Source organism: Sarcophilus harrisii, chromosome 3 (assembly GCF_902635505.1).
Source record: "Sarcophilus harrisii chromosome 3, mSarHar1.11, whole genome shotgun sequence".
NCBI lineage: Eukaryota > Metazoa > Chordata > Mammalia > Dasyuromorphia > Dasyuridae > Sarcophilus > Sarcophilus harrisii.
The window spans coordinates 533281828-533333676 of NC_045428.1; the positions used below are offsets into that span (position 1 = coordinate 533281828).

At 33.7% G+C, this 51849-nt stretch overlaps 3 protein-coding genes across 3 annotated transcripts; all 3 read right to left on the bottom strand.

The window, feature by feature from the left end:
* Positions 1-2131: 2131 nt before the first annotated feature.
* On the bottom strand, positions 2132-3073 carry LOC100926216 (olfactory receptor 51A4-like). The gene has a single exon (XM_003764767.1). The coding sequence runs from the start codon at positions 3071-3073 to the stop codon at positions 2132-2134; it is 942 nt and encodes a 313-aa protein (XP_003764815.1).
* A 21351-nt stretch (positions 3074-24424) lies between these two features.
* LOC100927254 (olfactory receptor 51A7-like) lies at positions 24425-25366 on the bottom strand. The gene has a single exon (XM_003764771.1). The coding sequence runs from the start codon at positions 25364-25366 to the stop codon at positions 24425-24427; it is 942 nt and encodes a 313-aa protein (XP_003764819.1).
* Positions 25367-36518: 11152 nt separating this feature from the next.
* Positions 36519-37507, bottom strand: LOC100926998 (olfactory receptor 51A7-like). The gene has a single exon (XM_012545411.3). The coding sequence runs from the start codon at positions 37499-37501 to the stop codon at positions 36560-36562; it is 942 nt and encodes a 313-aa protein (XP_012400865.1). The 5' UTR covers positions 37502-37507; the 3' UTR covers positions 36519-36559.
* Between the last annotated feature and the right edge of the window lie 14342 nt (positions 37508-51849).

Here is a 51849-nt window from a genome sequence, read left to right on the forward strand (position 1 = left end):
CTCATGACCCTGACCTTTCTTCTTAAAAAAGAATAATTACTTGGGTTAATATAAGGAAAACTTTGAGTAATTCACTGGTAAAAGTATTTCAATAAGTTCAAAAAATGTCATTTATTTCTAGTCAATTAGACATCACTTAATCTTTCTAATTTTCTTTTTTTTTCCTTTTGATACCTCTCTATTTACATACATAGTCAAAGTTCTCCCTATCCTCAGAAAATGCCTCACTATGTCCTACAGAACCCTTAATTATCATCCTATATCAATACATAGGTGTGATGGCGCCTTCTCTAACCAGTTTGTATGAAATGTTAAATTTTTAGTTGTGAGTATTTACTTCTCAGGAATTGTAAGTTGCTATAAATCAGAGCTTGATTTATTATTTTTTCTTTTGTTTGTCTAAGAAAATGTTAATGCAGATTAGCTTTTAAAGTATATGAACATATGTTTCTACCTAGAAAGCAGTTATTAAATATTTCTAATGCACATCTATGTTGTTCTAGTAAATGTTGTTTAAACTCAGAAGGACATGCAAGCATTTAGGTACATACCATGTGCCAGACACTGTGCTAAGCACTTTACAGATATCATCTCATTTGATCTTCACAACAATCCCAAGAGGTAGGTGATATTATCTTCATTTTAAAATTAATAAATCTGAGACAAATAGAATCACAAAACTGTATGATTTTCCAGAATTGTTCAGGATCACTAGCTAATAAATATCTGCTGCCAAGTTAATATTCAAGTTTTCCTTACTTCAGACCTAGTACTGTATTGATCACGCCATCTAGCTACTTATCAAGAAGATAGTAAAAGTTTTAGGAATGAAGTCTTCATTGGACTAGAATTTTTGTGACTGTGGTCTAAAAATAATCAATAATAACTGGCATTTACATAATGCTTTAAGTTTCCAAAGGCATCTTGATGTCACATGCATAGAGTGCTAGACCTGGAGTCAACAAGATTTGAATTCAAATCTGGTTTCTGACACTTACTAGCTGCGTGACCCTGGGCAAGACACTTAACCCAATTGCCTCAATTTCTCTGTATAAAATGAGCTGGTGAAGAAAAAGGCAAACCATTTTTAACATCTTTGCAAAGAAAACCCCAAATAGGGTCACAAGGAATTGCTATGACTGAATAACCAAACAACAAACAAAAATAATGAAGATTTATTTCCAAAGTGTTTTACATCCATTATCTCATTTGAACCTCACAATACCTTTGTCTATATTTCTTTTCTCTTTCTTGGCCAAATTCCTTGGAAATCTACAGTCAGTGTAATCTTTTCTCATTCTCTTTAACTTCCTCAAATTTGATTTCACACTTTATCTTATAACTGAAACAATTCTTTCCAAAGTTAGCAACAATCTATCAACCTAATGACATTGCATTTTCTTAATCCCTAATCTCATTGATCACTGCTATTTTTGAAATTTTAAACCATTTTTTCTTTCTTTGTGCCCTCTCCTCTCAGTTTTCAAGACACTTTTCTCACATAGTGACTCTCCTAAATGTCTGACCACTCCTCCAAGACTGTCTTCTGAGTCTTTTTTCTTTAATTTTTATAACTTTCCTGGTATTAACTTTGTTATTAAGTTTAATTATTATCTCTAAATAGGCTTTTCTTAGATATACAAAACACTAGTTTCTCTCAAGAACCTTTTTTTATGATTAAAAACAACATATTAAACATTTCAAACTGAATATTCCAGAGATTTAGCAAACTCAACATATTTACAATAGACCTCATTTTCTTCCCAATACTATTCTTCCAAATTTTCCTAATTGCGCTTGAGAGAATTACCATCTTTCCACTCAAATTCACAATCCTTGTGAGGAGTTGAAGATGACGCAAAGAGAAAAAACATACACACACATATCCCAACACCACCACTACTGAAATTTTATACAAAACAAAAGAGGTTAGGGAGAAGAATTCAAAGTTTTAGAAATATATGTTTTGAGGAAATCATTGCTTCATTATTAATTTTTACCAGTTTGCTGCTTGCTAGGTAAGAGATCAGTTCCAGGGTTTGGCCCCAATATCCCTTTATTGGAAAGCACTTAAATACTTTGTGAGTAGAATATGAGAAGAAATTCTAATAGGAATGCATGGCATTTTCCATTAGGTCTTCTTTAACCTTAACTTGCCTAGTACCTTCTCCCGGATCTGCCTGGTCTTCACACAGTATACAATAGGGTTCATCAGTGGAGGAACTAGCAAAAAGATATTAGCAATGAGAATCCTAATGAGTGGGGAGCCATGTTTGGCAAAGCGATGGACAATGGACAAACTTATAATTGGCATGTAGAAGATCAGGACAGCACAAATATGGGACACACAGGTGTTGAGAGCCTTGAGACGCTCTTGATGGGAGGCAATGCCCAAAACTGTCTTCAAGATCAGTACATAAGACATAGCAATGACTGAAAAGTCCAGCATACTTAGTATAGCAATAAAGAAACCATAGATGATATTTACCCTGTTATCAGAGCAGGCCAATTTCATTATGTCTTGGTGGAGACAGTAGGAATAGGAGAGGAGGTTCTTCTTGCAATATCTCAGTCTCTTTAAAGTGATAGGAAATGGGAGTATGAATATAAAACATCGAATGGCAAAGCCCATGCCAATTTGCATGACTCTGACATTGGTGAGAATGGAGCTATATCTCAAGGGATTGCGGATGGCTATGAAACGATCAAAAGACATGATGACAAGCACAGAGGATTCCATGGCAGTGAAAGTATGGATGAAGAATTCCTGGGCAATGCAAGCATCAACAGAAATTCCTGGAGCATTGAACAAGAAGATTCTCAGCATGGTTGGTAAGGAGGAGAAAGACAGGCAAAGATCAGAAAAAGCCAACATGGAGAGAAAATAGTACATGGGCTCATGGAGAGAAGGTTCTGTCTTGATGATGAGAAGAATGGTAGAGTTGCCCAAAGCAGCAATAATATATATGAAACAGATAGGAATAGCTATCCAGATGTGCACATGCTCCATTCCTGGGATCCCAATGAGGAAAAAGGTGGAAATCTTATCCTCTGTGATATTAAGAGGGGACATCTATAACTGAGGCAAGAACTACAATTACAATTACAGATAACATTTCCTGAAACAAAATAAAGAAACAATAAGAAAGATATGTATACTCATATTTTCTCATCCTTAATAGATAAAGTTGGAGCAAAGAGTTTGGATTTTTTGGAGAAAGTCTATTGTTTAACTTTGCCCCCCTCCCAAATTGTTCTAGTGCTTAGACAATAGAATAGTTTGGCTTCACTTATACTATGTGAGTCAAGGATGGATGATCCTATGTCAAGAATTATGAAACAAGAATTCATACATGTAATGGTCAGATAAATGAAATAGTCTCTGAAATTCCTTCTATGTTTATTGTTTTATTTTTCCAAATTTTCTCTCTGTTGTTTAATAGGAACAATAGACAAAACTTGGACCATCACAATATTGCATAAATGCTGAAGCAAGATAATGGTATTTATAAATTCCTTTAACAAAGGAATTTATAGACTTATATAGGTGTAATATACCTTAGAAATAAAAAACCACATATGTATTTAAGCTAAACTATTTTAAATTCATTTTCTTCTAAGCCACAGACTTTTGGAAATGAAAAAAATCTCAAGAGTTCTAATTAAATCCCTTTAATATATGTATGAGTAAATTGAAAGGAAGAAAGATAAAAGAACTTGCCAAACTTACTGGTCTAGACTATAATGTGTGTGTGTGTATGTGTGTGTGTGTGTGTGTGTATGTACATGCGCACACAGAGACACACTTGCACTATATGTATAACTATAAACTTATATGTACACACTGTGTACGTGTATACATATGTGTGTGCACACATACATGTATGGCATTATATGTTTGTATACATAGAATTAGAACTAGAAGCCAGATCTTTCTTTAAAGTCATTTCCTTTCTGCTCTATTTCTACCCTATTTTGAATCCATTTAAAAATGTTTTTTTAAGACAAAATTAATTTATATTAAAGTATAGTGCTAGTTAAAAAACAATAAATAACTGTGATATTTGTGAGATGACTTTGTTGGCATTTTTTTCCTTTGCATTTTCAACAGTATACAGAAATAACATTGCCACTCATAAATAGTGGTAGATATAGTTTGACATCTATTTGACATAGAATTACTTACCCAGAAATCAACTGATAATCATTACATCTATAAATACTGATATTTACATATACAAAAATCCATTAGAAATTTATAATATTTTCTTCTTCATATTCATTCCAAATTGTGGACTTTATTCCCAAAGTAACACTAAAGGACAAACATAGGATCTATTTGAGTTACTTCATATTTATATGAAGCATAACTTATCTCTTGCAATGTTTAATATGAAAGATCACAAACAACTTTCTATAACGCCCAGGTCAAGGAGAAGCTCAAAGCTAGATTGGCTTCTATGGATAAGATTTCTCTGTAGTCTCCTCAGTTTTTCTTTGTTTGCATTGTTTTTCTCTTCCTCCCTTCCTTTCAACCATTAGTAGATTTATTAATACTGGGCCGTATTTCTATTGTCCTATATAAAATGATGAGATAATTTTTAAAAACCCAATGTATAAAAATGGTTAATTCGTTATAAAGAAGAGTAATAAGTTGAAGAGCTGGTGAATAGATATAAAATAATGTGGTTAAAACCTAAGTGACCATGTTGTAGAGGCATTCAGATTTTAAGGGTGAAATTGAAATGAAAATTCTTTGACAATAGAGCCTTTTATTCATGTCTATCTTTTTATGTTCAACTCTTACCACAATCCCTTGCATATAATAATAAAACTAAAATGTATATAGTGGTTACAATATGCCAAGTACTGTGCTAAGCACTATGTGATTGTTGTTTCATTTGATCTTCACAAAGTAGGTGCTATTATTGTCCTCATTTTTATAGATGAGGAAATTGAGGCAAAGAGAGATTAAGTGCCCATGATCAGACAGCTATTAAGTGGCTAATTTGAATTTAGGTTTTCTTGATCCAGGTCTAGTATTCTATTCATTTTTGGGCTATCTTATTTCCATTGTATATAGCAACAAACTGAAAGATATTTTTCATTTTGCTTAATCTCTTGTCTCTTAATCCTGTAACTAATGTTGTCCTTTTTTTTTTTATTATTCTTGCTACTTCAATATTCATCAACATTAAATCAGAAGTCATATCCACCAAGTGTCTCAGATCCTAGGATTTATCATGTTATGGCAACATGATTTCAACCCATCAAATGCTGTCAAGTGATCTCTCACTATTTTTGTAATCTACCTTATATTTTAAGTCCCTATTATGCATTCTTTTCCTGTCTTTTATATTATAAAGACTTTTTCTTGGGAAAGGGAAAAAAGAAAAAAGAAAAGAACTCAATATTCTTGTGTCTCACTGTGTAATATAAAAGTTTCAGTCATCTTGACTAATAAACTTTGTCCTTCCTTATTTTTTCCTTCTCTTTTAATATACTATGCTATAGATCTAACAGAGCTCCTTTCTCTCAGCCCTTAATGATCTCATGAATTTCTCTTGAATCATACTTCAAATATGTCTACCTATCACTACTCAGAGACTTCTTTTGGTAACATTCCAACTACCCTACTCATCCTCCTTTGAACTTCTCCCCAGTCTATTCTGTCCAAAATTGTCAGTTACCTCTGTAGCTCTGCATTGACTACATGGCCTTAAGCAATGATCAAAATTGGCATAAGACAAGATCTGGAGAATGGAATATTTTAGTGGGAAAGTCTGAGAAACGAGAACAAGGTAAATAAGGAAAGGGAAAACAAGAAAGCAACAACACAAAAATATTCTGTTCCTAAAAGGTCTTTGAGAGATGACCTGAGAGGAACCTATAGTTCCTCTGTACCATAGGTCATACAGATACCTTGGTAATTTTATTGGTGGAGAAAGGGATATAGTGGCTGTTAAGCAGCTAAAAATAATCGTCACATCTGTAATTACTTTATCCAATTGAATTCAACAGATATAACGTCTATTATGTGCAAGTCACTGTGCTACATGACAGAAAACCAGGGGTGAAAATGAAAGTCATAGTGAAATACAGATTAAAAAATTACCTGATTCTTGTAGTGAGAAAGCTGACACTTCAACAAGGTGGATAAAGCTTATATTCTAATAACTAGGATACCAAGTAACATATAATAGGAAAAAGGAGAGAATCAAAGTATCCAGAAAAATTTGGAGGAGTGAGGGATATTCAGATGCTGGTGTTAGGAAAGGTTTCATGAAGGAAATGGGAGCTAAAGTGAATGCTAAAATGAAAAGATTAATTTAAATGACTAAGATGTGGGCAGAGACTTTTCCAAGAATGGAAGATGATTTGTATCAATGGACAGGGACAAAACAGAATAACACCTAAAATAAGTAATAGACAAACATATATATATCTTACTTTAATGTTTATAAATTTAGACATATACATACAAACATAAATATGTATATATAAATACACACATATATGCATTATGTTTGTATAATATATAATTATTAACATTTTTACTGATAAGGAAATGGTTGTTGACAGAATTTAGATGATTTTTTCAGGGTAACAAGTAGTATATCTACTACCTAAGTCTTTCTGGCTCTAAGTATATAACTTTATCCCTTATGGAAAATTGCCTCCTCTAACAATTTGTCTGCTTTGGAAGAAAGGAGCATGGGTAGAAGGAAATAATGCAGGGGGAAAAAAAACCTTTTACTGGTACTTACATTGAATTTATTCCTACAGACAATGAAAAACCAATGAAAGTCATTAAGCAATGGAATAGCAAAATTAGACAAATCCATTAACAGCATTTTAGAACTGAGTATTATCTGATAGTTTTTTGGTAGATAATGAATACTGAACTTGTCAACACATAATCTCCATGCTTTTGACTTTAGTTGTCACTAAAAAACCACTTGCCTTTTTGAAGTTGATGTTAGTGGTTGCCAGTGAAGTTTGGAGTCGACCTGTCCTCCATTTTCTTCCAACATAGAGAAAAGTATCTCCTTTGCCAGAGTTGGGGCAAGGAAGGTGAGAGAAACTTCTAGTATATTTGACATTTTGGTCTTGGGAATGTGGTCAGGAAGAAACTTAAGAACTACCACAAATTGTTGGGGATACAAGCCATTTTAGACAATCTTAAGAGAGTGAGTGACTGCTTATAAAGAGGGTCAGTTCCCCAAATGTCTGAACTATGTAAAAAGACTAATTTTCAGAGAGTAGAAAACTGGATCTTTATGATTTCTGGAGATCTTTAGGATCAGGAATTCTTATTCTCTGTTCATTTAAGCAAGGATATGAGTACTGAATATGGGAAAGCTCTTTGCTATATTGTTGCCTGACAAAATTTAGAAATGAATGAACCAAAAACAATCTTGAAAATTAGATCACTAACCTGGGTGGGAGACCCTGGATGGTCCCATTAAACTGAAAAAGGACAGGGCTCAAGGTGACAGCCCCAGAGCATTCTTCTCTCTATCCTAATATACAACATTTTTTATAGTATTCACTGCTCTATGACTTGCCCCTTTCCTTTCCTTCTACTTTCTTCTCCAATATATTGTCATCCCCCCAGGTCCAAGGGTTCACAGCTCTCTAGGGAGGAAGACTGAGAAGGATCAGCTCTGAGAGTAAACAAAATATGCTATCCAATAGAAGCTTGAATCCTAGGAGAAGGAAGTAGACAAGAGAGAGGAACTCTTTAAAATTCTTAGAGAATTGGATTTTCTACCATTATAATCATTTTTTGCTTATGTAAATTTAGGGTTATGTTGTTAATCAAAAAGTTACAGAGTAAAAGTGATGAAGGAAGATGATCAGTCTAAAACGTCAGGAAGGGAATTAAGTAGAAGAATTGAATTCATTAAATTAAGACTAATATTTGAAAGCTTCAAGGAGACAAATTGCTGTTGTTTGCTAATTTCAGTCATGTCTGACTTTTTGTGCCCCCTTTTGGGGTTTTCTTGGCAAAGATATTGTAGTAGTTTGTCATTTTCTTCTCTAGCTCATTTTACAGATGAGGAAACCCAATAGCATATCTGAATCAGAATGAGAAAGCCTACACTAGGATAGTACAATTAAAAGACTAATCAAATCAATTTATATATATATATATATGTATACATATATATATATATGTATACATATATATATATATATATATCTTTCCAAACTTCCACTCATGGAGGAAGGGGGTAAAGAAAAAAACAAAGTCTTTGTAATAAATCACACACACACACACACACACACACACACACATATACACACACACACACATCCAAGTTCCCATATTGGTCAGTTCCCAAATGTTGTCTTATTCTGTATATTTAATCAGTCAATTACCTATGTGTAGGCAGTGAGTACCATTCTCCATCTTAGATTTTTTTTGAAATGTTGATTGGCCTTTGAAGTGCATTGGAATTCTTAAATATTCTACACTTTCTATTTCTTTTAAAAGAAGTCTTAATTTATATTGAGTCTAATTTTGCTTTCCTATGACTTTTGCCCATTGTTTCTAGTTCTGTTCTCTGTGGTAGCATAAATCAGCAATTATTCAAATGTGAGTTCTTCAAATATTTGAAGAAGAATATAATCTTTTCTTACCCTTCAAAAAGTAAATTTCTTGATAAATGGTCAACGGATATGAACAGATAATTTTCAGATGAAGAAATTGAAACTATTTGTAGCCACATGAAAAGGCATTCCAAATCACTATTGATCAGAGAAATGTAAATTAACACAACTCTGAGATATCGCTTCACATCTGTCAGATTGGCTAAGATGACAAGAAAAGAAAATGATGAATGATGGAGGGGATGTGGGAAAACTAGGACACCGATACATTGTTGGTGGAACAGTGAATAGATCCAACAATTCTGGAGAACAGTTTGGAACCATGCTCAAAAAGTTATCAAACTGTGCATAATTTTTGATCCAGCAGTGTTTCTACTGGGATTATGTCCCAAAGAGATATTAAAGAAGGGAAAGGGACCCACATGTGCAAAAATGTTTGTGGCAGCCATCTTTGTAGTAGCAAGAAACTGGAAACTAAGTGGATGCCCATCAATTGGAGAATGGCTGAAAAATTATAGTATATGAATGTTATGGAATAATATTGCTCTAAGAAATGACCAGAAAGATGATTTCAAAGAGGTTTGGAGAGACTTACATGAACTGATGCTAAATGAAATGAGCAGAGCCAGGAGATCATTATACATGGCAACAACAAGACTATACGATGATCAATTCTGATAGACATGACTCTCTTCAACATTGAGATGATCCAAACCCGTTCCACTTGTGCAGTGATGAAAAGAGCCATCTATACCCAGAGAGAGAACCATAGGGATAAAGGGTCGAACACAACACAGCATTCTCACTCTCTCTGTTGTTATTTGCTTGCATTTAGCATTTTTTTCCCCTCAGTTTTTCTTTTTATCCCCTTCTTGATCTGATTTTTCTTGTACAATCAGATAACTGTATAAATATATATACACACATATGTTTACACATAACTATAAATATGTATTGGCTAAAACATGTATTTCTACATATTTAACATGTATTGGACTACCTGCCAGATAGGGGAAGGGATGGGGAGAAGAAGGAGAAAATTTGCAACAAAAGGTTATGCAATGGTTAATGTTGGAAAAATTACCCATGCATATGCCTTGTAAATAAAAAAATTTAATTAAAAAAAAGTAAATTTCTTCTCTAGAATAATCAACAATGACTCTCTTAGTTGATTCTTGTATGTCCTAATTCCTTCATCATCTTGATCATTTTTTTCTGGCAACCTTGTTTGTTCTTCCTAAAACTAACAGCCAAAGATGAAGGCCATCTTTTAGTTTATCAGATTATAGCAGCAACAATCTATCAAAGAAATCAATGTGAATTTAAAAAAGGTTTGTAATGAGTTGGGACAAACACATATACCAGAAAACTTACACCTCTGTCCAAAAAGTGGAGATATGAACTCTGAGTCATTTATAATACGGATGGGAGGAATAGAAAAGGAAGGGAAAGAATAAGCAAATGTACTAAATACCCGGCACTGTGCTCTGATATATATATATATATATATATATATATATATATATATGTATTCTTTTATTTGATCACAAAGAATCACAAAAATCCTGTTATTAGGACTATAGAGGACTACATATTCTACCTATATAATTTCAAATTACATGTTATTTGCCAAAAATGAGTGGGAGCATTACAAACTCAGCATGCATTACTGGCTAGGGATTAATAACATAGACATAAATGACCTAACTTGAAGATCATGTGCCATTAAAACTCTCATTACATCTAAAAAAAAAGAGGGAAAGCTTTCTTCAACACAAAAGGAACTGGGCTAAAAACAGATGGTGCATGTCTGGAACTTCCATTAGACACCATGCCGTCAAAATGTACATTCTCTACTTTAATTGAAGTGGGGGAACACAGCATAAATCTTATAATTTCCCACCTATATGCTTATCTATACTTACATCTCCAGAAAATCAAATTCTGGTAAGATTATATCAGCTTTGAAATTTATGCCTTCTAAGTAACATTCTTTGGCTCCCTCTTTTTGATAGGAGAGGGTAGAGAGTGGACATTGCAGATGGCTGCCTAGATAAGTTGGGAGCCCAGGGAAGGTACCTCAAAAATTCCTATATGGATACAGGATTTCATCATTTTGTCACACCAAGTATACTAATTTTTAGTTTCTTTTAATGTGTTGTTTTCTCCTTTTTAATTGTAAGCTTCTTGGGGCCAGGAGCTGCCTTCTGCTTTGTTTGTAGTTCCAGTAGTTATCACAGTGTCTATCTGACACATAGTAGATATTTAATAAGAGTATATTGACTGAGTTCACTTCAGTTCTATGTGAATTGATTCAGTTGTATGTGAATAACTGATGAAAAAAGCAGATAGCTGATGAAAATTTGTGTGCATTAAATTAAAACAATTCTAAGGTAACACTTTATGGTACCTGAGAGAGAAAACTATGGAAATTGAATGTAAATCAGCAATTACTGTACTCACTTTTTTCTGATTTTTTTCTCTCATGGTTTTTCTCTTTTGTTCTGATTTTTCTCTCCCAACATGATTTAAAGAAATGTGTATTTTAAAAAGTTAATATACATGTATAACCACAAAAAATAAAACAAACAAAAAACAAAAAGAAAAGTTTGTGTGCATTGATACAGAGCAAGAAGCAAAATGATGAACACAAAGGATTCAAATGCTAGTGTTTTAAAATCATTATACTATTGAAATAATGACAGAAGTTGGAGTCATACAGTGGAATATTGTATCAGATTATATATCACTGATCACTATATGGCACCAAGAAGAAGCTAGTGCTGCACAGTTTCACTGTTGGAAAAGCTATATATCATGATTTTCTGTATTGAGGTAAAAAATAAACAATGAAACCAATAATAAACAGATTCTATTAGCTTAAAATGGATGTGTCACCAAGAAGTGTGAGATGAGCTTACCATGCAAAGAAAACCATTAGTATTACTAAAATAAAAAACAATAATAGCTACCATTTATGTAGTATTTTATTATTTATAAAATACTTTATAGATGTTAATATGGAATTATTCTGTACACTTGGGGAACAAAAACAATAGTAAACCTTTAGAATTTATCTCCACTCATCTCCTATTTCTAGAAAAAGACTAAGATTATATCATGAATTGGAAGTGTTTAACAAATATCTAAGCAGGAATATCTAAGCAGGACTCAGGAAGCTTCTAAGATTGCTAAAGTTTTACAGAAGAAATATTCCTTGATGCATGGATATCCTGCTAGGATCCATTTGATGCACTGGTCAAAATATAGTGACTTTATTTGGCAACAAGGAGTTGAGAATATCTCTTGATATCCTCAAATTTTTTCCCATACCTGTTTTTCCCTGAATTTATTTTATTTGAAGAAACATAATAAGCAAAAAGAAAAACAGAAAAGCAATACAAAACAAAAGAGAATATTATCATATGCCCAGCAGAATATTAGGAAGGATTCTAAATATATAACAACAAATACTAATTTAAGAATGTATGTATATATATATGTGTGTGTGTGTGTGTGTGTGTGTGTGTATGTAGAAGAAATAATATTCATGAGTATTCATCTTTACTTCCTCATAAATTGTTCTTTTTTTCTCTGCTGTCTGTGCACCTTATTTACTTTATTCTTTTTCTGCCCTTTCATTCCCCCCACTACTCTCAAGCACACTATAGTTAAGATAGGATATATTTATATGTACATAAGTAGATATATACATATACACATACACACATTCATACACACACATACCCCACATACACATCTTTCCTATCCCTGCTTCCTCTTTAATAAAGTTCTACTCTATAACTTGCCTTACTATTACTTAACCTTCCTCCACCCAGGAATCTTTCCCTTGCCTTTTTCCCTGACCCTTTGCTTTCTCCTATCACTCCTCCCTTATTTCTCTATAGATTTTGGAAGGTGCTACACCCTTCATGGTATATATATATATATATATATATAGTGTTGCCTATTGAATGCATTCCAAATGTAAGTAGATTTTCAGAACTACCAGCTGTCCTCCTCTTCTAATGCCTTTATGTCTATTCTTCCTCTGCACCTCATTTGTATAACATGATTACTATTTTACCTTTATTCTGCCAGACTTTCTTTTGAGCTTACTCTATTGCAGATATAAATATTAAACATAAAGTATACATTTCCCATGTACAAAAAACATAAACAATTTGTACACATTTTAAACAGTTTGTCCTTAAAATTGATTTTTTATATTGGTTCTTATATGTTAAATTTTCTGTTAAGTTTGGGTTTGGTTAATAGAAAGTTCTGAAATCTGCAAGTTCGTTGAATGTCCATTTTTTCATTGAAAATTATAGATAACTTTACTGGATATAATATTTTTGGCCACATGCTTAGTTCTTTTGCTTGTCCGTACATAGGATTCCAAGACCTTCAGTCTTGTACAATTTTAATTATAGATCCAGCATATTTGCATTGTTTTTTTTTTCTTGTTTGTTGCAAAATTTTCTCTTTGATCTGGGGGTTTCAAAATTTGGCAATAATATTCCTATGTGTTTTCCACAAAGGATCTTTTTGAAATTGTGATCCATGGATTTTTTCTATTTCTACTTTCCCCTCATGCTCTATCACTCCAGGACAATTTTCTAGAATTCTTTCCTGCACTATTGTATCAAGGTTCTCTTTGGCCACAACTTTCTGGCAGTCCGATTATTCTTATATTTCCTCTTCTTGATCTATTCTAAAGATCTGTTATTTTTTCTTATGAGTTGTTTTACATCCTGTTCTATTTTCTCATTCTTTATGATCTGTTTTGTTGTTTCTTGATCTCTCATAGCTTCACTGGCTTCCCCTTGCTTGATCCTAATTTTCACAGAATTATTTTCATCTGTTCTAATTGTTAACATTTCCCCCCTTAATTTTCTTTTTTTCTTGAATGGTTTTAATTCTTTATTTACTTTTTTCAATTTTTTTTCAGTACTTTTTTGAATTCTTCTATAGATTCTCTCTAGGCAGAGAGTCATTTCATATTACTCTTTGGAGTAGAAGCATTTTTATTAGTGTCCTCCTATGAAGGAAGATCAGGATCTTCCTAATCTTCCTTATTCCTATAATATATTTCAAGGGTGAGATTCTTTCTTCTTTGTCAATTCATTTTTTAAAAATAATAGGTATTAGTATAAGCATCTCTAATCATAGGGGTGGTGGAATGGTGCTTCAAGCTTTCCTTCAGCTCTCCCCTCTGATCAGGAACCCCAAACCAAAAGCTCCACCCTCCTCTAAGTGTCTACAGCCAGCAGTGCCCCTATCCTGCTGCTTCTGCACTCATCTGGTGCTTTCTCACTCAAGACCCCATCTCAGCAGTATAGCTGGGCCTGGTGTTCCCAATCAGCCAAGGTTCCTTCTCTTTTCCCAGATTCCCACTCTACAACCAGTCCAGGAGGTGAAAATCGCTGTGGTTTCTACTGAGGCTCCAGTCAGACCTAAGTAGCCTGAGGGTTCCCTACTTGATATTTCTGCAGAGGTAGCCCAAAGTTGTTTTCACTTCAGACAAGTTGATCCTGGCCTGGGTCTTTCTTCAGATCTTGTCAGAAGGACCCTTGTTCTGCCTGTCTTCTTAGTTTTGCTTGGTAGGTGATCCTTGGTTACAGTCCTAGCTCCATTGTTCTCTGGAATATCATATTCCAAGTCCTATGATCTTTTAATGTATACTGCTAAATCTTGTCTTATCCTGACTGTGGCTCCACCATATTTGAATTATTTATTTCTATATGATTGCAATATTTTTTCTTTGATCTGGGAGTTCTGGAATTTGGCTATAATATTCCTGGAAGTTTTTATTTTGGGACCTTTTCTTCAGGAGGTGATCAGTGGATTCTTTTAATTTCTATTTTACCCTCTGATTCTAGAATATCAGAATAGTTTTCCTTGATAATTTCTTGAAAGATGATGTTTAGGATTTTTTTTTTTTTGATTATGACTTTCAGGTAAAGCAATAAGTTTTTTTTTTTTTTTTTTTTTTATTTAATAGCCTTTTATTTACAGGTTATATGCATGGGTAACTTTACAGCATTAACAATTGCCAAACCTCTTGTTCCAATTTTTCACCTCTTACCCCCCACCTGCTCCCCCAGATGGCAGGATGACCAGTAGATGTTAAATATATCAAAATATAAATTAGATACACAATAAGTATACATGACCAAACCGTTATTTTGCTGTACAAAAAGAATCAAACTCTGAAATATTGTACAATTAGCTTGTGAAGGAAATAAAAAATGCAGGTGGGCATAAATATAGGGATTGGGAATTCAATGTAATGGTTTTTAGTCATCACCCAGAGTTCTTTCTCTGGGCGTAGCTGGTTCAGTTCATTACTGCTCCATTGGAAATGATTTGGTTGATCTCATTGCTGAAGATGGCCAGGTCCATCAGAACAACATAGTATTGTTGTTGAAGTATATAATGATCTCCTGGTCCTGCTCATTTCACTCAGCATCAGTTCGTGTAAATCTCTCCAGGCTAAAGCAATAATTTTAAAATTATCTCTCCTGGATCTGTTTTCCAGGTCAGTTGTTTTTCCAATGAGATATTTCACATTTTTTCTATTTTTTTTATTTTTTTTTTTGTTTTGCTTTATTGTATCTTGATTTCTCATAAAGTCATTAGCTTCCATTTGCTCAATTTTATTTTTTTATTAAAGCTTTTTATTTTCAAAACATATATATGGATAATTATTCAACATTGACCCTTGCAAAACCTTGTGTTCTGAATTTTCTCCCCTTCCCCACTCCTTCCCCTAGATGGCAAGTAATCCAATATATATTAAACATGTTAAAAATATATGTTAAATTCAATATATGTATACATATTTATACAATTATATTGCATGAGAAAAATCAGATCAAAAAGGAAAAAATGAGAAAGAAAACAAAATGCAAGCAAACAAGAAGAAAGAATGAAAATGCTATGTTGTGATCCAGTTCCCACAGTCCTCTCTCTGGGTGTAGATGGCTATCTTCATCCCAAGATCATTGGAACAGGCTTCAACCATTTCATTGGTGAAAAGAACCATGTCCATCAGATCAATTCTATTTTTTAAGGAATTATTTTCCTCAGTGAGCTTTTGTAACTCCTTTTCCAACAGACCAGTTTTGCTTTGTAAGGCATTCTCCTCATTAGCTTTTTGAATTTCCATTTGTACCTCTCTCAATTCTTTCGCTAATATTCCTCTATCTCTCTTACTTGATTTTCAAATTCCCTTTTGAACTCTTCCATGGCCTTAGCACAATTCTTATTTTTCTTGGAAGCTATGGATGTAGGAGCTTTGACTTTGTTATCATCTTCTGAGTATGTGTTTTGATCTTCATTGTCATCATAATAACTTTTAATGGTCAGAAATTTCTTTTTGTTTTCTGCTCATTTTCCTAGTCTATTATTTGGCTTAAAATACCTTGTTAAAGTAGGACTCTGTTTCTGGTTTGAAGGGTGCACTGTCCCAAGCTTCAGGGCTTTTGTGCAGCTGTTTTCAGAAATCCTTCTAGTAATCTGAACACAAGCCCTGTTTTCTGCCCTGGAGCTGTTATGTGAGTCTCCTACCCCACTGTAACTGTAAGATCTAATGTGTTGGCTGGGCTGGGGCTGGAGCTCCACTGACCAAGGTTGCACTGGGACTGCATACTAGATCCCCCAGCCATTGCCACAGACCCTCACCACTGACTTTCCAAATCTTCCCTGGCATCTCCAGGCTGAGGAGTTCAGAAGCCTCCAGGACTGCTGCTGATTCAGAGATCCTGTCTCACTGATATTGGGGTCTAGGTCAGAGCTAGGGCTGGGCCTGCCTTTTGTACACTAGGTTCCCACTCAGGTTCCACAGACCTTTTCTGCTGACCTTCCAGGTCCTTTTTGGTGTCTCTAGACTGAGAGATCTGGAAGCCACCAGTAGTGTTGGCTGATTCAGAGGTCCGGCCATTCTGGGGCTGGGGCTGGGGTTGGGGCTGGGTTTGTGGGGGCACTACCACCCTGGTGTCAGGACCTTTTCTACTGAACTTCTAAGTTGTCTTCAGTTAGAAAATGTTTTACTCCATTTTTGGGAGGTGTTCTGATTCTCTAAAGTTTGTTTAGAGTAATTATTTAAGGGAATTGGAGCAGTTTGGGAAAGAGGTTAAGTAAGTTCCTGCTTTTACTCTGCCATTTTGACTCTGCCTGACACTGTTAATTTTTATCAAACAAATGTTAACAATTTCTCAGATTTATATAGCACTTTACAATTTGCAAGGTGCTTAAAAATATTATCTATTTGATATTCAAAATATATTTAACATGTTAGGGACCAACAGTAGACTAAATGTGTGACTCTCCTAGAAAAGACATACATTTCCAGCAAGAATAATGAATCTCTTAATTTTCAACTAGCTGGTGTGTGGGAATCCATAATTTGGTATTTCTGTGACTCTGAAGATGGACAGACTGAAAACATTTACAGTTAGTATGTCTCTTGATGCAGAGATAAAGAAAGATTATCAACTAACTATAGCTTCAGCTCAGAAAGTGCTAAAAGCAAATTGTATGACACCTGAATTTGTTTCCATTTTATTTTATTTTCAACATTTATTTCATTTTCAACAGAGTCAAAATTATGCTGAAAAAAATTGGGTATATATGGAACACACAAATTAACATAATGATGCAAATTACTCTATACTTAGTTGTGAAAGGAACAGGAAACTTTTCTCTTTATAAAAGAGACCTAAAAGCTAGTACAGGGGTCCTCAAACTACGGCCCATGGGCCAGATGCAGCAGCTGAGGACATTTATCCCCCTCACCCAGGGCTATGAAGTTTCTTTATTTAAAGGCCCACAAAACAAAGTTTTTGTTTTTACTATAGTCTGGCCCTCCAACAATCTGAGGGAACAGTGAACTGGCCCCCTATTTTAAAAGTTTGAGGACCCCTGCTAGGAGATCAATAGTGATTTAGTTGGACTCTGAATGGTGAAGTTTATACTGATGTACATAGACTTCATAAAATAATCTGCTAATTATAGAAAGATTACCTGATTCAAACAACAGCTCAAAATTAGTCTCTCTAAGGGAAGATTGTGCTCTGTATTCTAGCTACAAGTTCAAATGCTGGGAAACACTGCATCCAAAAGCAATATCTTTTCTTATTACTTTAGAAAATCCTGTGGTAGGCACAATTTTAGAATGGTGTCCCCATGCTGCCTAACCTAGATATTCTATAGTATTAGGCTTAAGAAAGCAAAAATCTAATTCTTTTATGGATTATAATCAACCATATCAAGATTTGAAATTGATAGAACAAAATTATTAATAGGTTACTGGAGAGCTAATGATTTCCAGCAAGAGAGACTATTTTACAAAGTACCATGTGACACCCAGTGAAAATTTTATGAACCCAGATAGACCTATGTCACATGAGCCTTGCATGTAAATACATATGTTCGCTAATGTATAATGTTAATCATTGTATGATTAAATATTTTTCTGTTTTATTTATTTTTGACTAACCATACCTATATTTTTTGCCCCATTAAACTAGGAAATATGTTGAGTTTGGTTGTCAGTTATGTGGGCCAAATTTTCTATTTTTGTGCTTTAATATTTCATAGACTTCTGTTTGATATTATTGTTTTGATTTTTATTGCTGTTGTTCATATTTCCTTATCCTGTTAGGGATTTGAATATGCAGCATTAGAAAATATATGTTTAGCCGATGAATATAACTTAGGCCTATGATACCTTAAGCTGCTATGATGCTGTGCTTGTATAGATGATATATATTTGTTATAAATGGCACAGTAGAATGATTATTTGAAATGGTAAATCCATTAGTTTGTCCTCCTCATTCACCCTTATTTGTGAAGTACTGATGTAGTTGGTGAGTGTACCAAAATTGATTTTTAGGTTTTTTTTTTTTTGTTTGTTTTTTGTTAAGGCAATTGGGGTTAAGTGACTTGCCTAAGGTCCCATAGCTAAGAAGTGTTAAGTACCTGAAGCCAGAGTTGAACTCAGGTCCTCTTGACTTCAGGACTGGTGCTTTTTTCCACTCTACTACCTAGCTGTCCCATATACCACCGAGCTGCTCCCCAAAATTGATTTTGAAAGGCATTGCAAAATTGAACTTTTAATTGTTAACAATTTGCCTATTGGGGGGCGGAGCCAAGATGGCGGAGAAGACACACGCGACTTTCTAAGCTCTTCTCTTACCCTCTTTATCAATATTATATCGAGCCTCAAAAATAGTCTTGACTGCTACAATTCGTAAAGATAAGAAGTAGAACAACTCACCGGCCGAAGAAAATCTGCAGTCTCGCCAAAAAAGGTTGGTTCCGGGGCCAGGGGGGAGATCGGCGCAGACGGGGAGAGAAATTAGGTTCCGAGGAGAGTCTCAAACCGAGGGTGAAGGCACAGATCTCAGCACAAGCGCGCAGCCCCAACCCGCAGTACGGGCTTTTCCTTGGGGCAGTTGTGATCCTGCACGGCAGGAGGACGCAGCCCGGGTTAGCCTCCAATCTGCGCAGTGGGGAGCTCGGCTTGGGGCCATAGAGCTTTTCCAGGGCCGATTTGCATCAGGCAGAGACGCTGGGCAGAGTTTGGGGCGGTCTGCGGTCTGTGGTCTGCGGTCAGCTGCTAATACTCACAGTCCCACAAGAGGCTCCGGCCTGGGGCAGTGACACTTTCACCCCTTAGTCTCTAGCCGAGGGCAATCGCTAATCCACTCAGCCCTACTAAGCAGTTTGATAGCTCGGCCAGTGCTGAATCCACTTCCTGTTGGGGGAAGGGAAAACTCTCACTCAGAGCACTCCCATACCTCGGAGCCGGAAATCGGTTTACATCTTTCCCTGCTCTGCAGAGGAAGCTGGTAACCCCCTTGCCTAGGAGACCTACCCTAAAGGCTTTAAAACATGAATAAAAAGATGAAAAGAACGATCGACAGCTTCTATGCAGAAAAAGAGCAGGTCAGCAAACCTGAAGAGACCTCAAACAGCAAAAATGCATCAGACTGTCCTCCTTTACATGATGCTCTCATAGAAGAGACCATTAAAAGTCTCAAAAGAGAGTTAGAAGATAAATGGGGAAAGGAAAGAGAAGCCTTACAAGAGAGCAACAACTTCCTGAAATACGAATTGGAAAAAGTAAAAAAATCTCAGGAAAGTAAGAATTGTGAATTGGAAAAAATAAAGAATTCACTAGAAAGTAGGATTTGTGAATTGGAAAAGACAAAGAACACGCAAGAAAGTAGGATCTGTGAATTGGAAAAAGAAAATAATTCACTAAAAAAAAAAATTAGTGAAATGGAAAATAATTCCACAGACCAAAACAATACATTCAAAAACTCAATTGGACATATACAGAAAGAAGTAAAAAAAGCTAATGAAGAAAATAATTCTTTAAAAATTAGAACTGAACAAATTGAAACTAATGATGCATTGAGACAGCAAGAATCAGTCAAGCAAAAAAAAAAATGACAAACTGGAAAAAACCATGAATTATCTACTTGCAAAAACGACAGACTTGGAAAATAGATCTAGGAGAGATAATCTGAGGATTATTGGACTTTCCGAAAACTATGATGAAAAAAAGAGCCTAGATACTATTTTACAAGAAATCATCAAAGAGAACTGCCCAGATGTAATAGAATCAGAAGGTAAAATAGGCATTGAAAGAATTCATCGAACACCTTCTGAAAGAAACCCTAAAATAAAAACCCCAAGGAATATTGTGGCAAAATTTCAGAACTATCAGATTAAGGAAAAAATTTTACAAGCAGCCAAAAAAACAATTTGCCTATTGCTAGGAACCAGTGAAAAAGTGATTCCATATTTGACCGCTAGTCAAATTAACTATGTACTGGGAGGTCTCTACGCACCCAATTACAGGTCAGCTTTATCTAGGCAACTAATGAAATTCTTTCATACTAAATTGAGTATGAAACTTTATTTGGCCCATATAAGCAAATTTTTCTGATCACAATTCCCTTGTGAACAATAAACAAGAAAAGGAGTCTGGACTATCCATTGATTGATTTTCCCCCTAAAAAAAATTTCCTCTTTCACTTGTCCCTGTGAATCTAATCATCAATAACAATCAGATATAGAAACATAGGTTAAGGGTTCTGAACTTTCAATTAGGTTACACATTGTATTGTATATACCCTCACATCCACTTCTGCTTGCCAGTGGTACTGAAGAACAAGAGAGCATCATGATTGTATAGCTTGAATTATATCCTTCCTTCTTTATTATTTTTTGAGTACTTCTATTTTTTATGTCACCCACAATTTCTTCACAGTTGTCATTCATGATGTCAGGTCTAAGGCTGTGTTAGGGATATTGGTAGTTGTAGTTTTTCTTTCTTTCTTTCTTTCTTTTCTTTTTTCTTTTTTATTTAATAGCCTTTTATTTACAAGTTATATGTATGGGTAACTTTACAGCATTGACAATTGCCAAACCTCTTGTTCCAATTTTTTCCCTCTTTCCCCCACCCCATCCCAGATGGCAGGATGACCAGTAGATGTTAAATATATTAAAATATAAATTAGATACACAATAAGCATACATGACCAAACCGTTATTTTGCTGTACAAAAAGAATCAGACTCTGAAATATTGTACAATTAGCCTGTGAAGGAAATCAAAAATGTAGGTGGGCAAAAATATGGGGATTGGGAATTCAATGTAATGGTTCTTAGTCATCTCCCAGAGTTTTTTCGCTGGGTGTAGCTGGTTCAGTTCATTACTGCTCCATTGGAAATGATTTGGTTGATCTCATTGCTGAGGATGGCCAGGTCCATCAGAATTGGTCATCATATAGTATTGTTGTTGAAGTATATAATGATCTCTTGACCCTGCTTGTTTCACTCAGCATCAATTCATGTAAGTTTCTCCAGGCCTTTCTGAAATCTTCCTGTTAATCATTTCTTACAGAACAATAATATTCCATAATATTCATATACCACAATTTATTCAGCCATTCTCCAACTGATGGATATCCACTCATTTTCCAGTTTCTAGCCACTACAAAGAGGGCTGCCACAAACATTCGTGCACATACAGGTCCCTTTCCCTTCTTTATGAGCTCTTTGGGATATAAGCCCAGTAGTAACACTGCTGGGTCAAAGGGAATTGTAGTTTTTCAAGTGACAAAAAGATTCTGATACCATGAGATTTTTTAAAAGCATTTATACTGTACTTTAAGATTTTTAAAGAATTTTACAAATATTATATAATTTGTTCCTCAAAAATGCTTTGAAAATTTAGTATTATCATGTTCATTTTATAGATGAGTTTCTCAGGTAGCAAGTTAATGTTAGATTAAAATTCAGATCTTCATGATCTGAATGTCCGTGCTTCTATCCATGCTCAAACTGCCTAAGACTCAAGAATACTTCACTATATGATAGAAGTGTGCAAAGTGGAGAAGTAGTAGAAAACTAAAGAAAGATAAACCTTTGAGTCAAGCTTATCTGAGAAGATCTGGAGGATTGCTCTTTCCCATTTCCAGAAGGGAGAAAGAATCCCCCCCTCAATTAACCATTACTTTTCATAGACACACAAATTCATATTAACAAATATTGTGTTCATGGAAGTGTTGGGCATCTCCACTGGAAAAGGTGCTTTAGGAGGTTCCTTCTCTTATGATGTATTCTAAGTTGCTCCTCCCATTGGCTGATTTTGCTCCTTGAACACAATTGTGATAACCCTTAGTCTAGTTCCATACATAATTCGTTCATTTGAAGTAGTGTCTAGCTCTTTTATAAAAAGATCATAACCCTTATCTCAACTTTGGCAAGAGTTTTCAGTTTAAGGATTATTCTTTTATTCCACCTCTCAGCCATAGATTCCCCAAAATGTCTTCTGTCTTCATTACATTCCTTTTCTTCTCTTTGCACTTTTCTTTTGAAGAAAAGATAAGTGTATCCTCTTCATCACTCTTGTTGCTTCTCTTCTTCCTCCTGCTCCTTATCCTCTTCTTCCTCTTCTTTATCTTCATCCTCTTGTTCCTTGTCCTCCTTTTCTTCCTTGTCCTTAACCTCCTCTTCCTCTTGATCTTCTTTGTCTTTTCTTCTTCTTTTTCTTCTTTTTTTTCTTCCTTCTTCCACAGGAGTAGTCAATAAATAAAAAACTTCAGCCTTTCATTAGCCAGCCAAATCTGCCTGGCATTGAGTACTAATATAAAGTGTGAACTACAGCCCATCATTAGCACAGTTCTCTCATTTTTATTATTTGTATGCTTTTAATTGGCTCATCATTCAGAATTTTTAAGAGACTTTACTTAATTATGTATCTATCTTTTCTATCTGAATGATATTTAGTAAAATTATATTTCTGACAAGTATAACAAAATTCCACTGCTTAAATTTCTTAAACGTTAAACTCAAGTTATATCCTTTTTATAAAAGAATGATCTTTTTGAAATACAAAATACTGAAAGAGGCTTTGTTTCTCATCAGCTGTTTTCCAAGTTAATTCAATAGTTGTCTCTTAAAATGCTGAATGAAATTTATGACTCAAACCAGTGAATTGTCAAAGGCCATTTTCTCTAGAGACATAGTACTGAGCAAAATGTTAGTGAACATTCTGCAGTACTCTGTGCTGATCAAGTTATAACAGGAATATTGTACTGATATTTGAGTGTTATATATAAGGAACAACCCAAGAGAAGCAGACACCAAGAACAAGAATCAAAATATTTAAAGGATTGGAATCTCCTATAAAAGTAAAAGAATGAAGAATGTTTAGTGTGAATAAAATCAAATTTTTCAGAAATATGATAGCTGTCCTTAAATATTTATTTCAGTAGAGGGGATGAGATTATTCTGCCTAGTCTCAGAGAGCAAAAATGAAATAATGGTAAGGAAAAGGTGAAGACACACACACACACACAGACACACACACACACACACACACACAGAAACAGAGAGAGAGAGACAGACACAGAGAGAGATAGAGGGAGACACAGAAGAGAGAGACAGAGACAGAGAGAGAGAGAGACAGAGAGAGAGAGACAGAGAGACAGAGAGACAAAGACAGAGACAGAAAGAGAAACTAACTTGAAATTAAGAAAAATGCCTAACAATTCAATCGAACATGGAATTGAATACCTTCAATGATGAGTTCCTCTTTTCTGGAGTCCTCAAATGAAGGTTTAATTATAACTCATCAGAGTAGCTGCAGAAAAAGTTATGTATTGAATACATGACCTGTGAAAATTTATTCATTTTGAGATGATGTGATTCATTTATTTAATAAATCAATCATTGAATAGTTAAAAGACCAAAGAAATTTAGAAATGTGGTTGAATGTGGTTAGGCAAATATTCTGCAAGTCAGAATATCAGCAAAAAACATATCAGCAGAATATGAAAATAAGTGAGAATCCATACTAGGAAACGATGGGGACATAGAAAACCACTAAAAGCTATTGTAAGTCATAAAGTAGAAGTAAAACAAAAAAAAAGAAAAAGAAAAGAAAACAAAATAAGCAAATAAACAAACAATAAAAACAGAATATTAGAACCAGGACTTATTTAAAGGGAAAAAATACAGGTATCTAATAATTTAAGGAAGGAGCCAATAATAAGGCACTAAAGAAAAGAAAGAAAAATATCAGTAAGGATAACACATACTATATATCACAAGCAAATAAAATGATTGTTTAGAGCTCCCATTTTCCTTAAAAATGCCGTATTTATTTTAAGTAGATATTGAGATTGGTTATGTGGCTTTAAACATACTATGTTTATGTGAGGAAGCAGATGAGTTAGTGAATTTAAAAAATAAAAGATTCTACAGAAAAAAATACTATCCTTATTAGACCTTGTTCAGACCCAGTTTTCCAAGGACCTTCTCTCTGATTTGATGAGTCTTCACACAGTACACAATAGGATTCATCAGTGGAGGAACCAAAATATAAACATCAGCAATCAGGATCCTAATTAATGGTGACCCATGTTTGGCAAACCGATGAACAATAGCTAAAGTCACAACAGGGACATAGAAAATTAGCACAGCACAGATGTGGGAAACACAAGTGTTGAAGGCCTTTAATTGCTCTTGTTGGGAAGCAATACCTAAAACAGTCTTCAGGATCATTATATAGGACAACAAAATCAATACTAAATTCAGCATTCCTAAAAGAGCAACGAAGAAGCCATAGATGACATTGACTCTGTTATCAGAACAGGCCAATCTCATTACATCCTGATGCAAACAATAAGAATGAGAGAGCAGGTTTTCCTTGCAAAATTTCAGCCTTTTTAGAGTGATAGGGAATGGCATTATAAGTGCAAAACAGGCAATGGCAAAGAACAATCCAATTTGCGTGACTCTGACACTGGTCAGAATGGAGCTATATCTTAGGGGATTGCGGATGGCTATGAAACGATCAAAGGACATGACGACAAGTACAGAGGACTCCATGGCAGTGAAGGTATGGATGAAGAATTCCTGGGCAATGCAAGCATCAACAGAGATTCCTGGAGCATTGAACAAGAAGATTCTCAGCATGGTTGGCAAGGAAGAGAAAGATAGGCAAAGATCTGAGAAAGCCAGCATAGAGAGAAAATAATACATGGGTTCATGGAGAGAAGGTTCTGTCTTGATGATGAGAAGAATGGTAGAGTTGCCCACAATGGCAATGATATACATGAGGCAGATGGGAATGGCTATCCAGATGTGCTCATGCTCCATTCCTGGCATCCCAATGAGGAAAAAGGTAGAAATCTGAGCTTCAGTGATGTTGAGAGAGAACATAAATGTCAGAGGTGGGAATTAATGTTTGGATGGCAGATCTCATATCCTGAAATGGAAAAAAACCAAAACAAAACAGATTGATGGGTTGAACAAGGTACCATAGAAGATGCATTCTAAGTATAATAATCTCCATTTTGATTCATCACCTGTATCTCTTATCCTTATGTCCTCTATTGTTCAAATTACATACTGTGAGTAAGTGTGTGTGTGTGTGTGTGTGTGTGTATGAATAACATAGATTTCAGGAGATGAGAAAGTTCTTAAAAAGTTATCCAATTAAATCCCTTCTTTTTATACAAGAGGAAACTGAAACAGAGAATGATTCACCAAAGACTACCCATCAAGTTGATTATGAAAGAATTGCAAATAGAATTCAGGATTCCTACTTCTGTCCTTCTACATTGTATTACATTGCATTTGAGGATCTTTAAAGATAGACAGATACAGAGATACAGAGACAGACAAAGGTTGAGATAGAGATTATCATAGCAACATTTAGAAGTAGAGCAATAGACATAAATGGTTGTAGATATAGTTGAAGAAAAACATTTAGTGAATGAATATTTAAAATCAACAACAACAAAATAGCACATAAGGAAAATGTAAAAAAAAAAAAAAAAAAAAAAAAAACCTAGATTCTTGTGGGATGGACTTAATTAGTTTTGAAGTATTTTCAAGTTTTTCTATACTTTAAAATATACCCAAACTCTTTTTCCTTTTACCCCCATTTTCACTATTTTTATGTTAAGACAAACTTCCATTGAGCATGGGAGAAGGGGGGAAATTGGGACACAGGGCTTTGCAAGGGCTGATGTTGAAGAATTGTCCACTGTTTTGAAAAATAAAAAGCTTTAATTAAAAAAATAAAATAAAATCCAAATATCCTTAAAAAAAGAAGACAAACCTACATCTTTCTCAAAGGTATTTCCAAACTGAGTAGAGAAGAAAAAAGAAGGGTGTTATTGCTATGAAAATTCTTCCTATGAAAATTTTTGAGGTATAAGGAATTACTGGATATATTTCTGAACATGTGGCTCCTGATATTGGCATCAAATGGGAAGATTATTCATTTTATCAAGTCATAGCTCAATCAAAGTTGCTTATCCAGCTAACTTGTATTAAAACAGACATTTTATATGCAAGTATTTTTATTCCTTTTTAATATATGGAGGGGAAATAAAGATGAGTGAGGAATATCACTTCTAAAATACAATGATTGGGATCAAAATCTAAAAAAAACAGCCATATTTAATGTGACATATGACTGTTGAGAAGGTATATTACCATCAGTATGATTATTAATCCAAAAATATATGTAGGATACACAGTTTCATCAACAAAGAGAATTCTATGTATGGAAGTGATCTTTACCAAAACAGAAAGTAACCCATATATGTATTAATAGGAAAATAGTATAAAGTTATTTAAAACACATCAAGTTAAATGTCATGCTCAATGTCACCTTGATGATTAGTGCTCTTGAAAGAATCGATGTTCAGGTAATACCAACTGTCTATTAAAAGTTGTCATGGGCCACAAAGCCAGCATTATTTTGTTTCTATAAAAATCTATTACTAATAAAAATAATAGTTTAAAAAAGCATATGGTTTATCTTGAGTTTTGTGATTTTACTAGTGTACATTATTTTGCTTCCAATCTAAATTGTTACTTATGTTTTCCCTAAGATATAATTTTCATGCATATATAAATAAAATGTACATATATGTACATAATTACAAGAACATGAATATATTTATGTATCTATATACATACATGCTAATTAGCCACTATCTAGTAGGAGATATAGAAATAGATAAGATGAAAACATAGATACAGAAAAAAAAAGTGTGTTTGTGTGTGTGTGTGTATCCTGGTGGTTAATACCTAATCTTCAGATATTGATAATTCTTGCCTTTAGAAAGGCTGGAAATCAGAGACACTTTGTTACTGACTATAAACAGTTACTTTGGAGATCAGTATGGCACCTTTGAATTTTTGTTCCTTTGTCATACATTTTAGAAATCATTGCCACCGCCAAGTCATGGTAAGATTAATGAATCTATTCTTTCTTATTTTTACTATAAACATTACCAATTGTTATTTTAATAAGAATAACCTATTTCATTAAAACAATAACAATATAAACCCATTGCAATGTCTTCCTTTCCCTAAATTGCAGGTAAAATAGGTTGCCTGAGTAATTTCTAAGAAGTGATTAAAGAAACACTAATCCTTACATGATTCTGAAAGAATATTTCTGCTATAAGAAATAATGAGTTCAATGAATTTAGAAAAAATGGAAAGACTTTCATGAAATAATAAAGAGCAAAAATGATAAGAATCAAGAGAACACTGTCTATAGTAATAGCAATATTGTTTTAAAATTATTTTGAGTAAATAAGCTATTGTTTATTATAAATACCTAAATTAACTGTAAAGGACATATGAAGAATTATGCTATCTAAATCCAGAGAAAGAATTGATAAAAAGAAGTATGTATACAATATTTTTATAAAAATATATTTATTTATGTCTAATGGTAGTCATTATGACTAATATATTGGTGAAGCTATCAAGTTGGTTCAGTTATACTGGAAAATTCATTTGGAATTATGTTAAAACAGTGAATTTAGTTTCTGAAATCTTTGACACAGAGAGCAAATAGCTAGATATATCCCCAATGAGGTCAAAGGCAAAAAGAAGTACTATTTATACAAAAATATAAAACATCAAAGAATTGGAGGTAAAAAAGATATCTACTAGCTGAGGAATTTCTAAATGAATCATGTATACAAGAGTATAATGTGGTATTATTGCTCTGTAAGAAATAAAAGATATAATGAATATAGAGTATCAAAAATATTACTTTGATTTAGTGAAGAAATAGGAAACTATTACATTAAACACAAAAAATATGTAAAAGGAATGAATAACAGTTAAATTGTCTAAACAAAATGCTTTGAAATTGTAATTACAATATTTGTCTTTAAAAAAAGGTAGGAGAATTTCCTTCCCTTCCTTCTTTGTAGATATGGAAAGCTGGGAGCAAAAACTGCATATAATATATGACTTTTGTTGCTGAAATTTTTTCACCTTTTGAAAAACAATTATCTTGAGGCATATATATCTTAGGCCAATTTATAGGTAGAAGACATAAAAATATATTAAAATTTTGAAACTCTAATTTGCTCCCATTTAGAGTGGGATTTAGAGCTTGGATTAGGCATATTAATTAGAAAGATTTTATTCTCTTTATTTTTCACCAATGAAAATATGAAGGTAGGATATGGATATATAGATATAGATAAAATTTTATTTGTACATACCCACATGTACATAGATGTCTTTATGTATATGAAAATGCATATTTTCAAAGCACTGGCCAACCATATTGGTGATATGTTGCTTAGTTTTTGTTGAACTATTCTTTCATGTGCTCTTTTCTTTTTCTTTATTATGAAATATGACCCTAGATACAAGCTAGAGGAGAATTGGCAAATACGCAAATTATGCTTAAAAGGGAATATCAACTAAAAAATTCAATCCCATTTACAAATGGAAAATTGAGGCAAATTAAATGGATTGTCAATTGTTAACAATTTGATAACCTGTAGAAGGGGAAATAAAAATAAGTTGTCTATGGTAAATCCAGAGCTGTTTCCATTTTATAATATTGCAACCTTTTAATCTTAAAACTGGCTGAAAGTTCACAGAGATATTGCTGTTGTTGTTATTTATACTTATTTCTTGAAGATTTTCTTCATGACATCAGGGAGGTGATGAGATAAATCATTTTCTGGATAAATAATTATCTCAAAACTTTGTAATAAGCTCAGAGAATATTGAAAAATCCCCCTTAACTAAAATGTGTAAGCTCTTGAAGGAAACTCCCCTCAAAGAAATGAGTTCACTCATTTAGCTAGAATTCTGGTGTGAACATTTATCCTGTACTTAAACCTGCAGGAGCCTTCTCCTTCAGACATATATTACTTTAAAATGGGGTGCAATGATAAAGTTTTCTCTTCAAGATTTGCTTTTTCTTGAAGATCCCTTTCAACAGAGGAAAATTTTCCAATGAATAGAGAACAAGATTTGAAGTTAGAAATGTCTGGATTTGAATATTTTTTCAGACATAGTTATATAGCTATGTGACCCAGGAAGTTTTCTTTTTTAACTTATGTGAGCCTTAGATTCATGATTTTTTTCTATAAGAATGATAATTTTACAAACTCAAAAGTTTGTCATTAGATTTAAGCAAAATACAGTAGAGTAGACTACTTTGTAGATCGTCTAGGTGACTCTGAATAGAGTCTTGGTTCTGAAGTCAGGAAGTCTCATTTTCCTAAATTCAAATCTGACCTCAGACACTTACAAGCTATGTGAACAAGTCATTTAACCCTGTTTGTCTTAGTAGCTCATCTATAAAATGGGATAGAGAACGAAGCAGCAAACCACTCAAGTGTCTTTCCCAACTCAAGCTGGCAATTAAAAACATATTGTTTTTGCTAAGAAACATTCCCCTCCAAAAAAAAATCCAGGAGAAATGAAGAGCTGGATAAAACTAAAAGTTCTGAACAATAACAATAACAAAAAGTAGACTTTCTAAGACTTGATACTACATAAGTGGGAATAATTTAGTGCTTAATTGTCACTATTGGTTATAATAGGAGAAATCTTAAATCATGCCCATATTTCTTGTCATTTTTATAGGAAATACCAATTATAGATGCCCTTAGAGTCTGGAGGCAAGTTAGGAAAATGAAAAATCTCCAACAGTTTAATTCAATTCATATTTTCAAGTACTGTATCGTGAAAGCTTAGCAATAAGAATTAAAAGAGAGAAATACACAATGAAAAACTCTCCTTGCCCTCAAGGAGGTCACATACTACTGGGGGAATGCATCACTTATCCAGAGAAGAAAATCCTGTATAATTTGAGAAAGAATGAAAAATTAGTATCTTAGGGCATAAAAAAAAAGGTTTCTCCATAAAAGGTGGCCCTTGAGAGAGAATGGGGATGGAAAGGTTTTCAGGATAGAGGACTGTTTAGTGAACAGTCAAGAGCCCTGTTTAGTTTTAACATAAAGTGAAAAATTGCAAGATGAAATAAATCTAAAAAAGTGGCTCACATCCAGATGATGAAGGGCTTTCAACACCAAGCTGCAGATGCCCAAATTCCTGGAGAAGGTCAGTGAACAGGAAGCTGTGGAGTAATAATGTCCTGGTTACATTCCTCTTACCTCCTCAAAATTGCTAGGTATCCATTTGATCAGCAGCATCCTTAACTTAGAACCCACCTCCCTATTTCTTCCTTAGATACTTTAAAAACTCATTGGTTTAGCTGACTCTCTAAGATAAACCAATAATTGAATTATGATCTTGCAGTGTCCTACTCTGAACTCAACAATTAACTATTTTTCCACTAAGGGGTGAGAAGAAAAGAGAAGAAGAAGAGAGAAAAGGAGAGGAGAGGAGACGAGAGGAGAGCAGAGGACAGGAGAGGACAGGAGAGAACAGGAGAAGAGGGAAAAGAAAGGAATAGAAGGAAAGAAGAAGAAATGGAAGGGAATAGAAGTAAATGGAGAGAGAGATTAAATTATAATCTAGTTTGGACTATCCTAAAAGGAAATTGAAATAAGAAAAATACAGATTTATTTATTTTAATTGGGCCAACATCAAAAAATAAACTGAAAAAAAAAATCTGGAAAGAAGAATGCTGAAGAGAGGAAACTTGAAGTCCAGGAAGTAATATACATATTTATGGTGATAAAAACTCTCATAGTATATTATTGAATGTAAATGAACTTTTCCACATTCATCACTATTATTGAATACTCTGTCAAGAAAGGGGACATTTGAGAGAATTAAGTATAGTAGGGCTCTGTTCCAATAATTTTAAATCCCAAAGAGGAGCCCACATGATCTTACAGGGATAGAAAATATTGGGATATAATACTTCAAACACTAATCTACTATTTGAATAGCCACAAAAGAAGTAAGATGATTAACAAAAAATAAGCACAGACTTCCCATGAAAACTTCCATTTACCAGGAAAAAATCAACTGTATTAAGAAGCAGTAATCAAAATTAGACCGCTCACCAGATTAGAAGCCTCTAGACAGATATGTAGGAGTAAAGGATAGATGCTGGAAAGGACCCAGTGCTTTTTCTGGCTCTATCTTGATAGTTTATTGCAAATGCTACTCTCCACCCCCTCCTCCTTGCCTTCAGATGTAGAAACCTCTGGGGAAGCTAATCTTGTTGTCTCTGGTCTCAGAGTAAACACAAAATTTCATAAAGAAAAGCCCAGAAGAATAGAAAATGAAAGTGTTTGGTCATTTGGTTTTTAGATTTCAATGAATGGAATGACAAATATTGAAAAAGGATTTTGTGATTAAGAGGGCATATATGACTTTTGGGAAAACACTTTAAGTAGCTTGAGTCTACAAGCCAAAATAGTTTGCAAGATGAGGAATTTTTTTTCCCAAAAGAACTGAAGTGGATGTTATGAACTATAAAGTGCATTATAAGAAAACCAGGATATATTGTTTTTGGGACAATGACAGTAACTAACTAGAGCGCAGGATGGACCTTGATTAAATAAGACTTAATTTGACACATACTTGGTTAGTCCAGTGTGGAAGCATGTATCAACACCATGCCCTCTATAGAAAAACAGTCATTCCTTCTGCTAAAGATCTGTATTTTTAAAAAATCATTCCTAGAATTTAAAAAACATTAATTTCTCTTATGATTAGGAAAGCATTACTGGTACTTCTGAGAATCCAAATAAAAATAGCAACTGTTGGTCATACAGAGATAAATAGAGAAAATGAATCATATGTTCACTCACATTTGGCCACATGGTTCTCTTAACACAAAAGAAATCCTAGTTCTTAGATAACTAGATCTAACTCTTAATATAATTAATTCTCCTTTGTGCTGTGTTAACCAGTTACTTGATTTCCTAAATCCTGTAATGCCTCCGTATTATAATATTTAGAAAACTCATAACCCAGTTTGTTTTAGTAATAATAGATAACATAACCCAATAGATATTTAAATCCAGAGTCAGCAAGATTTAAGTTGAAATATCACCTTTGGACTTCACTAGATGTATGACTTTTAGAAAAGACCTCATTTACCTCAAGGAGCCGGTATTTTCCTCATTTGTTCAGTAGGGATGACAAGGTTATTAGAACTAAACATCACAAGGTCATTCAATCACTCTGTATGGCACAAGCTTAAATCCTATCTCCATCATAGTTCTGATTCTCAGGACACACTTTAGCTTATCAATGTCCCTCCCAAAATGCTCATAAATGAATATTTAATCCATGTATGGGAGGAAAAGGGCAGCATATAGAAGGATAATCACAATCGTTTTGTCTGGTCCCTCAGAGGAGTTTCAAAATCTAGAAATACTATATCTTTGTAGAATCCATGGATAAGTGGAGAAATGAGAATATGGAAAGATCAAGAGTTAGGAGGTTGGAGAATGCTTTCAAATAACTAATATTGATCTTTTTTAAATTTTGAGGAAAAGAATCCCTGATAATCAGAGAGCTGAGATCTTGATAATAAAAAATCACCCCAAATTAGAAAGTCTTAGGATTCCTGGAAGAGTTTACTAAAATGAAGTTTAATAAGTTATTTTCCTTGAGATCAAATAACCTTCAAATGAATTATTTTGAGAAAGTTTGAAATTTTTTGTTAATTCCTTTCTCACTACTGTCAACTTTAAATATTCCAATAAAAAGCTTTTGCTCATTATCATGCACTCATCCTGAAATAGACTTTTCCCCTTTATTCTCTTCCTCAGGAAGATAACCAACTAAAAACTTCTCCTTAATTGTCTGGCTTTGGCACTTATATGAAGATCACTCAAGTTATTACACAGGATAGGGCTAATCAAAGACTTAGTAATAGCTGAGATAAAATTATATTTTCCCTGGGAATGCTTGTTCTCCTGTTTTTATACCCATTGTTTTTCTCACCCCTTTTTTTCTGCCACTATCCACTGTAGAATCAGGATCACTTCCCTTCCTTTATTATTATTGCCCCTTTTTTGTTCTAGTCTTAACTTCATTTTGTTGTGCCATTGACTATATTAGAGAGAAGTTGATGCTATTATTAGTTTTTTTTTTTTTTTAAAGGCTTTATTAGCATTTTCTGGGGCAGAGGAATTAGGAATCTATTCAAAATGGGCCTGAGACTGGCTGCTTCATAGTTTGAGAAATAGACCAGGCCTTCACTAGGGACCCTACTCATTTTCATCATCACAATATAGAAAGAGCCAGGCCTACCACATGGTTTGATCAACAGTTACACTGGTCATAACAGGTTTTAACTGGTCTGTAAAAGAGCAGAGGGAGCAAATAATGAGGAGTAAAGACCATATTCATTATGAAAGGAACTGGTTTAAAAAGAAATGGCTGTGAAGCTGAATTCTTGGGATTTCTCTTAGACAACAATATAAAAATATGGATTCTATATTTAAGTCAAGGTGGGGATACAAGGTAGACATCCCATAATTTCCATCTTGCTCATCTGTTCTTTATCATTTTTCCCCAGAAAATTATCTTTCTGTTAAGATCATATCAACTTTGAAACTCACACCTTCCAAGTATTACTGGTCTTTTGAGACCCCCTTACCTAAAGAAGGTAGAAAGTAGACATTGGAGAACTCTTCTCAGGTCCCTTATTTAAGTAGAGAATCTCTAGGGAAGATACCTTACAATTTTCCACCACGTTGAAGGGCTTCATCATGCTCCCCACACCAGGTAACATAAATTTTAGCTTATTCTTACATGTTGTCATTTCTCATTAGAGTTCTCATTAGATTGTGGGCTCTTTGGAAATATGAACAGAAATGAAGTCTGATGGTATTACATTTTATTAAAAGCTGCTAAAAATGCTAGTTATAAAAATAAGACAAGAAAATGAAACTGATAGCAAAGACAAAAAAGAAATAAACATCACTTTTATAAATAATATGAGGATTTAAATAGTGACTGGAAAATCTTAGAAGAATAATTTCAGAAATATTGAAATACATAAAATATCCAAATAATTCATTAGTATTTTTGTATATTAACAAAAACATTCAGCTGTGAGAGAGGAAAAAAAAAATCAAAATTCATAGTGGATGTCTACCTACGAAGATGCACACAGGAACTTTTAAAATATAAAACAATCTTTACAGTAATAAAGATAGAGCTCAATAGAATATTAATTAATTATGGATAGATTAAGACAGTATTTTTTTAAAAATATCACCTAAATTAATTTATTCAGTGCTCACTTGATCAATCTACCAAAATTTTTCCCCCAGATATACATTTTTTTCCCAGAAAACAAAACAAAACAAACAAACAAACAAAAAACCCAACTAAATTCAGCTGGAACTTCCAAAGGATTAGACTTACACATCTTCCCTCTCTAAAAAATCTCCCAAACAAAGAAACAAACCAAAAAAACAGCAAAATTCAGCTGGAGGAACAGAAGTTCAAGGAATTGAAAGATATATATTTTTTAAGTGTGAAAGAAAAAGGCTAAGCATTGCCACATGGCAAGCTATATTACAAAGTAGTAATCTTGAAAATGATTTGCTGCTGCTTAAAAATAAGATGTTGACCAGTGGAGTGGAATGGATACATGATATACTGAAATTAAATGAACCAATAACCAAATGTTGGAGAAAGTGAAAAAAGCCAACTCTTAAAGATTCACTATTCAAGAAAAACTGTAGGCAAATTTAAAAAATACTATGATTAGACATTATATTGAGACCACCCTTGTATCTTGTGCTGTTTTTATTACTTACATATAAAAGATCATCTCATAAATAAAAGAAACAATGAAAACATGTCCTTTGAGCTCTCTATAGAGAGGGAAAATTATTACCATACAAAAACTAGAGATGATCATTGAAGATGCAATGCACAATTTTCATTACAAAAATTATAGAATTTTAGCACAAACAAAATCAATACAGATGAAATATAATGAAAACAGTTAATTGTGTGAATGGGGAAGATCTCTTCAGCAAATTATTCTGATAAAGAACTCATTTCCTAGATACATTAAAAAAAAGTTTTTGGATTTATAAGAATTAAAGACATTCCCAATTGATAAATGGTTCACATATTTTAAGATGCATTGTATGAAGAAGAAATCTATTCTATCAATAGCCATTAAATAATATCTCAAATAATTAATCCTTAGAGAATTTTAATTACACTCAAGGTTCAACCTTATCATATAATATCTTATCAAAGATATCAAAAATTGGAAACTGAAAAATTTTGAAGATTATTAGAAAACAGGCATGTTATACTGTTGGTATAAATATGGTTTCAGTTATTCTATAAATTAAATATGAAATATACTCTAAAAGTTAAATTATGCATATATTTAATGCAGGGTCATCACTAGATCTAAACCCCACAAATATCAAAAAAATTAGAAATGGACCAACATGTACAAAAGATATTTAAAGTTATTTTTGTTTATAGCAGCAAACAACTGGAAATTAAAGAAATGTCTACTAGAGAATGGTTGAACAACATAGACTACATGAATGCAATGGAATACAATGTTACCATAAGAAATGGGAAGAGTGATGGTTTCAGAGAAATCTGAGAAAACTTATATGAACTGATACAGATTACAGGAAAGAGAAGTAGGAAATTAATTTATGTTTAATAATAATATTATAAAGACAAACAACTTTGAAAAAAGTCTGAACAATGCAGTGACCAACCATTATTGCAGAGAACCAATGATGAAGCATGTTCTCATCTTCTCAATACAAAATACAGAATGACACATATTTTGCATATGATCAATGCAGCAAATTGTTTCATTTGACAATGTATATTATCGCATGTATTTTGTTTTCCCTTTTCCACCCTAGTACCTTGGGATGGGGGTGGGAGGGAAGGAGTAAAAATGTTGTGTGACAAGTAATTCAGAATTCTGAGGAAAATTCATGTTCCACTGGAATGGCTTCTATATTTCATTCTAGAGCTGAGATTAATTCTAAGGATTGTCCATCCTGGACTTCTTTGAAGGAGAGGGGGAAAGCAGTTAGGTTCATATTCTTTAAGTTATATGTGGAAGTTAAAAGAAAATAAATAGCAATAACAAAAAAAAATCTCTAAACAAAAAAAAATTGTTATTGTCACTCATCAGGTCTTTTTCAGACATACTTTTCTCATGATCTTCTCCCGAATTTGATGAGTCTTCACACAATACACAATAGGATTCATCAGTGGAGGAACCAAAACATAGATATTAGCAATCAGTATTTGAATAACTGGAGAGCTGTGTTTGGCAAAGCGGTGGACAATAGCCAGGGTGACAATGGGAACATAGAAAATGAGGACAGCACAGATATGGGAAACACAGGTGTTGAAGGCCTTTAATTGCTCTTGATGAGATGCAATGCCCAAAACGGTCTTCAGGATCAGGATATAAGATATTGAAATCATTGCCAAGTCCAGCATGCCCATGAGAGCAACAAAAAACCCATAGATAACATTGACCCTGTTGTCAGAGCAGGCCAGTCTCATAACATCCTGGTGGAGACAATAGGAATGGGAGAGGACTTTTTTCTTACAATATGTCAGTCTCTTCAGAGTGATAGGAAATGGGAGTATGAGTACAAGACATCGGATGGCAAATATCAATCCAATTTTGATGATTCTACTGGTGGTGAGGATGGAGCTGTATCTTAAGGGCTTGTGGATGGCTATGAAACGGTCAAGGGACATTATGAGAAGCACTGACGATTCCATGGCGGTGAAGGTGTGTATGAAGAACTCCTGGGCAATACAGGCATCAATGGAGATTGCTGTAGCATTGAATAAAAAAGTTTTCAGCATTGTAGGCAGAGAAGAGAAGGATAGCCCAAGGTCAGAAAAAGCCAGCATAGAGAGAAAGTAGTACATAGGCTCATGAAGTGAGGACTCTGTCTTGATGAGAATAAGGATGATACAATTACCCACAGTGCTAATGATGTATATAAGACAGATGGGAATGGATACCCAGATGTGGAATTGCTCCAGCCCTGGGATCCCAATGAGTTGAAAGGTGGATATCTGGGCTTCAGATGTGTTAAGAGGTAACATAGCAATGAGGGATTAGGAAGGCAACCAGAGTCAGAATGGCAAATAGTTTTCCCTCAAAGGGGAAAGTAAAGGCTTAGTTGTTCATAATCTCCAATCTTGAAGACTTTATTAGCACAAACATTTTCTGAATATTTCAATAAAAATGAACAGTATTACTGTTCATATGAAGCACACATAAATATGTTTTTAAAGTTAATTCAGTTGAACAATGGAAATACCTGTATAGTGAGGTTATATGTTCCCCAACAGTGAAAATAGTAAATATTTGTTTGGCTTGTTGACTATCATGTAGAGAGGATTTCTTTGTGAAATACTAGGCAGAATGAGAGACAGTTGAAAATCTTTTTGTCTCTACCTTGAGATTAATTCCTTCCCTTCTGTTTCTTTTTAGTTGGAATAGTTGTGTACTTCTCTGTCTGAAAAGAAGAAATCATCAGGACCCACCTAAAGGAAAAATTCAGGAAGCAAGAAAAACAAAGATACTCAGTCTTAATCAGAGACATGTACAAGTGGGAAGCAATTATGGTACTAGGTCTTCCATGCCAGTAGTAGAAGTAGGAACATAAAGTGGGGATCCTAGAAACAAAGGAGATCCATTACATATTATTGGAAAATTACTAGGAAGATAGTAGCTAGGTGGTGCAGTGGGTAGAATCCCAGGTGTGGGGTCAGAAATACTTATTTTCTTAAGTTCAAATCTGGCCTCTAGCATTTACTGTGTGATACTAGGCAAGTCACTTCAACCTGCATGCTGTTTGTCTTAGTTTCTTCATCTATAAAATGTACTACAGAAGGAAGTGTCAAACCAATCTAGTATTTTTACCAAGAAAACCTCAAATAAGCTCACAAAGGGTCAGGCACAACTGAAAAAAAACAACTCATGAGATAAGTGCTTCTAGGAGCTTCTAGGTGGAACAGTGGATAGAGCACTGGCCCTGAAATTAGGAGGACCTGAGTTCAAATTTGATCTCAGACACTTAACACTTGCTGGCTATGTGACCCAGGGAAAGTCACTTAACTCTACTTGCCTTTGGGGGAAAAAAAAAAAGATAAGTACCTTTAACTTAGAGACTTTTGGGGAAGATTTATTCTATAGGCAGGGAGAGGGATATTTAACACTGGCAGTGAGGGATGGCATCTCTAGTTCTCAAAATAAAACTTCTTAAACTGTGGGTCACTTTCCCACATGGAGTTTCATAATTGGATGTGGGGGATCACAAAAAACTGGCAACAGTAAAAGGTTTCAAATATTCTGCCAAGATTTAATTCTTTATGTAAAAATAAACAAGTATATCTACCTCATTAGTATACAGATCTATAATGTGGAGAGAAAGAGAGAAAAACAGGCAGACAGCCAGAGACAGAGAGACAGAAAGGAGACTCATCTTGTAAGATCAAATATTTGACTCAGTTTCCTCAATTGTAAAATCAACTGGAAGAAAACCCCAAATGGGTTCACAAAGAATCAGATATACTCGAACAATAGATACTTGTAATTTTATTATATATATATATATATATATATATATATATATGAACCCCAAATGGCTTCACAAAGAATCAGATATAATTGAACAATAGATACTTGTAATTTTATTATATATATATAATATTATATATATATATATATATATATATATAATAAAATTACAAGTATCTATTGTTCACGTAATATATGACCAGCATACTTTGAAGTCTAATCTTCATTATTAATATTTTCTCCATCACTTCCTTAAGACTCTTTTGCTGTTCAGTTGTTCAGTCATGTCTGACTCTTAGTGACTGAATGGATTACAGCACATCAAATCAAGTACTTCTTTCTTTCATTATTTCTTGAAGTCTGTCATGTTTATTGTTTCCATGATACTGTCTCTGCATCTCATGCACTGCTGTCCCCATTATCTTTTATCTTTAATCTTTCTCAGCATCAGGGTCTTTTTCAATGACTCCTGCCTCCTCATTATGTGACTAAAATATTTAAGCTTCAGCTTCAGTATTTGATCTCTAACAAAGAAATTGAGAAAAGACTCAATCAAGCCCTGATTTGTAGAGTTTACTGAATTCTAAGATGTAAATGCTCTAGATTTGACAGCAAGTTCTCATGAGCCTGCTCAACCTGATTCTAGATACTTCTATATATAATAATAAAGAAGATGACTACCTGTATGAGAAAAATCACATATCTCAGTTTCATCTTTTATAAAATGTGGATGGAAATACTAAATAGAGATATCTAAAGAGGTACTTAATATATATCCAAGGCATTTCCCTAAACATTTCTCAGGCTTTTTGTTTTTCATTTTCCCCTCTTTTCTTCTTCAATGGACTTAAAATAGTTAATATTTATGTTTAATTACTAAATGCTTTAAAATTATGTCACTTGAGTCTTCTGAACTCTTTATATTCTAGTTACAGCTCACTTCTCCAAGTGAAACTGGGGATAGATAAAAGGACAAACACTTATTATACAATATGGAATACAAACCATGGGTTGTGGATGCTTTGGGGTAACTGAATTTCTAAGATTACCTTCCCACTTTGGAAGGACATTGGAGTTTTAATGTAGCTACAGGGATGATGATAACTAGTTGTTAGAAAACTGATGGTTAATGCACAAACAGTCTTATAAAATCCAAAAATCCCACCTATATGAGTTTGGGGAAGTCATTTAACTTTTGGGGTTTTCTTGACAAAAACACAGGAGTGGTTTGCCAGTTTCTTCTCCAGATAATTTGCTCGTTTTACAGATGAAGAATAGAGCCAAATAGAATTAAATTACTTGCCCCAAATCCCACAGCTAGGTGTCTGAAGTTGAATTTGAACTCAGGGAGATGAGTTCATCTATCTAATTATCTTTCCTAGCACCTATCATTTGGCTTTTTCCATAGTAAAGTTGTTTAAATAATTAAATTCATGTTAGTTTAATTTGTTCTGAATTATTGTATCAACCAAATTATTATTCATCCCTCTCACAACCCTTCCTAAAAAAAGGCCACACATAGAGTTTTTGTTTTAACCTCTCTATAGTTACATCATGTGAAGATTATCATTAAATAAAAGGGATTGATTGAATTTGATAAACTGAATAAAACCTGATTGCATTTAAGATAGCATTCCACATCAAGGAACACTAATGTCTTTATTTATTTTCCTATTTATAATTTGAACTCTGAACAATTTTGTTTGTTTGTTAGACTTCTTATGGTTCCTTATACTAAAGAGGCTAGATTATATCCCTAAGACTGTGCCCTTGCCCTAACAAAAGAATCCATATAGCTTTAGAGTTTGGCCAGTGATAGAATCTCCCTCTCTACCTTTTAACGTGTCCCCTTTAAATATGAGGCAAACTAATCGCAGGAAAATTCCACGAGAAAAATTCTAATTCTCTAAATATATACATCAAACAATTTAGGAGGTAGAAGTGGTGATCAGTGCACTTACCTGAATGAAAGTCACCAGGTAGACTCATGAAGCTGAAGGGCAGACACAGGAGCAAAAACATCAAACCCTGAGCTTGAGTTTATAAGCTTATCATAGGCATTGTCTTTTTCTTCTTATTCATTCTTCACTAGGACACAGAGGTCCCCAGAGAATGCCAACTGGACCATTTCTTCTCTAAAAATAGAGACAAGAATTCACAATTAAATCTCTGAGGTTAGAGGTAGGGTACCAAAGGGAATTTGCTTATGGAAATTTTGTGTTTAGTTTCAATATCCAAACCATTTGAATGTAATAGAAATACTTTTGGAATATTTGTCTCACTACCTTTCTTTATATCTCTATCACTTAAATATATTGCCCACATTTTAAATACTTAAATTCAATTATTATTAAGTATTATGCCTATTTGTTAGTGTAAGAACAAGATAATATAGAGTGATAAAGAGAAAGTCAGAGTAAAAGTAAAAAGATATATATTCTAGTACCAGTGGCTCCATGAATTGATTGAATGATTTTGTTAGGAAAAAGAAAAACTGTTTACATATTTGAGATAGGAGAATGTTATCTGAGAAACTGTCTATAAATGCCTCCCAATTTTTTTCCTTCAAATCTTGGATACATATGTTTTATTTCTACACAACTTTAAAATTTAATTTAATTTTAAAAAGCCACTAACCTTTCTTAACTTCACTTTTCTCATGTGAAAAAAAAAAATGAATGTGATGAGATAGCTCATATCTGAGGACTTATATCTCTCCTTTTTGAATTTTACAAAACTATACCTTAAGAATGAATCAGTAAATCATGTAATATTTGTTTAAAAAAACAAACAAACCCTAGGAAAGCTTAGGGAAACCATTTTCCAGGAGATTCTAGGAGCCAGATTGTCAAGAATTACAGGATAAGTCTACTTATATGTGGTAATCCTTTGTCAGTACAGATGAGAAAGCAGGCATCAACAGAGTGAATTTTAGATTATTTGGACATGGTAGCTTAGGAACAGTTTTTGTTGAACTTAGTTTCTACAAATTTGAGAGCTGATTCTTATATTTTCAGTAATTTTGCAAGTCAATTAGAAAAAGAGACCAGATTTCATTTATCTCCTTATTAGCTCCTTTAAAGAAATCGGGTTAACCATAGCAAAATATATATTTTAATACCCTTTTGTCCACTTGAAATAATTCAAGCTTTAATAAAGAATATTCAAAAATGAACTTAATTATGTTTCATTCTGATAGATCTAATGCAATAGGTATAAATATTTCTTTATTTTCCTAAAGTTATCTTTTGGTACCATTAAAATGATGAGGTATTTTTATCACATGAAAATTTAATATTTGGAGTAAAACAAGTTGGTCATTTAAAAATATTTCTGGAAAAAATTTATTTTCCATTTTAATAATAAAACAGATGTTGAAACTAAAGAACTTGAAATTTAAATGATTAAAATTGGTCCAATCATGGCTCTCTTCAACAATGAGATGATTCAAACCAGATCCAATTGTTCAGTGATGATGAGAGCTATCTACACCAGAGAGAGGAGTGTGGGAACTGAGTGTGGTTCACAACATATCATTTTCATCCTTTTTGTTGTTGTTTCCTGGCATTTTATTTTGCTTCTCTTTTTTTCTTGTGCGGCATGATAATTGTATAAATATGTATACATATATTGGATTTAACATATATTTCTACATATTTAACATATACTTGCTATGTAGAGAAGGGTGTGGGGGAAGGGAGAGAAAATCGGAACACAGGGTTCTGCAATGTTGAAGAATTGTCCACCCATGTGTCTTGAACAATGAAAAGCTTTAATAAAATTAAAAATAGGACCAGCTAGGTGGCGCAGTGAATAGAGCGTCAGCCCTGAAGTCAGGAGTACCTAAGTTCAAATCTGGTATCACATACTTGACACTTCCTAGCTGTGTTACCCTGGGCAAGTCACTTAACCCCAATTGTCTCAGAAAAAATTAAAATAAAATAAATAAAAAATAAATAAAATTGGTCCAATATCGGAACTAACATAGGTGGCATCTACTTTAAAATTACTACTGGTATACAGTATATATAACCTATACTGTATGCAATTTCTTCTTGTTCTAACGTCAAAGAGAGTAGCTAATAGTTTCTTGTATATTTCACTTTAATGACTGATATTATTAAAGAATTTTCGTTACTTGGCCTGAATTGTAGTCAAGATCTACTAACATTTAGAAAACACAATAATTACTCAAACACACTTGAGAGACTTTGAAAAATGTAGAAATTATTCCTGGCAATCATGAATTTCACCTTGAAGTTTTGATTTTGAAAAATAAAATTTTAAGATATTCCATGTAATTAAAAAGTACTACTCTTCTTATAAATACGATACTAGGAAAAATAATTCAATATGTAAACTTATGTCCTTCATGAGACAGAAAAAAATAATTAAAACATTTTAAATTTATTTTGATGTATTAGAACTATCTATGTAGCACTATGAAAAGCTAACTACCTTGCAAAGGAAAAAACTGGATCATTTAAGTGAAATTTTTCAAAAGGAATTTGATCTTAATTTCTGAGGTTTTATAGATGGGAATACAGAATCAAATAATGTTCTATTCCCTGTGATCATATCAAAAAAACTAAAAAAAGATAGCACTACTCCAATTAAAATTACTCCTTCTTATTTAATCCAATTTTTCATGATCACATTTGAGATTTTCTTGGCAAAGATACTGAAGTGGGTTTTCCATTCCTTTCTCTAGTTCACTTTTGCAGATGAGGAATTGAGGTATATAAAGTTAAGTGACCTGCTCAGGGTCACATAGTTGGTTAAATGTCTGAAGCTGGATTTGAACTCAGGAAAACGAATCTGCCTGATTTTGAGTATAATGCTCTCTATTCACTGTGCTACCTACCTATTTGCAGGTTTGACTGTGTCGTTTGAATACCAAATATATGTTTGCCAACAAAGGCTATTTTACAGAGAATTCACACAAAGCAAGCACTCATGTGGAAATTAGAAATGATACAAGGACATCCTTGGTTTCTCTGAAGAGCTTCAGAATCAGTTGTAAGACAGTGACACAGGACCACCATGGTGTGTCCATATAAGAGGAAGGATTGTGCTCTGTGAGCAAAGTAGAATTACAGTAGCTTAAAAAAGAGATGAGCACATTTGGAAAAATATCCATTCCAAAAGTTTACATGGATTATTTGTGCTGAAGTTAAAAGATGTTTAAGTTTAATGAACAATAGATCACATAAATTTATTGGGTAAAGAGCTAGTGTATTATGATGTACCTCTATTTGTTACTCTTGAGAAACAATTTGTTATATTGAATTTACATTAAAGAATATTATATATTTGATTATCATTTATATATTGCCTCATAATGTGTCAGTAAAATTTTAACATCTAAATATTTGCATAATATTTGTAGAGATATGTAGGCATATGTTCTATATATATGTATACATATATATGTATGTATGTATGTGTCTACACATATACACACACTTTGGGGGAGAAATAGAAAGGGTTGTTTAGTATTTACTACCACATCACTGTTATAACTAGTAAGAGTAGTCCTATGGAGAATACAATTGATCTATAATTAAAAAAATAAAAATGTGATGAAATAAAATAAAAAGTAAAGATTTGATAAATAAGAAACAGAAATACAAATAAAACAAACATTGTCCCTATGGTTGATAAACCTAGGAATATATTATTGAGAAAAGGTCTCCCTCTGCTGGGAAAAATGGAAAGCAGTTTGTCAGAAATTGGGTCTGAACCAACATCTATCCCAACACATACCATAATAAAGTAGGCAAACAAATTTTGACTAATACCTTTTTCTTTTAAATTTTTCTTATTTTTCTTTTTTATTTTTAATTATAACTTTTTATTGACAGAACCCATGCCTGTCTAATTTTTTTACATTATCCCTTGCACTCACTTCTGTTCTCACTTTTCCCCTCCCTCTCTCCACCCCTGCCCCTGGATGGCAAGCTGAGACTAATACCTTTTTTTTTTTTTTTATTTCCTAGTCATTTAGTCAACTTTCCCACATAATATCCCACACAAACATCTCTCCCCAAAAGATATTTTTCTGTCATTTTTGGTTAAACAAATACCCTAGCTTTACTTACAATGATACTGATTCTGTCTTAGTTTGAGTTTCAGGCCTCTTTTTTGGAAATTACTTTGGGCAAAAACCATAAATCAAGAGCTCCTTTAATTCCCCAACCTTAGTATATGGATGGAGGAGGAGATAAGAGAAAACTGAAAGAATGAATATTAGATGACTGACATGGAAATTCCTTGCTCCAACTATCTCCAACTACCTTACAAAGGGTAATGGAACCTAGATTTTCAATTAGATAAATAATTAAATACTATGTAACATTAAAATCTTTTGGCCAGAATGACAGGGAAAGATAATGCAGAATGTTGCAGGGGATATGGGAAAACAGAGACACTGATACATTGTTGGTGGAATTGTGAATACATCCAGACATTCTGGAGAGCAATTTGGAACTATGCTCAAAAAGTTATCAAACTGTGCATACCCTTTGATCCAGCAGTGTTTCTACTGGGCTTATACCCCAAAGAGATACTAAAAAAGGGAAAGGGATCTGTATGTGCAAAAATGTTTGTGGCAGCCCTGTTTGTAGTGGCCAGAAGCTGGAAAATGAATGGATGCCCATCAATTGGAGAAGGGTTGAGTAAATTGTGGTATATGAATGTTATGGAATATTATTGTTCTGTAAGAAATGACCAGCAGGACGAATACAGAGAGGATTGGCGAGACTTACATGAACTGATGCTGTGTGAAATGAGCAGAATCAGGAAATCATTATATACCTCAATAGCAATACTGTACAAGGATGTATTCTGATGGAAGTGGATTTCTTCAACAAAGACAAGATCTAACTTAGTTTCAATTGATCAAGGATGGACAGAAGCAGCTACACCCAAAGAAAGAACACTAGGAAATGAATGTAAACTTCTTGCATTTTTGTTATTCTTCCCAGGTTACTTATACATTCTAAATCCAATTCTCCCTGAGCAACAAGAAAACTGTTCGGTTCTGCACACATATGTTGTATCCAAGATCTACTGTAATCTATTTAACATGTATAGGACTGCTTGCCATCTTTGGGGAGAGGGTGGAGGGAGAGAGGGGAAAAATCGGAACAGAAGTGAGTGCAAGGGATAATGTTGTAAAAAAATTACCCTGGCATGGGTTCTGTCAATAAAAAGTTATTTAATTAAAAAAAAAAAACATTAAAATCTTTCCTTTTCCCAAAACATACATATAATAGAATAGTACAGTTCATCACAAATGTTCACTCTACAAACATTTCCATTTTCTGTGATGATGAACACCAAGGTGAAATAATTCTAATTACTAAGCCATATGATCATTTTTTCTTAACCTGAGAATTTTGAATTTAAGAAGACATTTGTTGGTCATTTTCTTTATTTTTATCAGAATATTTTGGTAGAGTTATTACAGTTGGTAATCCATGATGGTAAAACAAGGAGAAACTGGGAGAGATTGTGTAAAAGCATTTTTATGTTCAATGCAATGAACAGCTACTTAGTCAATTGAAGTCAAAGGACTGGTTCAAGAAAGACTCAGCAACTCAAAACGTTTGCACTGTCATGATAGTAAGATTTTATTACTGACAGTCTGCAATAAAAAGTGGGATAATTAAATGTCACAGTGTGCAGAACATCAGGTTTAGGATCAGGAAGGCTTCTCTTTATGAGTTCATGCAACCTAAGACACTTTCATTTGTTGTTTCACCCATATCAAAATGATGATGATTATTTCTTTCCTATTAGCAATGTTTAATTGTGAGACTTGGACTACAAGTAAATCTGAGTACCAGCTCTGCAAAATCAACACTTTTAAGCTGAATTGCTGGAAAAGACTTGAGAGTCCCTTGGACTGAAAGGTGATCAAATATTGTCAAAGAAATCAATTTGGGCTAGTTACTAGAAGACCAAATACTGAGAATGAAACTGCTTTTGCCACATTTCAAGACAGACTATTTGCACAAGTTTTTGTAAGTTTTGAACAACTTTCTTGCATTATTGTATATATTTTTTTACTTCATTTTTATTTTTTTTTTTATCATATTTTCTTGTGAAATCTTTGATCCTTAAGTTATATCTCTGAATCCCATCTTGAAGGTCAATTCCTTGGACTTGTGAACTTCTTGAGGTCAGGGACCATTTTATGTTTCTTTTTACAGCCCCATTTAGCATAGTGTCTGGCATATAGTAGGCACCTAATGAATGTATATTGATTTAATAGAATTCATCTCTTTTTAAAATATCATGATCACTTTTCCCCTAATTTCCTCTTATTTCTGTATCTTTAAGTTCAGTCAGTCAGTTAACAAACACTTATTATATACCTAGTATGTATTAGAAAGGGAAGATAGGTGGCACAGGGAAAAGATCACTAGCTTTGAATCAGAAATACTTATCTTATTAAGTTCAGATCTTGCTTCAGACACTTAACAGCTGTATGGCCCTAGGGAAGTCACAACCTTAATTACCTTAGTTTCCTCATTTATAGAATGAACTGGAAAAGGAAATGGAAAACTGTTTTAGTATCTTTGACAAGAAAACCTTAAATGGGATCATGAAGAGTTGGATATGATTGAAACAATTCAATGGCATGTGTCAAAAACTCTGGTAGGTATTGAGTATGTATATATAAAATAAAATAATTCCATGTATGTATATAATAAAATAATTCCAACTCAGAGGGCATTATATTCTAGTAGGGGAGAAAAAATACATTAGACAGATAGATAAATATATACACATGCATATATATGGCACATATATTAAATAAATAATTATAAATATATGCCAAGTTGTTTAATAAAAAGCAGTTTAGCAGGGAAGTACTAGTAGTTGGTGAGATCAAAACTGGCTTCATATATATGGTGCTTGAGATATAGCTGAGATTGGACATGTTTGACAACCAAAACAAGACACAAAAGGAGAAAAAGAACTGTTTCATGTGATAAACAGATTGAGCCAGTTTGTTTAGACAGCAGAGAACAAGGATGGGAGTAATATCCAGTAAGGACAAAAAGCTAAGTTGACAAAAGTTTGTGAAAGGCTTTTAAAAGTTAACAAATGAGGCTGTATTTCTATCCTAAAAGCAATAGGATGCTACTGGTGTTTATTTAGAAAGTAAAGTAGTGATATGGTGAAATCTACACTTTAGCAGGTTTACTTTGCAGCAATGTGAAGGTTGAACTGGAGAGAAAGGAGCTAAGAGCCTTGAGAAAGAGTGGCCAATTTAAGAAGTATTAAAAAAAAAAAATCTAGGATAAAAAATGATGAAGACTTGGAGTTATATGATAATTGTGCAGGTCAGATGCAGGATATATTGTGGAGGTAGAAACAACAAATTGTTTATTAACTGAATATGTGGATAAGGAAGAAAGTGAAAGGTCAAATATTATGCAAGGTTATTAAACTGGTGGAAAGGATGGCAGTGAATTTTCTAGAAGTAAAAAAGTTTAGAAGATGGGAAGATTTTGAGGAAAAGATTTAGTCTTGAATATTTCCACTAGGTGGAAATATCAAAAGAGAACTGGTGATACAGATGTGAACAAACATTCTGCACAAAAACACAAAATACAGATCTGACCTCTTGACTCAGATCCTGAAGTCTGAAGGGGTGACCCCATCCAGCAGTTATCTAGCTCTGGGTATTACAAAATCTCAAGCCATGAGACTGGAGCTATTCTCCTCAGAAGATGGGAAGAAGCAATTTAAAACAAATCTTTGGAGCAAAAAAATCTAAACTACCACCAGAGAGTACACTTGATGAGATATTGTGATTTTGTGTGTGGGGAAGGGACCGTCCTCTTCCATGTAATTTTTGTCTGTTTGTGTCTTTGTGTAGAATGTCTGTGTCATATCTCTTCTGTGAGCTTGATTTTGTTTAAAAAAAAAAAAAAAAAAAAAAAAAAAGGCTGACTTTTTCCTGTGGATTTCAACTCTGGCAAAGGTGGGAGTTGCAGAAAAAGTTAGCTAATTTTTGAGAGCAATGATTGGGGAGTTTGGCAATTGGTCATTTCAAGTTTGCAAAAGTACTTAGCATAAAACAAATGATGTATGAGTGGTAATGATTTCATTTGATTTAATTGTTCATATTTGGTAACTTTAAATGGGTTTTCAGATATGACCAATATACAACATCAATGTTGAAGTAAATTTTGTGTTTGTGCAAAGTAATTTGGAAGCAAATTCAACTAAATTAAGACCTCCAGAAGGAGGATAGTGCATATGATAAAGGAACATGTGGGAAGATGAATGAATAAGAGAGAGAGAAAGAAAATATGTTCAATCAGTTCAGTGAAATTTGTTATTTGAGATATGATAGTAAAATCAGTTTTATATAAATTGTAATCTCTTTGCAGTGACTATTTTAACAGAAGGGTTTGGGAACTTTGGGGGGAAAAAAAAACAGAAAAGCACTCAGCTACTTTTAAAACAAACAGCCTAGTCCACAACTCTTTTCTGATTTAAAAAGGAAAAAAAAAGAGCAAAATCTTATCTGGGATCAGGCTTTCATTAACCTGGGTGGGGGTGGGGGGGAGGGAGTAAAAGAGAACAAAAAATGCTGATATCAATAAGAGAAAGTAAACTGAGTGTACTTCCTCTTACATTGTAAATTTGTAAAGTTTCTTAAAACTATTTTGTGAGATTATTAACCCTGAGAAATAACTTGTTTGAGTTATATAGGTCCCAATGAAGGAATGATTTTACTGATAATCTACAATTTTGTTAAGTAGGGACAATTTATAATGATTGGCTTTTACTTCAGGAATGTTGAGCTTAAGGCCACCTCTTTAGATATCAAGATGAGTTGTAAATTTTATATGATGAATCTCTTACAATTACATGAGAGCATCACTATTTAATGGTATGTAAGAGAATTGTGAGTTTGTTTACTTTAAGCATAAGATTTTAGACATTTCTATGCAAATATTGAAATATTACTACTAGAAATTTAAATCTGTATTTGATTTGATTTTGTTAAAAAAATAAGTTGGTAAAAATGAAGTTCTGGTTAGCCTACCTTTGGGGTGTCCCATGTTTATATTCCCTAATGAGATGAAACATGTTGCTTTCTAAAATGTATATTGGTAATTTGTAAAAATAATGAGCTATGCTTTAAATTTTTGTCTGCTCTGTAGGACATATATAGATAGATAGATAGATTTTATGAAATTTGGTCCAAAGTTTTTTAGATATTAGCTATATTGTGAATTTTAAAGTTTAAAACAAAAAGGTGATTTTAAAAACAAGGAACAAGAAAGATTGATTTGGAAAAGCAATTGATAGATTGAATGGAACATCTAATTAGAATATCACAAGATAAAGTAAAATTGGTGTGTACATTAAATTAGAAATGATTGTAAATTACATGACCTTCCTATCCATTTTTGTGATAAATTGTGTTATGTCTATTTGGCTCTCACTTGTGAAAATTGTGAAATTGCTAATTAAATTATTTGGAGTTTTTGTCATAATACTGAAATCTAAAATTGTTAGGTATTATGTGGGTTACATAGACACTAGATAATGATAGACACTGAAAAAGTTGGGGTTCAGTCATGTGAGGAATTCAAATTGGCCATTATCTTTGGTAAATGATAGATTTATTATGGAAAGAGGCAAGCTTCTAGTGGAACCTACCATTTGCTAGGGAAAAGGAAACACTTCATGAGACTGGGGCATGTCCTTGGCTGGCAAGAGGAATTGTCACTCCAAAAGAGTTAGGTATAAGGAGAAATGGGGTCAGGAAGCATAGGGAAGTAAGGAGAGACAACATGGAGTGGGGGGAAGGGGAAAGGGTAAAATCTGTAGGCTTGGAAAGGTGAAGATTTAACTCACTCTCCCCCCTCTCCCCAAACTGAGTGTGGTAGCTTTGAATGAATATGATAACATATGTGATCTCTAGCTTTTATTGAAGTACCTAGAGCAGAATTTTAATATTGCTGCACTAGTTTTGACTATGTTTTTCAGGTATGTTTAATAGCTTATACACAATAATTTGTAAGAGTTTATATATATAGACCTAAAGCCCCTGATTGTTGAAACTTGTTATTGAGATGAAATCTCTTGGGACTGTAACATTGTTTTAAATTTTGAATTTGGATATGATTGCCTGATGGATCATTAAGTCATTAACCCACCATTCCAGAGAAATGCCCTAAGTTACTCAGAGGGATTACAGGTGGATGTCTTATCTCAGCAAAAGCTGGGAGGACAATCTTAGCCTCTGCTCATGGTTGTAGCCTTCTGACTCAGTTTCCCAGTTCTGTTTCTTTGCTTCCTCCCTGATTATTCCTGAGTCTAGCTATGAGGCAAAACTGTTACTGCATGATTGGTTGTCAGAGCTAAGGACCAGGTGAAGATTTCTCAAAAAGTCTATGAGATGGAGTAGATCAGACTTTAGGTCTAAATTGTAGGAAGTCATGTGATCCCCATTCTCAGGAGTCTGTAGGGCAGAAAAGGTCAGACCCTAAGTCTAAGCTTCAGAAAATTACATGACCTACAGGAAGTGAACAGTACTGCTGACCATTGGTCAATTGTTTTTCCTTTTCAGTCCATCTGATGAACATAAGTCTTTTGTCATTTAATCTATTCAACATTTCCAGCTTGTGAGGCCAGGCACAATGATGGGAGATGGGAGCTGAAAGGCTCTGAGTCTGCTCAGCTGATGTGCTTGGACCTTTTCTTGAAAAGACAGAATAAATGCTTCCTGTTTGTATCTGAAGATACTTATGAGTAGTCAATTTGGTTAAGGGGGGCTTCTAACACCTATTCCGCACAGGTGAGTCTGATCAAGACTAGCCTGCAATACTTC

Coding starts and splice junctions, on each gene's coding strand:
- LOC100926216 (XM_003764767.1), bottom strand. CDS start 3,073: ATGTCCCCTCTTAATATCACAGAGGATAAGATTTCCACCTTTTTCCTC.
- LOC100926998 (XM_012545411.3), bottom strand. CDS start 37,501: ATGTTACCTCTTAACACATCTGAAGCCCAGATATCCACCTTTCAACTC.
- LOC100927254 (XM_003764771.1), bottom strand. CDS start 25,366: ATGTTCTCTCTCAACATCACTGAAGCTCAGATTTCTACCTTTTTCCTC.